Genomic DNA, 72089 nt, shown 5'->3' with positions numbered 1-72089 from the left:
TCCTTGACCCTGGTTTTCCTCCCTCGCTCTTTGTTTTCATAGTTAAATTCCTTAAATGCTCCTCGGAAATTGCTGTTTTCAATTCATCGTCCTTCCCTTTATCCAAAATGCCAAATCCAAGTGGGATTTTCAAGTCGTTCGTGACCTTCTGTGGCACTGAACACCGTTGACCCTTTTAGTGCTATTACAAAAATTACGATGACAAGAGTCATTAGGTTTGTCACAGACTTGGTGACAGTGGAAATGAGGATGAGTAGAATTTGGAACATGGGTGGATCACAGGAGTGGAAACGACTGGCAAGCGGTTGGATCTGGGACTGGAGGTAAAGAGAGTGGTCTGGGCTGGAAGTTGAGATGAGCCTCATCAGGATGGAGAGGGTCGTTGAAACCAGGAGCCTGGAGGAGAGGCTGAGAACGAACGCGGGGGACGAGGAGAGAAGTGTGTCCAGGACAGAACCCCCACTTGAGGGATGAGAGGAGGGGGAGATGGGAAAGAGCTAAAGAAATTCTTAGAGAGATAAGAAGAGAACAAGAACGAGGAGAAAAGAGAGGCTTATCTAAAGCAGGAGGGAGCAGCTGCCCAGTCCGGGGTCAACCCCGGCCACTCCCTTCCCCTCAGGACAGTTATGCCAACAGTAGAGAAGCCTTGTCGCGGATCCCCTCCCCGCCGTGCACTGCAGTGACCTCAGCAACACTTCTGCCCTCTTGTCCTCCCCACCACGTGGCAGCTTGCCTGTGTGGTTCTTTAGAAACTCAAATCTGATGGTTACCCTTTCACTTAAAACTCCATACCGGCTTCCACAGCTGGGACTAGGACATCCTCTCTGATGTGGTCCCAGGCCACCTCTCCAGGATTTTCCCTTCACCTCCCCGCCCTTGAACGGCAACGTGAGGTCACGCTAAATCAGTCACCGCCCCTCGTCTGGTCCTGACTGTTTTACATCTCTGGGGCTTGGTCAGTGCCTCTTCCTCCTTTTCCTCCCAGAAGCACCTACTACTCACTTTCCAAGAGAAATCATGGCACTTCTGTGAACCCTTTTCTGACTCCCATCTTCACAGAATTTACTAGTTCTTTTTTATTTTTTTGCACTTCACCTGTGCTCTATTTAAGCTTTTATTATAACCCATCCTGTTTACTTATCTGTCTCATTTGCTGTACAGCGGGCTCCTTGTGGGCCAGGCCATGCTTTACTGACTTTCGTGTTCCCAGCACACGCCATAATGTCGGGTGCATAGTAACAGGCAACTGTTGTTACACAATTAGCAATTGTTAAAATGTACACTCTATATACACACTCTAGTGGGTTGAATGGTGGCCCCGAAATGATACTTCCGTGTCCTAACTCCTGGACCCTGTGAATGTGACCTCATTTGAAAAAAGGATCTTTACAGGTGTAATTAAGGATCTTATGATGAGGTCATCTTGGAATAGCCAAGTGGGCCCTAAATCCAGTGACAAATGTCCTTCTAAGAGGTAGAAGAGGAAAAGACTTCTACACAAAGGGGAAGTCCTTGAAAGAGGCAGGTGCTGGAGTTATTTAGCCACAAGCCAGGGAAGCCACCAGAAATCTGGAAGAGGCGAAGGAAGATTCTCCCCTGGAGCCTTTAGAGGGAACACGACCCTGCCGACTCTCGATTTCAGGCTCCAGCCTCCAGAACTCTGAGAAAAGAGATTTCTGTTGTTTTAAGCCGCCAAGTATGTGATACAACTTTTATGGCAATCTTAGGGAAGTAGCAACACTCACATGGCAGTTAAGAGGGGGCGCTCTGGAATCTCAGTGCCTAGATTGTTTCCTGGCTCCACTGTTTACTGTGTGACCTTTGGCAAATAACTTGACTTCTCTGAATCTTAGTTTCCTCGTCTATACAATGGTGGTAAAAATAGACCCTGTTTCTTAAGGTTTATTAAGTTATTAAAAGTGCTTAGAAAAGGCCTGGCAAATAGCAGGAATCAGTAAGAGTGGGTCTGCGAGAGTTTTTCAGTAAGTCTCCATTGAATAAATGAATGAGTGAGGGAGTGATGTGAATAGAAACGCAAGCCGTCCACGGCAGGATCTGAACTCACCTAGCTCCCGGGTACTTGGCTCGCGTGTTCTGGACCTCCGGGGCCTGGGACAGTGCTGAGAGGTGAGGTGTCAGAGTTAGTCAGCTGTTCTTTGGTGGGAATTCAGGGCAGTGAGGCTTGTCTTTTAGCATCCCTTTCTGTCCTCCTCTCTCCTTGGGTTTGGTTTTGCTTCTTTGTGTACCTGTGCATGTGCATGTGTGTGTGTGTGTGCGTGTGTGTGTGTGTGTGTGTGTGTGTTTGCCGCTGCCGTTAGTTGCCTGTATCTTTCTCTTCTCCAGTCCTCAGGATGGAGCATCTCACCCAGGGCTGCCCTCTTAATCCAATGTCATGCTTTCAGATTTTTCTTTTTCCCTCCCCTCAAATAAAAGCTCCTGTTTCTTTTCCCTTTATCCCCTTTCATTTCATACTTTTCATAGTCCTCATCACAACTGTAATGAATCATAATCGTTTTTTATTAGCCGTCTGTTCTGCTAGACTACAAGCTTCATGAGGGCAGGGGCTATGTCTTCTGCATTTTTGTGTCTGCAGAACCTAACATATAGCTTGGCGCATAGTAAGCCCTTAATACATACTTATTTAAATATATAGGTAGATTATTATTTCAGTGCAACAGATGTTAGTTGCAATTAAGAGAAAAGTATTTTAAACCCAAATAAAAATGGACGGTAGGATTAATCTCTGGTTGCTGGCGAGTACATTCCTTCTCTCTCTCCAGGCTGCTATCTCCCTCACCCTTCCCTTCTTCACCTCTGCCAGATACCAGCCCTCAGCACCTTGGCACTCACAGCCACTTAATTCCCAGCAGACACTCATGGCAGGAGGGCAGTCTCAGGTTAGGGGTGCATCTGAGGTAGCAGAGAAAAGCTTTTATCACGCAAAGCAGATGGGTGCCGGTGATAATCTTGACTCTATTAGCCTTCTTTCAAAGGAGGAAGCAGAAAGAAATAAACATTTTTTAAAAAGTTTTGAAAGGTAAACATGTGCAATTCATGTGACATGCTAATCAGCCAGGTAGCACCAATGAACTTTAATCAGTGTGATTAAGTTTCCAAAGGTACTAGTGAGAGATTTTGAAACTTCCTTTAGCAAAAAACAACAGCTTTTCTCACTGATTTATTCATTCATTCAAAAAATATTTATTAAGTATCTACTGGGTGTCAGGAACTGTTCAAGGTCTTGGAGATCTAGTCTGTAAGAGAGGCATGCCCTCTTGGTACAATGACTGACAATAAACAAACACATAAAGTAAACAGTATTATTTGAGGCAATGGTAAATGTTTTAATAAAAACAGCAGGGAGGGATATTGTGGGCTATTTTGGGATTGTCAGGGAAGGTCTCTGAGGATGTGGCACTTGGCATCTGTATGAGAAGGATCCAGAAGGATGAAAATCTGAGGAGCATCCTTTTGGCAGAGAGAACAGCAGGTGCAAAAGTCTTGAAGGGCGGGCATGTTTTTTTGTTGTTTGATGAGTGGCCGGAGGGTCAGTAGGGCTGGAGGGGGATGGGCATGGGGGCAAAGGTAGCAGCTGAGGTTGAAAGGTACCATGAGATAGATCTTGGAGGGCCTGAGAGCCTTGGCACAAAGTTGGGTATTTTTCAATTCATTCTAGAAGGTGTAAGAAGGGAGTGATGTAACTTGACTTGGCACCTTTTCAGATGGGAGCGGTAGAGTGTGGTAGACGGGACATGTACCTTGGAGCCAGTTTGAGTCTTGGCTCCGTCTTTCAGAAGCTGAGCGACCTCTTGCCATGTTGTGTGACTTCTCACCTCTGTGATAGGGTTAATGCTCATTAACTTCAAAGAGCTGTTATGAAGTGAAATGAAGCACCCTTTACAGGACTCATTACTCGGCCAGGAACACGCCTGGTTTTGCAAAATCGCTGCTATTATCATTCCTAGTAGGACTGAGATACAGATGCCTCTGGAATCGGGCATCATCTTCTTTAGATATATCTACGGATGATGCAGTTTTGTTGTTTTCACAAAATTTGTTTACAAACTTGGGAGCAAAGTAGCCAAGCAATGGAGGAAGTTAGAAACATTGTCATTGGCTAAATAGCTTCCTCTCCTTTTGAGTTTATGGAGTTCCCATGCATGCACCAGTGTCCGGTGGCCAGTTCCTGGACTTACGTCTACATCACTGCAGCCTGAGAGAATCACTCTTTCCAAGGGGACAGAGAACAGAGCCACAGGGAATGGAACAGCCAGGGCAAGATTTGATGGGGGGGTTGAAGGGTGTGGGCACTGAGAGTGGGAGGTGGTGTAACGGCACAGCCAGTGTAGCCTGCCTTCAACTGCGGATTCCTGGCACACCCCCAAGACCACATGGCCAGCCACCAGGTGTCTTGGATGCATTCTGTTGCCTTGACGACATGTTGTCCAGTGTTAGAGCGAGCAGCAGCCTTCAGGCTTTCAGCATCACGTTGCCAGGACAACAGACAACTACAGCCAGGCTTCACTGTAGTTTCTCCATGCTGCTGCCCCCCGCCCCTCCCGCCACCCCCCGCCCCCCGCCGGCCCTTATTCCTGCTGCCCTCCACCTGCATTCTCGTGCTTTCCGCCTTCATAGATCCATGTCTGCATAGTCTTTCCAGCTCCCTCCAACACCTTTGCCTTTCATTCTCTTGCCATTCCAGGGTTCTCATTGCTCACATAAAAGCAAATATTGTAAATTCTCAGAAAATAAAGCTGTGTAGTATCATAAATTGAGAGGGTGATGGGAATGAAGGAACCAAAAATCATCAAGAAAAAGAGGGGAAAGGAGCTTGTTTTTGTAGTTTACTTGTGCAGTGTGTGGTAGTGGTTCTTAAAGTGACTGGAACTTAGAAGCAACAGAGGAATTTTAAAATTTTATTATGATTTAAGAATTCAGATTCTCTGAGTCTGTACCCAGTGATTCTGATTTAATAGGTTTGGAGTAAAGCCCCACTAATTTCACAATTGTCACAAACATCCCCCAAGGGACTGGGAGACACAGCCAGGTTTGGGAGCCCCTGGTGAGTAGAGCATGGCACGTTTTTAGGTTGTGGAGTTTTGCGATGGGTCAGGACCTCTCCGCCGAACTTTCTTTTTGTACAGAGTATTCATGTGGTCCCCAACGCAGTGTATTCACGTGGCTGCTTAATAACACTTAAGGAGGAGCGAGCGTGGTTGGCGAAGGGTGAGAAGAAGCTGAAGGAGGAGAGGAAAGGAAGCTGGAAGGGAGGGAGCAGTGAACGTAGACGTGGTAAGGAGGGGCGGTGGAACTGGGGTAGGGGACACTCAGCCATCACATGTCAGGCTCTGCGGCCCTCGGCCCTGACTTTCAGCTGCAGTGCAGGCTCTCGTGTCCTGGTCTAGAAGTGATTATCATGCTCTTTCGGATGTGTTTTCCGTGGTTACTGAGAGACTGGGGAGGACTAGATCTGGAGTTTCAGAAGAAGTCAGCTTCATTCTCTTTGCCCGTTTGAAAACGACCAAGTGCCTCCTACAAGTTAGGGCTACATGTTGTATGAGATAGTGCTTTAGCCACATTTAGCCAGTTTAAACTCTCAAAGGAGCCCTAGGATTTAGGCAGTAGGACTGTTCTCCTTCTTTTCCAGATGAAGAAACTGAGCGTCAGAAAGGAAAGTAACTGGCCACGGTCACACACTAGCAGTGGCAGTGTGGCAACGGGGACCCTCGTCTGATGACAGTAACGCCCAGGGACTTCACCGGGGGGCCGCACTTGCCCTGGGTCGCTGTCATGTCCTCGGTCTTTCTGGAACATCCAGCTTAGCCTGGGAGGGGACTCTCCCGATTGCCCAGACAGCGGCCAACTGGCACTTGACCTTGAAAGTTGATTCCTCCCTCTCCCAGTCAGTCTTGCTTAGGACTTAAACATTCCAAACAAGAGGACAGGCTCTGAAGGAGAGAAGAGAGTGAGATGAGAGACGAGAAGTAGAAAGGGAAAGAGAAGTCAGAGAGAGAGGTCCATGAGGGTGGACAAAACTGCTGGTCGATTCCCAGTCTGCTTGGGCCGGAACTGAGGCTCCCAGGAGCTCCCACGCCTTCCCAGGTCTCTGTTCTCCCAGAGGGGACGTGCCCCCTCAAGCCCACCCACTTCCAAGTGGGTGGCCCAGGATTTGACTCCTGGATCAAATCAGACTCTTCCCTGACATTTTTGGGATTGGAAAGATATTTTTTTCTAGCTTGCTGTGTGTCCAGAGAAAGTGAAACCAGATACACATCGGTCTGAGTTTCCATCTCAGCAGGTGAGAAGTTGACAAAGAAGGAGTAATATTTTTGCTTCACTGTCCTGTATGGCTATAGGCCTTGGAGAAAACTGTCTCTTGCTATTCTCTCAATAGTCTTAGGAAATCAGCTGTAAATGTTATCACCTTGGATCAAAATCTAGGCAGGTGCCACCTTCCTGGGGGTGGTATCCAGAGGCTGCTTCAACCAGCCCCCTCCTCGGCCCCTTCCCGCTGTTCCTCTCTTTTTGCCGGGTCTTCACCACCTACTCTCCCTGTTAGTTTCTCTGATGATCAGAGGCCTGTTTACGTGCAAGAGTTGTATTCAGGTGTGTGAATGGTATCTGTGTCGGGGTGGAGGGACGGATAGCAGGGTGGGCTCAAGCAATGCACAGGAGAGGCAAATGTATCTCGCAGTGTGGCAGCCCTTTTCTGAGGAGGGGAATCCATTTGTCTCCTCCTCGTGTGACTGGGGCCACATGGAGCACACAGGGCACACTCAGTACATGTCATACCTTATTGGTAATGAAAGAGCCTTTGAAATCAGATGGGAGCAGGCCATATGCTCTTGGAAGAGGGCCTACTTCGCAAGGTGGGATGCATGAGTGAGATGTGGCTCTGCGAGTTCTTTTCATCTCTAACATCTGTGATTTCTGTGAATAATGCTCTTCCCCTTGGCCCAGGCTGGCCACTTGCCTGGAATCTCTGCCAGAGCCATCTTCCCCCAGCCCGTCTGAATGGAGATCACAGAGGGTCTCCTACCCTGGATGGATGGTTCTGGAAGGCAGAGTTGATACTGAAAGGACGAAAGGCCGGTATCCCGGGGTTGGAGCCCAGGGACAGAGGAATTGGGGCAGGACATGTGAGTGCACTGTTCCCAGAACCAGGCAGGAGAGGAGCGGCGAGCTTCAGCTGAAGTTGTCAACAGCGGCAACTCCCGTTGCACTCCTTCGGGCCCTGGAAGCTTTTCTCAGGCCAAGGAGGGGCACAGGCAAAGCAGCAGGACCCCCAAGACTGCTCAGCGGGGCGGAGAGGAGGGCTGGTGGCTGGAGTCTCAGTCCTCATTCTGCCTGCCTGCCCAGCGATCTTCCCAGAGACGTCTAACCTGTCTGTACCAGAAGCATCCATGAGTTTGGGGTACTGTTTTTATGAATGCCTTGGTCTCTGATCACTGTTGCCGAGACTAAATTGGTGGCTTATTTTACCAAGGAACGTAATGTGGCCTTTGGGGTTCTGGAAGTTCTCCGATTCGTCCCCGAAGTTTCTGCGCCAAGGAGAAGTCTCCCTGGTCAGTGGAAGGGAAGACTTGATAACACCCTGAAGAGTTACTGGTGTCATTTCAGTTCTTCTTGGAGATCAGTTTCATGATTATGATGAAAACCCGTCTGTTCAGCGGAGGAGGGGACCTGGACACAGGTTTCCATGCTCTGCAGGAGGTGCACCTCCTCCTCCTTTGGCATTTTCTGCTCTTGTGCTCTTTGATCCAATAGAGAGGCTCCCCTGTCATTACAGTAGGGGCTTCTGCGGCTTCTAAGAGTTGCAGATATCTGGAGCTGGCTTCCTGTCCTCTGGGAGGTAGCAGGAGGGCTTGAATAGGGTTTTTTGGTGTGTTGCTGGGACTTCCAAGTAGCAACCGTGGCCACCTTTGTCATCCTGACCTCGACCGTTAGCCCTGAGAAAATTACGCAATTGGAAAAGAATGTGTTTTTAATCTTTTTTTTAACTCCCTTTCCCCATGCTCCTCTCTCCTCTTTTGACAGCAGCCACCTTGTTTAACCATCCGGAGTCCATTTTCTGCCTCTTGACTGCCTGGAGGACTCCCCTCCCCGTGCCCCCCACTCCCTGCATTGCCCACTGATCGGGCTTCCCCAAGAAGCACGATGTGATTCAGCCCGGGGTCTGTCCTCCATGGAGCCCCCAAGGATGTCCTCCTCATAGGTCCCTGTTTCATTTCAATCTGGGAGACAACCTGTACAACCAGGTCCTTGCCAGGGTTTAAATAGACAAAAGCAGCTAACGCGTGACCCTTTCCGTGGGCATTTATATTTTAACTCAGAGGAAGAACTTTGGACTAGTGGACTTTCAGATACCCTGTTGGACCTTAAGGGAAATACACATTTAAAGCCGAAGGTCCTTTCCTGACTCCCACGAATCCTGCCACTCGTAAGGAGCCTCATCAGGGGGAGCGTCAGCCTAGGCTCCGCTGGGGGGCCTGGCTGCAAACAGAAGCTAAAGGGAAGCCGCCGAGAAGGGTGTCAGTTACCCCCAGCGGAGAGGGCACAGCACACAACCTGCTCCGGAGCCTTTGGGAGCACCTCGGCAGCTAAGGCAGGAGGCCTCTGGAGCTCATTCTGGGAAATGGAAAAGAATCCAGTAGAAATGGGAAGCCTAGTTTCATCAGTGAACTCTAGCTCTAGACGTTTTAATTTTCCACACCGTGGAGAAGGCTCAAATCCTACATTTTGCACTCAGAACTCTGAGCTGCCTCCTCCTGTCCCCAGGGCTGCACACCTCACCTGTGTCTGCAGCCTTCTTTGCTTCTCCCTCCCTTAGACTCTCTGATTTCTCCTTCTCTCTGTCCTCCTTTCCCTCCCCTCTTCTCTGCTCCCTGCTCCCCCAGCATCCCGGTTCTGGTTTGTGTTTCTCTGTCCTTCTCTCCCCTTGCCCTCCCCCGTCTCCTATGACCCACTCTTCCACGTGACTTACACTGTGTGGTGCACGTGACTCACACCCTTCCACGTGACTCACACTCTGTGTGGTGCACGCAGCCATCTTCATGCTTCATCCTGTCAGTGTGCGGGTCCCTCAGCGGCCCACCTTTGAACCTGGCATAGTTAAAAGTTCCCAGGTGGTCTGCTCGTGGCTGTCAAACAGAACTTTTATAGCCTATGTCGAGTGAGTGCAGCTGGTTAGAGCTTGGCATTTGATGCGGCCAGCCAAAGATATCTGTCCCATCTCTGTAGGATCCCGCTCGCCCTCTTCCGAGTCACGGCCAAGGTAACCTCGAGCTGCCCCCTTTCATGTCCACGCCCTTGGTCACAGTGAGGCTATGGCTGAGGGACTGTGGCTGGATCAGTGCTAACTTATTGATCAGTAAGGGACATCGGTAATAATATTATGTATGTGGGTTTTCAAATTAAATTTTTATTTTGAGATCATTGTAGATTCACATTTTATATTGTTAAAGGTCTAAAAAAGGTTTGAGCTCAGTGTCATAGACAGAATTCAGGCCCAGACAGCCCTGGACTCAGATTCTGGCTCTCTGTGACCTTAGCCTGGTTACTTAGCTTTTCTGTGCCTCAGTTTCCTTAGCTGTGAGACAAGGGCCATGATGACAACGGCACACGTTTGGCCTCCTTCAGCCTCCCTTTACCTGCACACCTTCCCCTGCCTCTTTTGTTACTAGGTCTTCAGTTACACTGTTTTCCTCCTTATTTGTCCTTTTGTTTGGACATTTGTCCAATGTCTCTAGAAATTCTGCCCCTCTCTTCTCCCTGTTTTGTGCTTCTCTTTCCATTTTCCTGACTCTCAGCCAGTTCCTCATCCTCCGTTTCCTGCTCTCTCCTCCATCAACCCCTCTCTGAATTTTTACATACTTCCCAAAGCACGTGTCCTGACCCATTCCCCGCCGTCATTCACTGTTCCTGGGCCCTTCGTGGCTTCCGGGAGAATGTGCAGCACTTACTTCCTTATAAGCATGAGAGAATAATTACAGAACTGATTGAATTACTTTTTTCCACGTAGATCCTGGGCTGGATGATGGTGGAGTTGGAGCATATCAACAAGCACACTTGCTATGAGGAAAAGGGTTGGTTCGAGTAGGTTTGAGGTGGGGATGCAGCTATAAAGAGTCTATAGCAGACTTAATCACAGTTGTCAAAGGCTGGAAAAACCCCCACAAAAGCACAATAGACAATTAATTCCCGCTAGGACTATAAAATGTGAGATACGTGTCACCAATATCTGAATTGAGGGGGGAGCGATTGGGGCTAAGTTTCTTGAAAACCATTTTGGAACATAGAGGCCATAGAGTAGATGGAACACTACTGCTCATTTTTGGGGAGAGACTTATCCTTCTTGCAGCTGCTCCCTGGGGTTGAGTGGCAATATTCACTTAGTGGTGGCTGGGGTTACGGTGGAAAGCCTGGACTGAACTGCAGAATCAGGAGGCCTGGTTCTCAGACTTCCTTTATAACCAACCACAGCTGTTTGGTCATGTCCCTTGATATCTCTTAGTCTTACATTTTGTCCATCTGCAAAATAAAGGGATTGGGGTTTATAACATGCTGAATGCTTCACTAAAGGAGAAGGTGGCACAGAAATTAGATGAGGAAGACCAAAGTTGATAAACCAAGATTCGGAGGCCCTCACGAAAAGTTTTTCAGCAATGAGCTACAAAGGCCAGGCAGATAATCCATTCTAGAAGTTTCTGATACGATGTCCAAGAGAAGCAGATGTGGACTGAAGGAGAAGTGGGTAATTGAATAAGGGGAAGCCACGAAAAAGGTACAGGTGTCAGTATGTGTAGATAAAAGTAAATAAAGGAAACGAGGGACAGTGGCAAAATACGAAAACGTGTGGTCAGACTATGAGTTTTCCAACTGCATCCTTTCTGACAGATTTTGAGGTTTGAAAGGCAGAGGGTTGCAAAGAGAAGGTTGCAGCTCTCTTCACGCAGTGAAGAAGGGAAAGGGAATTTTGGAAAAGGAGCTTTCTGTTTTCATCCTCACCCCATCTTAGTCCCCACCCTTCCACAGAAGTCCGGATGCATGTTTTATCTCGCTGTCCTATGTACAAGACCGTTTGGCCCAGAAGGGATCTCAGAGACTGGATCAGTGCGCTTATTTCATGGTAGAAGACACTGAGGCCAAGGAAGATTAAGTGACTTGCCTGAGGCCACACCCCTGCTCTCTCCTGGAGCTGGCCTAATTTTCCAGATTACCAGGTCAGTCTCTGGTAGGACTTTTACCTCCACAAAGCACCAGTCCTGCTAGTTCACGCTGTAGCAGATAATGTGCTATAATGAATTGCAGTCTCTTCTCTCCTGACTAGAGGTGAAGGACAAGGGAAAATTGAATTAGGATGGGTGGGGGGGAGATGACTTTTTTTTTTTTTACCATTTTTTGCACTAATGTGGTCTGAGATAATTGATTAGAAGTATTTTAACTAATCTGTCGGATACTGATAAAAGTGAATATCATTGAATGAATTTTTGGTCTCTTTATGGTAAAAGAACCATACATGGGGAGGTTGTTATGAATTTACGATAATCACAGGTAGGCAGATGGAAAATAACTTTGGATAAAGTAAATTTCATCTGGTTGAGACTCTTCAATGATCAGAGAAGCTGGTATCTTCCAGCTACTTACAGATCGGTCTTCCCTTTTCTCCAAAAATGGTGCCTTGAGATTACCCCTCTTACTTTTCATTTTGAGCTATTCCTCTAACTGAGATAATTAGGAAAGCAGGACTCAAGTATGCATGGACATTTGTCTGCAACTGGGGGTTCATACTGGAAGGGCAGGGAGGCTTCCAGAAAGAAAGAGGGAAAGCAGGAGAGAGATCAGAAAGAAACTCCTCAGTATATGTGGTTAGAGATTTTTAAAAAATAGCCAAAGCTTACATTTTATGATGCTCTACACCTTTCAAAGAGAATTTATGTATTTAATACTTGGTCTTAATTTGATAATGACAGTTGTGCGAGTTGGGAAATACAGCCTCAGGTTGTCTCTCTGAAGAATGAAGATAATAGTAACCATCATCCCTGTTCTCCAGGTAAGGAAACGAAGACTGGGAAGTTAAATGATACAGCGGAGACCAAGAAATTATAGGCTCTAGGACTAGAATCTAGGTTTTCTGGCCCCAAAGCTAGTGCCCCAAAGCTAGAGAGGAGAGAATCAGGTGAACCATACTGAGGGGTGTTGAGGGACATGAATGACCTGTGGTTTCAGGTCAGTACAGGGGGGTCACACAGAATCCAGAGGGTTTGGCCACAGGAATTCTTCATAGACGCTGGCTGATGAGATTTAAGTTGAATGAAGAGCTCAGATGGGACTGGAGAAGATCAAGAAGTTACTTAGAGGGAAGAAAAAGAAGCCATGGATATATTAAATCTGCATGGACACGTCAGAAAGGTCGGGCAGTATCTAGGTTGGGGAATTCATGGGTAAAGCTCATACCAAGGAATTTTAAAATAAGGACAAGGATTAAACCTCCGTGTTAGTGAACAACAGACCACACCGTTCAAGCAAAAGGTGGCAAAGCCAAGTGTACAACCTCTCCCTTTATCTGTCCTCTCTTGGGGGAAAAAAAGAGCTGCTAGTAGAGCTTTTTGCCTGGGTACACTTAAACCTGTTCTGAACAAAGCTCAGGATGGGCTGGGACATTTTCCCTTCATTAACACTTCATTCAGCTTTGTCAGATATCAGCCTCCTAGCCAGATCCTGGCAAGGGACTCTTACTGAGGTGATAACGAGGAGGAAATGTACTAGGGTTTTGGCCTACTCCAGAGCTGTGGAATGTAGGCCGAAATGTATTTTGATAACATTGGCTTGAAAATGGATATTAAACAGTATTTTACACTGGGCGGTGTAAATAGAACACATAGGCACAAGCAGAAAGAGATGTGCACGTCAGTGTAACATGCCTCATCTCAGAGAGATCTGGTGATTTGTTGTCAACAGATGATACAGACCTGAGCCGTGTTGGGCTTAGAGAACGATAGGATCTTGATAGATCTGAAGCTTGCACCTATTACTTAAAACTTGCTTCCTTCAAAAACAGACGTACTAATCTTGTGGGACCCATGGGATGTTGGTGCTTCTAGCCCTAATCGATTTCTTCTGGCTGTTTAATATTTATCAACGACCAGGTGCTCTTAGAATTAAATAACGCTCCCTTTGCAGAAGCTTTCCCAGTGCTTCTGTAAGTCCTGTCACACTGCCTTAATAAACTGTGAAAGCCTGAAGGTGCAGACATTTTAAGAGAAAAAAAATATATTTAATCTTTACTTTGAAGAAGTTTTAGATTTGATCAGCCATGAAAAATTGGAAAAATTTAAAAACTGGATCAAATGTGACTGGCCCTTAGAAGTATTTGATGTGAACTCAGGTGGCTGGACGATTATATTTATAATAATCGGCAAACTGATGTCAACCAAAATTTTGGAAGAGAGTGTGTGTGTGTGTGTGTGTGTGTGTGTGTGTTCTGGAGAACATACCAAATGGTGAAATCATGTTTTTAAGGTGTTTTTCCTTGGCCCAGTGTTGATATTATAGTTTTTTAAAACCAGTGTTGTGACTGCAATAAAGCAAATTTCCTAAAAAAAAGAAAAAGAAATCACCCCAGCATTCCTACAAGCAACCAATCAGAAGAGGGCTTGGAAAGGGAAGAAGATTAACATTTATGGAGCCCTTGCTATGTGTAAGAACTTTATATGTGTTATCTCATTATAATTACCTTAATTACTTTTGCTGGTGAAAACCCATCACTTCCCTAGACCTCACTTTCACCCTATTTCCATAATGAGCTATAGAAGTTAGCTTTCTTTTCAGGTCTGTTTTCACAAAAAAAGTCAACATTTTGATAATTTCATAGAATTATGATTAGCTTCTTAGGAAGTGATCTAGGATTAATTTACTCATTCATTAAATATAATTGAGCATCCATTATGTGTTATCCCTGGTCCATGTCACTGAGAACACAGTAGTGAGGTTGGAGAAATAGCTGGACATAAATAGGATTTTAATCAATAGTAACGTGCAGAACGCCTCTCTAAAGGAGAATAGGGCACAGAAATTAGATGAAGAGGACCGAATTTGAGAAACTAAGATGTGAGAGGCCAGCATGAAAAATTTGCAGCCATGAGCTACAAAAACCAGGCACGGCCACCTTGAATACCTTGAAGGCTTGCCCCACAGGCTCAGAAAAATGATGCATGTAAGAGCTGCTGATACAGATGTTGGCACTTGGTAGGTGGTTATCCACCAATGTTAGTTGAATGTAAAAAACAGAAGCAAAGAAATTAAAACAAAGATCCCAATATAACACAATAAAAACCCTATGTGACTGAATTCAGAAGATACTGAGTGGTGAGTGTCATGCTGCAGTATGGTTTTATGATGCTCCCGGAAGCCCCTTGACCATGGCAGTAGCAGGGCCTCCCAGAGCCTCATATCTGCTGGGATGGCCCCAGCCTCAGTGGAGACTTTAGTGCTTCCTGACACACAGCCTCTGCTGCCTGCTGTTTAGAGGAGAGGTTTCCTGGTTACTTGATCTGCAGACTAATTATTTTATAATCGTGATGGCAGTGGTGGCATGATCGAGCATGATGAGTCTTTATTTTCCCAACTAAAGATATATTTTGTAAACTCTATACTGCATTTTTTTTTTTTTTTAAAGAAAGGTCTTGGATACTTACTAAGAACAAAACAAAACTAGGAAATACATGATCTCGGAATAAAGGAGAGTCCTTTAAATTGAATACATTTAGCTGTATCAACAACCACTGCATTGTTCTTAGACTTCTCGCTTCTCTGGGTGCCAATGATAAGTTTATCTTGGATTGTCATTGATCAATGGACTAGTGTTTGGGAAGCACTGCTGTAGATATTATTGCCAGAGGCGGCGTTACCGAGTAAATTACTTCTAAGAGCTGTGGATCCAGATGCGTCCCCTGAACTGTTGGTCTGGAGCCTGACAGTTAAGGGCTCTGCTCGTGTCCTGTTTCTCTGCCAGAAATCACAAAGGTGTTGCCCTGAGATTCTCCAGGGTACGTCACAATCTCCTTCAGTGACTGATAGATGAGGCTCGGGGACGGGGGATGGGGGGGGGAGTGATCTATGTACTCAGCTTTGACTTTAGCGAGCCTTTTATTTCTGTCCTGCATGACATATTCATCCATAATCTGAGAAAATAAAATCTAGGCACGACTTGCTGGTGGGAAGGTTATTTCACAGTTGTGGTATAGAGGAGCAGGAGGCTCGTCTGAGAGTTCCACGTCCTGGGTTAGTGTCCTGGCTCTGCCCTGGCCAGCCGTGTGACCTTGCACAAGTCACTTCATTCTTTGGTCTCAATTTCCTCATCTATAAGATGAGAATTGTATCCCCTGGGGCCCACTGGGTTATCTTCAGTGTTCAAAAAACCCAACAGGAACTTTACATTTACCCACAACTAGGCTGTTTAGGCTAAAAAAGTGATATGTTTCTTCGCTTTGAGTTACCAGTATATCAGCTCACTGATATATGGTTACCTCATAGTGTTCCAATCCCTATTAATAAAAAGGAGAAAACTATGATTACTTAATAAACACACGGATATAGGGCGTTATGTGATCTCCATAGTGAAGAATGAGCTGCCTTTACTTCTTGCTTCTGGCCCCTGGAGAATCAAGCTGAAGAAGAGATTCCTACATTTACTTTGTAGAAATGTGTAAAAAATGACAGGACAAACAATTCAAGGCTCAGAGAGGAAAGGAAAAAAACCCAGAAGATGTAGCACATCAGAGATAAAAATCAGTCATGTAGTAGTATTTTAAAATTAAATCAACGAAGAAATACTCAGTGATTTTGGACATATAAAAGATGGAAAGAGATCTAACTTGAACTGAACAGGTACTTTGTTGAGTACCTGTTCAGTTCAAAATGTATTTTATTTTATTACATCTGATTATATTATTTACTTATGTTATTTAACGTATTACCTTAATGATATCATCTTGGTTTCACTATAATCCTGTGAGGTAGATATCATTACCCCCATTTTATATAGGAGAAAGCTGAGGCCAAGTGGTTGTCAATGTTGCACATCAGCTAAGAGGTGCTGCCAGAATTTAAACCAGGCCTCTTGGCTCCAAATTGCAAGATTCCCCCGCACAGATGCAGTCATTCATTGCTCCTTCCTATTGCAGAGTAAGTGTCCAAGGCATTTTTCTCAGCCCTGGAATCTGTTTACTATCTCGTTCTGCTGTTCTCCTTTCCAATGAGATGACCTTGAGTTCCTTTCCAGCTGTGTGTTTCTAGAATGGCTGGATTCTTACCAAATAAACAGGTTCCAGAGGGAGCAAAGCTGGCCCCGGTGATATGGAGAGGTGCAATGGGGCAGAACTGAGAGGCACAGAATGAAATAGAGCAGCGCGTCATGCGCTGTGGTAGCATACATAATGTCCTCCTAGAGGTGATGGGAACACGCCTCACCATTTGAGTTATGAGTGGTTTAGTCCTTCATTACAGGATAAACTCCTTCCTCCTGCGAGGTAGGGGAGAAATGTTACATTTTATTCAGAAAGATTCAAGTATAAAAATATTCCATGATTCCTATATAAATACACACATATGCAGAATTTCCTATTATGGAGATGCTTTATGTTCACTGAATGAGCTGTACTGGTCCATTCGATAAAATCAAAGCTTTGACCTGGTTATTCCTCACTAAAGAAGGTGCATTTTCAATCGCTAATTGATGCTGTTGAGTGGCTTTTCGTATGCACATTATTCTTGGATCTTGGGTTTTTCTTGTGCCTGCCCTTGTTTCTCCCAGGACTGGGGACAGCAGTGCAATAAATTTGAAGCGTGTAGTCACAAGACCTTTGTCTGACACCTGGGTCTTCCACTTGGCTCTGCTTCTTCCTGGCTGCGTGACCTTGGGCAGATCACTGAACCTCTCTGAGCCAAAGTTTCTTTGTCCATAAAGTGACAATGGATGATGTCATGATTAAAAATGAGATAATATACATGAGAGTGCTTTGTTAAGCTATAAGCGCTCTACAGGCGTCAGGTGTAATTATTACTCTGGTTAGAAGGAAGTGAAAAGAACTTGAGGATTTTCACCACGGTGATTGTATGTGTGGTTACATTTCACCACTTTTAAATTTCCGTCATGCAGGAAAGGATCTAGCCCACACCTTTCTTCTGTGTAGATAAGTCATGGTGAAGCCCCTCCCGGGCCCCGTCACCCTCACTCTGTCGCTTCTTAGCCCTTAGCCCTTACCCAAACTCCCTTCTTTTGTGGTTGTCTGTGTACATTATGGCGAATAATTAATTGTAAATGATGGGAAATCAGCCTGCCGGGCTGCCGTGGAAACCGCTGGATTCTTTGCTGTTTCTTTAGACTCATTCATCTTTTTGCACATGTGGGCTTCACGGTGCCAGGGCTGACCTGACCACCGAGTGTCATCGGCACACGTTATAATCAGGGTCCTTGGTGGCACGTTTTCTGCCCCATGTTGGCTGAGTGGATGGGTGAGAGGGTTGAGCAAAAAGTGGCTCAGGCATTGGGGGCCTTGCTCAATGACTGCAGATTCGGTGAGCTGCCCAGAGGAGTGCTTCCGAAAGTGTGAATGAGTCAAGTCAGGTTGTCAGTGAGGGTGGGCAGGCGAGTGTTGGCGTGCCCGGGATAACTTCGAAGCGGGGAGATGGGTTTTATGCCATCTTGCATCAGCAGGGTGCCGAGAGCAAGCTGCCAGGTCCCTCTATACGACACCCCTGAAATATACTCATCTCTTGAGCAAAACATCTGGCTTCTGCAACCACTCCCCCTCCCCATGTCTTGCCTGTTAAACAGCTCTGAGGCCATGTTAGAAATTCTCCTGTGTCACACCTGATCATCAGTGACTACTGGGTGAATGAGTGGTTTGACCCTGTAAGTCCTTGAAGAGGTGACAGGAGATGGAATAGGTAAGAGGGAGGAGAGACAGACGTGAACCTTACAGGAGGTGGAACCCAGAAGGCTGGCATTGGCATCGCAAGAGGCCATTTAAGTCATGTGACAAAACAATGCAATTGTTCTTTAATTGTTCTCTAATTCAGTTCTTTTTCAATGCAGGTTAATTGACCTGAGGAATGGAGAGAGAAACAGGAAGGTCAGATAGGAAGAATAAGAAATTGACAAGAAAAACAGTGCCAGAGTCCTTGAGTTCCGGGGGGCCTGGGGTGCTCTGGGCATGGAAATTTCTCTGAATCAGATGGACTTAGACTAGGAATTTCTTCCTCAGAGAATGAGGCATCCAAGGAACGAGCAGGGGCTTGAAGGGTGGGAAATGGAGCACTTTGGGTCATGTCTGGCTGTTTTCCAGGCTTTGCCCTAAGTGGGATTTTAAGTAGCGAGTTTGTTAAACACTTACTACTTTCCTCTCTCCTTTTCCCCATTCACCATTTATCTCATTCTTTCCTATTCTCACTCCTCTGGTGTGTAGCCTTCTGCTCGTTTAATTTTTATAAAATGAATGGTTTCACATTTCCTGTTGTATCTCCCTCCTAAATCTTTAAATCCCTTGGTAATTCGTGGATCTCCAGCTAGAAAAAAAAAAAAAAAAGCAGAATTGCGACCAAGGAATACATGGTATGGCATTTTTCTTTTAAACAGATATTTCTTTGCGTTTATCAGAAAGGCAGGGTGCTCAGGGCAGCACCGAGAGAGGCTGGGGGGTAGGTGCCTTCAGCCCTTCACAGATTTCCATCAGTTATACCTCCCTGCCCCAACATGCGTCACCCCAAATAAAGACACATGCTTAAACGCTGACTCTGCTACGCAGTGCAGCCTCGGCACAGCTCCTGAAGCCCTACCTTCCAACCGGACTGTCGGCTCCAAACGCCTCTGTGCAGAAACCCCAAGCCACCGTTGAGAGTAGGGTGGCAGTCAAGGGCTGTGACTGTGAAAGCCAAAATCGGGTTCTGCCCACTCCTAGCTGTTTGGACATTGGTAATTATATAACCTCTTAGAACCTCAGGCTCTCCTTTTTTTTTTTTTTTACATCTTTATTGGAGTATAATTGCTTTACAATGGTGTGTTAGTTTCTGCTTTATAACGAAGTGAATCAGTTATACATATACATATGTTCCCATATCTCTTCCCTCTTGCGTCTCCCTCCAAGCAGGGTCATAATACCTTGCGGGGTCAACAGAGAAGGAAATGCCTTATGGCACTTGGCATACACATATACATATACATATGCACACAGGGGTCCCTTTTCACTTCAGCCTGCAAACGGGCCTCACTCTTCCACAGTTACTTCATTCAGTCCTCCCAGCAGTCCTGGGTGGGTGGAGCCTCCTGTACAAGTGAAGACACCTAGGACTTGGGAGACTGTGGTCTGAGCCTGTGCAAAGGCGGCAGAAGAGAACGTGGAAGATACACTCTAGGTGGAGGGGCGGGGCGAGGGGGAGGGTGTTTATGGGGGAGACGACTGGTTTTCTTTGGCTTGGGATCTTGCGTGGCCTCCCTCGTCTCTAGCTGGAGACGCAGCCAGCCACGTGGGATAAGACAGGACCCCTGCTGGGCTGGGCTGTGTTCTCGGAACAGGAAACTTTCTGAGAGAGCACAGCAGAGCAAGTGGAAATTTCAGCTTCATGTGCTAAGAATAGATCTATGGGGAAGATGATTTGATGTAAGCAGATGAACAAAAAGAGAGGGAGGCCAGGCCTGGGGAAACAATACACACCTGCTTTTATTATTCTTGCTGTTGTTAATCCCCATCAGGTTACCTGTGATGCAGGCTCCTTCCTCCACCCTTGGGCATCCCCTGGAGCTTCTCTGTTCTGTTCTGTCTCAGGCAGCCCTTAGCCCTAACAGAGAAGTGGGGAAAGGCAGGGGGACAAAGCCAGAAGGAACCAGGAAAGGGACTTCCTAAAAGGAAAGGATACAAAGTAATGTGGAAGACAAGGTAGTTGAGAATCAGTTGCAAGGTACAATAAATGCTGAACATTACGTGCATAATTTGAGTAATTAATGTTCCAGATGGGAGAACAGTTTTACATCCTGACTCATATTTTCTAAAGGTTCAGAGCCACTCAGTAAACTGTTTCCTGAATTCCTGTCATCACTGGCTGGATCCCAAAGTACCACACATGGCATCACTTCATTTAGGCATGGTTTCCAGGTGGCTTAAAAACATTTTTTTTTTTTTTTTTTTTTAATACATGAAGTGTTTTTTCCCTTAGGCCAGAGTTCCCGACCAGGGTGCCATGAATGGGTTCCAGGTGTGGCTCAGATGTGGCTCTCCTCAGCCCTCAGGGCTGCCGGATTCCCTTCCCCTGTGGCTCAAGACCGCCGGCCCCTTGGGGGTCCTGGGAGGAGGCCTGGGCGCAGAGGGCAGCTTCCATGTTGGGGTGGCAGTTCAGACGATAAAGGTTGAGGTCCTGGGTTAACGTCTGTGTGGGTCAACATCTGGGTTCACTCTTGGGAGAGTCTTCCTTAAGATACAGGGTACCTCTCTGCAAATACAGTCCCCAACCTGCCCAAGTGGGAGAGGAAAGAGCCCGCTCAGAACTTGCAGGTTCACTTTTCAGACCTCCCTTGAAGCGTGCCCGGGCCCTGGGTGGCACCTCTCTCTGGCCCGCAGCAGACTTCAGACTCTTCTTTCTCTCTCCGACCCCTACATTCTTCTCTTTCTTCCTTCTTCTTCATAACTGAACTATTTAACACGGTGTTTAAAGGCATGCCTGGCTGCCTCGTGGAGATTCAGAGTTGCCATGGCAACGTGGCCTGTTTCTCCAAATTAGGACATATTCCTGCTGCCTTCTTTTCTTTTCTTTTTTTTTTTTTTTTTTTTAATGTGGTATGTTTTCTCTCTCACACAACTCCTTGGCTTCCTTAAACCCTTCCCTCTCTTTCTCCCCCAAAATGCTAATTTAAGTGCCTGTCCCCAGGACTGGCTGGGTCCCCAGCCTAAGGGGGCGTTTTCCTGAGTTTCACCCTCACCCCTCCTTGTCCAACCCCATGAGGGACCGTGTCCGTGGAGGTCATTTCAGTGGCCTTCACAGAGTACTTTCTGCTGGGTTCACTCCTGGCGCGGCTCCCGTGCTATCTGGGCTGAGCTAATAGCAAATGAGTTTTTTTTCCTGTTTTACATAAAAGCTTCTGTGAATGGGAAGAGGTAAGATAGAGACAGCCGAAGCCAGGACGTTAAATATTCTTTCTCAGAAACTCTTCTTAGGCACATAGTTATTCGAGGGAATGTTCACATAACCAGGATTCCAGATAAACGAGCACGCGGGCATCTTGTCTTTTCCCTTACAACTCATTTTAGGATCCTGGGAGGATATGAGCTTCAAATCAAGAGAGCACGATGACTGAGAGTAAGGACAGAGTAAGGACAGAAGTCGGTCAGTGCTTTAAAAGAGGGGCAGGCGGAGGCATTCCTTTCCTTCGGGATGCTTTTCTGCTCCATAGATGGTAGATAGCTCTTTGAGCCACTTGAATTACAGCCTGTGATGCAAATGGGGAGAGAAGGAGAATAGGGGAAGGGACACAGATTTAACTCTCCTTTTCCTCATTTCCATTCCTGGTACTCTGTCCATGGCACATAAAGGTCAGTTAGAGAAGGGTCCTCTGGCCCGTGCTTGGAACAGAGGTGCACAGACTCGGCTGCACTTGGGAATCACCTGGAGAGTTTAAAAAAATACAGGTGCCTGTGTCCTCCCCGCAGAGTCTGATGTCATCATTTTGGGGTGCACACAAGTGTAATTTGTTAAACCCTCCAGGGGATTCTTATGTGTAACAGGTTGAGATTTACTGGCTTAGCTGGGGATGGTTTGGCGAAGGCAGTGATCATGGCTTCCGCACACTTGGCTGTAAAGTGGCCATCCCTGAAATCCTTGGGGGGGGGGGGAAAGGCACATAAATCTCAGATTTAGCTCAAACCTCCCTCTCCGTCTCCGCATATCACCTTTAGAAAATGCAAGGTCCTCGTGAAACATGACCATTCTTTGACCTGTGAAAGGGGCGAAGGGAGAACACCACTGCAATTAGCCAGGTAAGCAGGCAAGAGCTGTCCCAGGGTCAGGGTCTGCCAGCTGCTGGGGGATAACCAGATGGGAGCCCAGGCAGAGTCAGGGGTGCCTAATGTGAGGGTGCACGGGGGGAAATCGTGCACTCCGGTGGTCACTCAGGTCGAAAGATGATGCTCTGTGTGGCGCGCGTGAAACAAACGTGACTTAGCATTTTGATCTGCGTCTGGAACTTGACCTAAAGCTGCTGATGGAACTTCCTATGGAGGGTTTCTTCTAGTTCGAGACACTGTCAGATAGAAAAGGTGTGTTTTCACCTTGCTCCTTTTTCTTGCCTTTACCTGTGGGCAGTGGACGTCTTAGGAAAAAGTAGCAAGCCTTCAACTCACAGAATTTCGATTATATTCAGGCAGCGTCATCAGTTTTTTTTTTTCCCTCTGTGATTTCCATGAGGAAGGAATCATGGGGCTGTAGGAAGGGCCCGATACCTCTTTGTCATCATGAGCTGTGATCCTGTGGAGCAGTGCCTTAGCCTCTGGGGACCTCATTTCCTCCAATGTAAGAAGGGTAGGAATGGGAGTGAGATGGGGCCGCTATAGCCTCTTCGGTTCTAAGGATGTTGTTTCCATCAGTCTCACCTTAGCACCTGCCATTTGCTCAAAGTTACCTAGCAGGTGGCCACATGGTGACAGCCCCCATCTTAGATCAGGATGAGAGATATGCTAGAAGACAGGAGTTCCACAGTTGGAGAATCTTGGGCTCAGGGGTCATTCAGAAAGACCAATCAGAAAACAACTGAATTTTTGGGCTTCCCTGGTGGCTCAGGGGTTAAGAATCCGCCTGCCAATGCAGGGGACACGGATTTGATCCCTGGTCCGGGAAGATCCCACATGCTGCGGAGCAACTAAGCCCGTGCGCCACAACTACTGAGCCTGCGTTCTAGAGCCCGCGAGCCACAACTACTGAGCCCACGTGCCACAACTACTGAAGCCCACGTGCCTAGAGCCTGTGCTCCACAACAAGAGAAGCCACCGCAGTGAGAAGCCCATGCACTGCAATGAAGAGTGGCCCCTGCTCGCCGTAACTAGAGAAAGCCCGCGCGCAGCAGCAAAGACCCAACACAGCCAAAATAAATAAATAAAATAAGTAAATTTCTATAAAAAAAGAAAACAACTGAATGTATAACAGTTTTATAAGAGAATTTATAGTTTATAATCTTCTCAGCTAGTTTAATGAACTGGATTTAGGAATCAGGGAAGAGTCATAGCATAAAATTAGAACAGGAAAAAGGCCAAGGTTCTGAGGAGACAGGAAGGAAGAATGTTCTGAGGCCCATGGTGGCTGCCCTAAGGCAGGTTCTAGTGTGTTAATCCTCCTTGTAAGGACCAGGACTGGACAATGGGCCTAACGATTCTTACATTTGAGTGCCTACAACCCTCTGAACAGATTGATTGAAATTGTGGGATGTCTTAGTGCTTAGCCATCTTCCAAGGTCAGATTTACGGTAAGCTCCCAGGTCAATACAGATCCATGTCACCTGTCTACTTTCAATTCAAGAGATAATCGTTTTTAATACCATACCATATGCCAAATGCCATGCTAGGCACTGTTTTCAAGAAGCATGCAATCCCAGTAATAACTACAACTTTAACAATGACCATTTGTATACAAAGCCCTCGTCACATTATCCCATTTGTTTTCCATACCATTTATTCATTCATTTATTTATTCAATAATTATCCACTGAGCACCTGTTATGGACATTGTAGGCCTTGGGGTTACAGTGGTGAACACAAAAAGACACTTTCTTCATGCAGGTTGCAGCTGAGCAGGTCATTAAGTAATCACAAGTAAACTTAAAACTCCAACTGTAGTAAGTACTAGGATGTGAGGTACACAGTGTTAGGGGGACTTGACCTAGTCGCAGAGGTCAGAACGGCATCGGGATGAGTAGTGCCAACTGGGCATAGAGGGGAGGAAAGAGCATTCCAGGCAGAGGAAATAGCACGTGCAATGGCTGTGTCAGAGGAGGCTGCATGGCCAAGTATGAGAGTCTGAAGAAGGCCAGTGTGGCCAGAGCTAAGGAATCAGGGATACAAATAACTACGACACAAGCCAGGACACGATTGCTGCAGACAGAGGGCTTTCTGAGCTTTGTGACGGAGAGAGCACACCTGTGGGGCACAGTGAGGAACCTCTTCACGAACTCCGTGAACGCTGCTCTGGTGAATAAAAGTATAGTCTTTGGACAAGGACCTTGAAGGAAGGGTAGGCTTCCTGTAAGTGGAGATGGAGCGGTGAGAAAGGAGGCAGAAGGAGGAGTAGAGGCTAGGGAGCACAGCCTGCCTGGGAGGAACAGCAAATACCCATTATGGCTATTTTGTAAGGTAGATATGGGGGGGAATAACAGAAGATAAGGATGATAAAAGGCGGAGAACTGACTTTATTCTTTGGGAAGTAACACAGTTTTGAACACAGGCAGCTCAATTTCACTGACATCAAAAAATTCAAATTCAAGCTATCATGAGATACTATATTTTATCCATCAGAGTGACAATTTTTTCTGCATTAAAGTACTTAGTGTTGGTGAGAGTACGGGGAAATAGACACTCGCATAAATTCATCATAAAAATGTAAACCAGAATGACCTTTTTGGAAGACAGTTTGGTAATAAATGCCTCAAAAATATGTGTATACATTACAGCTGTTCAGCTTATAGAAAATGACCCTATGACAATGCAAAAATATTTATCTGAAAGATGGTTATCAAAGCGTTATTTATCATAGTGATTTGAAACATTTTACATGTTCAGTGATGAGCTACTTAAATTATGGTATGGAGGCTAAACAGCCATTAAAAATTGCATTATAGAAGACAAAATTAATGAAATGGTAAAATGTTATATTCAATAAATGCATGAAAAAAGCAGTTGTAATAATTAGTCAACAAATATTTGTTGATTCTCTACTGTGTTCAGGACACTGTATTTATTATGATATGCAGGGGATGGCATGTAAATAAAAGAGACAGACCCTACACTCTAGAAGGTTCTATCCAGTGGAGATGGGGGTGTGCTCTGAAGGTTTTATCCGGTAGTGGTATGGTGGAGTGTACTCTCTGGAAGACAAAGTCCAGTGTGGTGTGTGTTTTGCTGGGGGTGTAGAGTGAATTAGGAGGAGCCCATGTTTGTAAAAATGGATATACTGTGATGATGTGAGCAATGGAAAAAATGTTCATCTCCAGACACCAAAAGCGATAAGTTATGATCTCTGAATGAAGACAGCAGAGGTGATTTCAGTGTTCTTCTGTATGCTCTTTATAATTCCCCAATTTCCCACAGTTACAAGATATAATAATACTCTTACAATAAGGATACATACTTATCAAAAAGAAACAGGTCTCAGGAAAATCGCTAAAGTTTCCTGGACTCCATGTTTGTTTGTGAACACTACCTTTCTTTAAGTTTGCTCCCCTACTGCTAATGGCTGGCACCAATAAATGAAAATAAAATAACACAAACCTGTCCCCCAACCAGGAACACTCCCCCCTCCCCCGGCATATAGCATATATTTTGGAACAAATACATGCAAGGCTTCTCTTATAAAGGCAAATTCCCCCCAAACCTTATAGAAAACGAATGAAAAGCAGAGTACTGCTTATTGAATTTGTTTTAGCCCTGCTGACTTGTTTCTCTTAAGCCCAGATCACTTTTTGTTTCTGGATGTGTCAGTACACAGTCTTTCTTTATAAGGTTGAGTAGGAAAAGAGACTAAAACTGTTTAACTAGGAGGCGGCCTGGCCTGGCCTGGTGCAGAGAGAGGGGCCTGCAGCTTTGGTCTGCTGACTGGTTGTAGAGGAAGCTGTGAGGGGCAGTCACTGGGTTCCTCCATATGGACCCCTCTGCTCCTTTCTCCCGTCCTTGCCTGTCCGCAGTGTGTTGCCGATCTCCTACTCAATTTCAACCCCTTTCAGTCCATCACATTTACCCAGTGTTGCTGTGCCCGGGCGTCACGCTGCCCTCACCCTCCCTCTGTCCTTGGCTTTACCCACCACTCCTGTGCTTTCTTGTCCCTCAGGCCTGAGCTGGCATCTCCAGTGGCCAGAAAGGGTGTTTGTTGGCTCCTGTTCTAGAAGAGACGATCACCAGCAATTGGTAAACTCTGGGAATTCTCTCACCTCTGACACTGTCTTTTGGGGCAACTTTGAATTTACTTGCACTTTGATAGGGAACCAGAAAATCAACTCACTCACCTGCAGTTTTCACTTTAAAGCTGTGACGGGTGCGTGGGGAGGTGTTGATGAGCATGATGGTATTTACAGTGGGACTTTCCTGCTGGGCTCTGTTCTTTTCTTGCAGGAAAAGGATTCTTTAAGCAGGGATATCTGGGTAGGACTGCTGCCTGTGTTTTAAGCCTTCCTCAGTGGAGAAGAGGGCTTTTGTTCTAGATGGCTTATACGGTCCTGTAGCTTAGTTTCTTAGATTGGGGAGATATATAGATAGATAGATTTATCTATCTACCTATCTATCAATTTATCTATATTATCTATTTATAATTATATTTATATCTATATTATCTATCTATCTATATTATCTATTTATAATTATATTTATATCTATATTATCTATTTACCTATTTATGTATATATAGCTCCCCAATCTATGTACATATATTTTAATTTTTAATTTTTTTCCTTCTTCCTTTGATAAGGTGTTACAAAGATAAGCTAATGCTAGTGTTTGCTCCAAAGAAGATGAAGGCATTTGTTTCTTCTCCAATTATATTCTCTGTAGTTTCTCTGCAACTCTCCTTTCATTAGGAAATGAAAGACATGCTCTCTTTGGGTGTTTGTACAGGATCATAAAGCTAGAAGTCGTATGTCAAAAAAATGTATTCCTCAAGGTAGAAGCCTAAGTTAGCCTAATTTGTTTCAGTTTTTGCAAGACTGATAGTTTTCTTATCCGAGTCTGTGTTAATGAGTTATAATCCAAGTCATAAAAATAATGGAATTGGGTCGTAACCCAAGGCATAAGAATGAGCTGACTGACTTGGCCCTGCTCTGATTTGGGCCTCTTGCTGAGCTGTCATCTCTTACCTTAGGTAATGCCTTCTTTAAGGTTCCTTGCTTTTGTCAAGTATCTTTTATGTGGGTGACTTAAGGGACTCTGGCTTGTTGACAGACCTCAACCATTTTCTGATCACAGGGTGACAGATTTGCCCTCTCTTGTCTGCCAGGGAGTGGGTGGGTCTCAGGTGCTTTGAGAGTAGGTTAGATCCACCACACACACTCTCGTGTCTCATCCCCTCCCTCATCCCACCCCCCCCCACTCGCCAGCACTCCACATCCCTTCTTCACGCCTGTACCTTCCCACAGCATCTTGGAAAGAGGGAGGGGGGACACCTTCTTTGAGGTGACCCCTTTCTTTCAGACAGAGCGCTATCACAGAGCCGCCACCGCGTAAGCATGGAAAAACTGCTTCGGTAAAGGGACTCCTCCTTTCCTGCCCTGAGTTCAGGAATAGTCTCATCTGAGACACAAAGAGAAAGGCTACTGAAACCTGGCAGGTGGACTTAGCAGGGCTGGTGATCTCTTCCCTCCTACATCTCCCTCTTAGAGACTGGCATCTCAGAGGATTCTGATTTTAATTCAGATAAAGATCAGTCTCAAATGTTCAACCAGGACCTGGTGAAATCCGCATCATCCTTAGGTCTCAAATTTATCTGTTAGGCCGGGACTGCAGATAATGAAGCAGGAATGGGTGTGTTGAAAGAGCAAATGGAAAAGAAAGGGTGTCAGCATCTCCAAGGGCTTAGTTCCCTCTCTGTGTTTTCTCTTTCTCTAGACCACAGTCTGCTCTCCGTGTTCTAAATTCTAATTTAAAATGAACAGTATTATTTATTCAACAGATACTTATTGAGTACCCAGTATAGGCATGCACTCTTATAGGCGATGGATATTCAGGAATGAAGAGACTTGTCTCAGGGCTCATGGAGTTTACATGTCCCAGTCTTGGAGATGGTCAGATAACACATCAATGAACACAATAATTTCAGGTAGTGGAAAGTGCTATAAAGAAAATAAAAGGGAATCTCTTAATGCAAAGTGGCTGGGGGAGTAGCTAGCTTAGATTGAGTATTCAGTGAAGATACTGAGGAGGTAAAGTTTGGACCGGGGTTAGATGACGAGAGGCCACCTGTGTGAAGACCTGTGGTAGACGCACCCTAGGAAGAGCTCGCAGCAAGGATAAGGGCTCTGATGAGGAGCTGTAGAGAATAAAGAAGGCGAATGTAGCTGGAACGGAGTGAGCAAAGGATGATTAGTAGGAGTTGAGGTCAGAGGAAAAGACAGGCATCAGATCATGTACATCCTCATAAAGACTTTGGGTATAATTCCACACGTAATATGAAGCTATTGAAGGTGTCTAAGCAGAGACAAGATGACATAATTTAATATCAGATATAAAAAGTGTGAGACTTTAACTTCCAGCCATGAGGGGGTAAGACAATCTAGAATTAGCCCCCCCCCCACCATAAACAACTAGAAAATTGAAAGGGAAAAAGGAAATGGCTAATTTTAGACATTGGAAAATAGGCTGCACAGGACTGTTCTTCCTGAGAAAAAGGAAGTCAGGTTATCCTAGGCTGTTTACCTGGAGATAATTCCATGACTGAGGCACAGGGAGGGGTGATCTGAGTAGAGTTGAGCAATCTCACTGAGGTAAGAAAACAGAGGTCAGGCTTTTGGGAGGCTGGGCAAGAGCTTTGTGGGACAGAACACCCAAAATGAGAAAGAGCTCCAGAAATATGCATAGGGCTCCTCTTGAGTCTTTGTCCAAATATCAATCTGTGCACATTCTAAGTGAAACTCCCCGAGATTGGATAGGAGCAATTTCTGAGGAAATAACAGTTATCGTGGAGCTATAAGAAGAACAGTCCCATGACTCCCACAGGGCCGGGGGCCATTCTAGTTCCCTTAAGCCAGAGTGGAAAGACTTCACTGAGCTCAATAGAGATCTCAGGTCTAACGTCTTAGAAGTGGGTTAAATTACTGTTAAAATAAGGGTTATTCTAGAATGCCGTAAGAAGCAGTAAACTAACCTGTAAGTAACTCCATGCCAGAAAAACATTCCCACATTTTAAAAAGGAATTTTAAAGTTTACCTCCCCCCACCACACACACACACACACACACACACACACACACACACACACACAAAAAAAACAGGAGACTATGACCTGTAAACAGGGAAAAGACCCCAACAAAACATTAGAAAGAGAGGCAGAAATAACAAAGATGTTCAAAACACCGGTAAAGGGTACTAAAAGAGCTATTATAAATATGTTCAAGGATGTAAAGGAAGATGTGAACATGATGAAAAAGAAAATGGAAGTTTTTTATACTATCTGTGTAGTGGTATAATATTATTTGAAGAAAGAGTATAATAATTTAAAGATGAATATTGTAAATCCTAGAGAAACCATCAGAACAATGACAGTCCAAGAAAAGGCAAAAAACAGAAAAAAGGAACAAAGAATAGATGTAAAAAATAGAAAACAAAGAGCAAAATGGTAATATAGACCCAAACGTATTAATAATAATGCTAAATGAAAATGGCCTAAATACTTCATTGAGAGGCATAGATTATCAGATTGGACAAAAACCAAGGCCTCTGTAAGAAGTCCTCTTTAGATAGAAAGACATAGATAAGTTAAAAGAAAAAAGGTGAAACAAGATATACTATACCAGTGCTAATCCAAAGAAATCTGAATAGGCTATATTAATATCAGACAAAGTAGAATTCAGGGCAAGGAATATAGCCAGGCATAAAAAGGGACATTTCATAATGAAAAAGGGTCCATTTTTTTCTTCAAGAAGATGCAACAATCTTAAATGTGTGTGCACCTAATCACTTCAAAATACATGAAGCGAACACTGGTGGAACACTGATGGAAAAGAGAAATAAACAAAAATATATTTGTAGTCTGAGGCTTCAGCACTTCTCTTTCATTCATTTACAAAACAAGTATGCCAAAACATATTAAGGATATAGATGACTCGGAGAATATTATCCACCACTTTGACCTGATTGACTTTTGTAGAAAACTTTATTCAACAACAGGAGAATATACATCCTTTTCTGGTACACTAGTAATATTTACCAAGAAATGAAATAATAAAGTAAGAGGGGAAATCAATGAAATAGAAAATGGACAAATGAAAGAAAAAAATCAATGAAATTCAAAACTATATCTTCAAAAAGATCAATAAGATTGGTAAGCCTCTAGCAAGACTGACTAAGAATTAAAGAGATTAAATATAATTGCCAATATCAGTCATGAAACCAGGACACCACTATAGATTCTGTAGAAATTAAAAGATAATAAAAGAGTATTATAACCAATTTTATGCTAATAAATTTGATAACTTAGATAAGTGGACAAATTCCTCGAAACACATAAAAGCATCAAAGTTCACTCTAGAAGAGAAGATAACCTAAATAACTCTACATCTATCAAAGAAACAGAATTCCTAGGTAAAATCCTCTCATAAGGATAATGCTGGGCCCAGGTGTCGTCACTGTTGAATTCCACCAAATTATTTGAGGAAAGAATAATATAAATTCTACACAAACTCTAGAAGAGGAAGGAACGTCTAAAAACTTAAAGCAAGTATGACATTTGGTACCTAAATGAGATAAGATTTTATAGCAATACTATATACTAATATTCCTCATGAACATAAAAGCAACAGTTTTCAACAGAATAATAGTATACAGAAATATAGCAAGAAACAAAAAGGATAATACATTATGTCCAAGAGGTGTTTATCACAGGAATGTTATATTGGTTTAACATTTGAGAATCAACCAATGTAATTCACCATACTGACAGAAAAAGAAGAGAAAAACCATATGATCATCTCAATAGATGCAGAAAAACATTTTGACAAAATTCAACAGTCATTTCTGATAAAAACTCTCAACAAACTGAGAATAGAAGGGAACTTCCTCAACCTGATAAACACATCTATGAAAAACCTACAGTTAACATTGTGCTTGATGGTGAAAGAGTGAATACTTTTATCCTAAGATTGGAAATAAGGCAAGGATGTTTGCTCTTACTGCTTCTACTTTGCATTATACTAAGTTTTGTAGCATACTGAATAAGTCATGAAAAAGAAATAAAAGCCATGCAGATGGGAAAGGAACAAGTAAAAGTATCATGACATGATCTCCTATGTAGAAATTTCTAAGGGATATAAATAAAATCACTAGAAGAAACGAATTTAGCAAGGTTATAGGAATCAAAATTGATATGTAAGAATCAATAGTATTTTTATATATCAACAGAGAACAATTGGAAAATTAAGAAATTTAAATAAAATATTATTTACAATAACATTAAAAACGTGAAATAGAGAAAATGTAACAAAATATGGGTAAGACTTCTACGTTGAAAACTGTGAAGCATTGCTCAGAACAATTGAAGACTTAAGTAAATGGAAAGATTATACTGTGCTCATAGATCAAAGGATTAAATATTTATTTGAAGATTCAGGGTTTTTCACCCTAACCTGTAGACTCATCCAAATCTCAGTGAAAATCCCAGGGGGATTTTTTTGGTAGAAATTGACAAGTTACTATAAAAAGCTTATAGAAATTTGAAATTACAAAGGACCTATAATACCCAATAAAATTCTGAAAAAGAGCAAGGTTAGAGGATTTAGACCTGTTGATTTCAAAACTTACCATACTTACAGTAATAAAGAGTGGTGTTGGCATAAGGATGGATATATAGATCAATGGGGTTCTTAAATGGACTTATATGTGCAGTTGATCTTCATTAAAGATGCCAGGGTAATTCAATGGAGAAAGAGGCTTTTCAACAAAAGGAAGTGGAACAATTGGATAACCATGTGGAAAAAGAAATGATTCTCAACCCTTGCAGGTGTCTTAAAGGAATTAAAACTAAGAATTATAGAATACGGACTTTGGGGGTCATTTATGTAAGAAAGATAGGAGCTCCAGTCATCAAATCAAAATCAACAAAAAGGTTTTGTCTCTATATCAAGAGATTAGCAAATGTACGCACATTTATATATTCTAGCTTAAAATAAGACGTAAAAGGTATAAATATTACTTGCTTCAACCAAAGTTTTCTGTCTATCCTGATCTTGTCAGATAAGAAGACTTCTACCGTAGGGACTTTGTATGGTTGTTATGAGACTTAACAGGGGTGTTGCAAACGGCTTGACATGTAGAATCTTCCCAATAAATAAAGTTTTGTTTTGATGTTACCCCATACTTTCTTTGCTCTTCATCTCATTAACCTTTATCTGATTCTGTCATATTTTAGTTACTTTTCCCCGTGGGCACACTTTATTTTAGCAAATAGGTTGTAAGTTCACGGGCTGTGTACTTATTTGTAACCCCTACCAGCATCCCCCTTTGCCTGATACATTTAGATCTTTGACTACTGCATTACAGGCTGAGAGGGTTGAACCCCCTTACAAATGTTTTTCAGAATCTGTTTGATTGTTTGGCTCCTTTTGACCAAATATATTACAAGGGTGGTACCATTATTTTTAACCAAATATGTTACAAGTGTGGTTCCATAATTTTTTCGTAGACTTCTCTCCCTCTCTTTTTTGCACATCCAAATTCCCTTCTGAAACCCCTGTGCTAATAATTCGTAAGACTTTAGGCCCAGCCCTTTAGGAAATACAGTACAGAAAAGAGAGTAGAGAGACAGAGCAAATTAAATTGCTTTGCATCTCATTTCTTGATTTTCATTCGACTTGTTATATATGTTAAAGTTTGGACATATTTCATGGCTAGGATTGAGAATATTTATGGGCAGCTTCTTACTGCTTCATTGCCTCCCATATTTATTCTGTATAATGGAGAAAGTTAGTAATGTTTGAAGTCTTAGAAACAACAAGGAATATACTTCCTGCATTTTACGTTCAGTTGGTAGAAAGAAATCTGGCCCTGGGTAGGATGGTAGGCTTGTGATTCTTGTGAATTCAATAGTTCACTTGGTTGTAAGCTGTTTGAGGATAGTGGCTGTATCTTAATCATATATGTCTCCGAAGGAACATTTCACAGTGGCTGGTACTTAATTCTCCCTAAATGACCAAATGATCAGGGTCTCTGTTACTACATGGGCCAGCATTGATCCCAGGCAAATGGTAAAAGAGGGCAAGTTTGTTTTATGTTCCTTCCTACCTCTTTTTGTATGTGGCACCTTTCTTCCTCTCTGACTTCTCCTTCTTCCCAGGCACCAGTCCCTTTCTGTTGCTCAGCTGGCCATTAACTAATCCCTGATAACGATTAACTGATCATTACGTTAGCCTTTGCGTGTGATACACCTTTCAGATATTAGCATTTTAACAACATCTTCTTAAAGGCAGAGGGGTACATTTCCCAGTTCAAGTCTGGGGCCAGGAATGACCTCCACCAAGTACATGGTATGCATGAGAGAGGAAGAGAGCCCTTCCTCCTGGAACCCTCCTTTACTGTATTGCTTGGTTTCAGGGGAAAAGAATGACTTTGCCTGAGAGTTGAAGAGACTCCATATAGGAAAAGGTATTTGAGCTGGGTCCTGAACAGTGAACAATGGGTTTTTTCAATGGGGAGGTGTTTGGGGGTAGGGGGCGAGGTGGGAAAGAGGAGCCATAATTAAGCATTACAGGAAAATGGAACAACAGCCTGGGGAGAGATACAGAGACGAAAGAGCAGGGTGTATTTTAGGAACATGGAGTAATCTTGGGTAAATGGGGTAAATGTTGCACGGTAGGAAGTGCAAGAAGAGTGGAAAAAACAAAAAGCGAAGAAGACAGAACAAAAACCAGTTTGGACTAGATTGTGAAGTGCCGTGTATATGATTCAAAGGAATTTGATCCTTACGAAAAGGTAGTGGAGTGATCAAATTTCTCTTTTAGAAAGCTCTCTTTGGTAGCAACGTGAAGTGTAAATTTTTGTGGGCAGGGAGACCAGTTATCAGACTGTTGCAGTAATTAGCCAAGGGATAGTAAAGACACAGATCTGGAGAAAAAGAAAAAAGGTTGCCTTTTATATAATTAAAAGCATTTAGTGGCCAAGTTCTCCCTCATCCCTGTTCCTTTGTTCATTAATCCAGTCACCATTAATCTGGCAAGCATTGTGTAAAAAACTTGAGAAATAAAAAGGACATGGCTTCTTCCCATAACAAACTAAAAATTTAGTAAGAAAGGTTGGCATTTAAGAATTAAAACGCAGTACGGTGACTACTATAGCAGAGGTAAGCAATGTGTGCTGTTGGTATACCGAGCAAAAATGTTTCTAAGAAGTTCCATGAGGGTAAATTTACTGTTTTACTCACGGTTGTATTCCTAGCACTTAGTTGAGTTGAAGAACCTACTATGTGCTTAATGTTTATTGAATAAATATTTGAGCTTGGGTGGGTGGGTATATGGGTAGGGGAATGACAACTTCTCTACTTTGTCATAGGCTAGAGAAGGGACCTTCCTCTTGGTTTTGAAAATGGAAGGGTCAAAATATGTAGGGTTGTGTCCCTAGGTGGTGGCACTTAGGATAGCACTAGGTAGCTGGCTATGGGCCTTCTTTCCTCTTTTCTCTTGGGGTGTGGATTATTTGGGGGGCTGTAAGCCTCTGAGAGCTAGCTACCCAGAGTAGGGTCAGAATAGCTCTGTTTGTTCCCCTTTGTTAGCCCTTGGGATTTAATACAGTTTTTTTTTGAAAGTTCTAATAAGGGAAACTAAAGGAAAGGCTTTGTCCAAAGTTGTCCAGAGAGTTAAGGAGAGAAATGTTCACCCAGGGCCAGGAAGCAAAGTAGGAGAATCCAGTGAGGAAGGCGAAACCTCAGGGCAGGAAGTTTATGCTGCTTGTTGCTTGCTCCTGTTCACCAGAAGAATCTCCATTTAATTCTCACCCCTGGAGGTTCTGGATCTCATTTATTAAGGGAGGTGGATTGAGTCATGATCTCTTAATTGGGGAGAAATCCAACATATGCTGAAGAACAAAGCATTTTCTGTAGTTCAATTATGGTAAAAACCTGATTTAATATAAATTCATTTGGCAGCAAAATCTGACCTAAAGTGATGTGAATCCATTTATAGTCTTAATTTAATCTTAAAAGTGTTCAGTTCTTATGTTTTGTGGGGGAAACATTTATGTGTTTGATTACAGGGTCTTACCCTAGACACACCTAGGAGGGTGTTACGTAATATTCAGGAAATGCACCACCATGTTACTTTTTAAATTTTGAAAAATTTTAAATTATCAAGCACATCCTGCTCCTAGAGTCTTAGATGAAGGATTGTGGGTTTCTATTTCCTTTCAGAGATTAGTAAAGGCTTTTGGACAAAATGAGTGTGAGTTGAGTTTTGCAGATGCATAGAACCTTTTTTTGCTTCTCAGCTGGAGGTGGTATTATCTCCTATATTGGTTTGCTAGGGCTACGATAATAAACACCACAGACCGGGTGGCTTAACCAACGGAAATTTACTTTATCAAAGTTCTGGAGGCTGGAAATCCAAGATCAAAGTGTCAGCAGGTTTGGTTTCTCCTGTGGCCTCCTTGTCTTGCAGATGGCTACCTTCTTCCTGTGTCCTCACATGGTCTTTCCTCTTTTGGGCATGCCCCTGTTGTCTCTATGTGTCCAGATCTTTTCTTCTTATAAGGACACTGGTCATGTTGGAGTAGGGCCCACTCTAATGGCCTCATTTTAACTTAATCAGCTCTTGAGAGGCCCTGTCTCCAAATACAGTCATATTCTGAAGTGGCGGTTGGAAGGGAGGATAGGGCTTCCACATGTGAACTTTAGAGGGACACAGTTCAGCCCGTAACTTGCCCATGGGGTGTTTGGAAATAAATGTGTGGATGTACATTTCAGAGGTTACATGACTGTAGGGTGTTACTGTCACAAGGGAGAGGGACTAGGGCAGCCTGTAGTATAAAAGAGAGCCCCCCAGAAGGCCGACCACTCTGGTGTGCAACACAGAGGGAGGAGCTGAAGAGAGACTTGGACCAGCCCCTGGGATGGGGTGTGTCAGGATGGTCCCATCTTTGATGGGAAATTGAGGTCTGGCAGTCTTCAGGGGATGAATGTTCTTTTCTTCAAACTGCTGCCCCCTCTCCCCTCTCCATGCCCTTTTTGGCTGGTTCCCTCAGGCAGCATTTCTGGACTCTGTGAAGCAGATGTCATGAGGAAATGGATTTAAGTACATGAGGTTTGGATTGGAGTTTGGGCTCCTTTGTCTCTAGGAATAATGAGAAATTGACACTTTCTATGTTTCCCCAACTCACCTGTAACTCTTAGACTGAATAACACACCCCCCCACTTAAAATAAATCCTGCCCTGCCTCTAGGCTTGCGGTGGTATGAAATAAGATTGCATGTAGAGCTTAGCACAGGTGCTCAAAAGCCAGGGTAGGAATCAGTGCCCGGAAATGTGCCTCTGGCCTGTGTGGGTGCTGATGTCTTCCTGGAATGGCCTTTGGTCCGAGAACGTCCCTGTTCTCTCCCACTGGGTCCTTTGCTCCTTCCTACCCTTTGGTAGAAACGAAGAGACTGAGACTGTTCAGTCCCTTTCACGTTTAGAACACTGAAATGCTTTACAAATATTATCACGTTCATTAGAGCCATCGTAGGTTGTTCATTCAATTATAAACCAGCGCATCACACAAATGTTAAGACTAATGGCAAAGTGAACCTCTTTCATAGGCATTCGCTGCCCAGACAGTACCCCGTTTATGTTTTCTTGAGTCACGCTGAATTATTCAGTCTTCTTTTTACGATTTTCAACATCCAGGAGAGACAGAAAAAAAAAACCTGTAGCAATTATCACTACAATACACAAATAAAAATGAATAATTCAGAGCTCCTGTGTTACTTTACTCCCCCTTGTCTAACTCTGACTTATCCGGGCTTTGCTTTCCATCTCACAGTTCTCAGCAAGGCAGGCAGAGGAGACTTTTCAGGTGAAGAAATAAAGACGTAGAGCATTTTAGTTATTTGCCCCGAAGAAGCATTCCTGAGGTGCTGGAAACTCACGGCCAGACTTTCATCCTCTCTGCATATATATGTGCACTCTTCCTACTCTTTACTCATGATCGGGTGATGCTGAAGGGGTTAAAAAACAATCACAGGGCTTCCCTGGTGGCGCAGTGGTTGAGAGTCTGCCTGCCGATGCAGGGGACACGGGTTCGTGCCCCGGTCCGGGAAGATCCCACATGCCGCGGAGCGGCTGGGCCCGTGAGCCATGGCCGCTGAGCCTGCGCGTCCGGAGCCTGTGCTCCGCAACGGGAGAGGCCACAACAGTGAGAGGCCCGCGTACCGCAAAAACAAACAAACAAACAAAAAACAATCACAGCTCCATCTTTCCCAATCAGTAATTTTTGAAGCCCTCCTTTACTATGTTTCCTCTCAAGAATTTTACCAGGAGCTGTAGCTTCAGGCTCTTCTCAGGTGTAATGTTTTTATGCATCTGTGCATTACACGTGTGGCAAGGTCAGGGTCCCAAGTTCATTTTATCAGGTGGAGAAAGAACTGAAAACAGGAAGAGGATTCTGAGGGTCCCAGGTGCAGTCTCCTGGCTGGGCCAGGAGCCATCCTGCAGTGCTCTGTCAAGTTCCCGAGCATCTGCTGGCTCCCAGGCCTCCTGAGCTCCCAGCTACTCCTGGTCCCTGGGCATCGCTCCAGCTCGGCTAGAGGGCACGTCAACCAGCCAGATTCCAGCCCCGTGCACTGCTGGCCTGCTGTCACTCAACCCTCAGAGGGACTGGAGAGAGGGGCATGCAGGATACAAAGCGTGATCAATCACCCATGCTTCCTCCTGTTGGAATTGTCTACCGGATTCCAGAAGGCCATTTCTGAACTTTTATTCTACTTTCGAGATCATGACCAAGGGATGGAGACTGAGAAAACAATCCTACCAAACCTCCAATTGATCACCCATGATAACGGTTAGGGGAGAGGCTCTTGTGCATCCTAACAGTTAATTAAATCCTTTATATTTGGACAGTGGCATTCCAGGCAGACAAAAGAGGATGAAAGAACCCACTGCATGAGATTAGTAAGCCATCTTTAATACGCCGCCTGTCAAGATTTTTACTTTTGCAATTTCAAGTTTAGGGGTTTGAGCCTTTTGGTTTTTATTCTTCTCTTTTTTATCCACCACCTCCCTCCCACCCCCAGTGAAAGAGGAAGAAACATCTGATTTTTTTTCTTCATTCAAGGATATTAATGTATATTAATATAACCAGGCAAAAGCCCGGTTAGGGCCCCGCTTTCTCAAAATACCCCTTAATCATTTGTGAGGGGTTGGGGGCATGTGATACGGAGGTGGATGTTAGAGCAAAAAAGGGAGAGATGCTTCAGTTTCAGAGGGCCTGGAGGCAGAGTCACAGAGAGCTGTTTCCATGGCAGTGCTATGGAAACCAGGCTCTGCCACTCACTCCTTCCCAGAGTAGAACTTCCATGCTTCATATAGCATGGGCTCCAAAGAAGCCTGCCAGCCTCTTACCTGAACTGTGACTTTAACCTTCTTACCTCATTGTAACCTATCGTTCTGGGGAAGAAAATAGGAACCTAGTCCAAACCACTGGTGGAAACTCTAAACCTTAAATCTTCTGTGAATTTTCCAGTAGGATGGAGAGAAAAATTCGTTTTACCATGTGTCGGTTGTCATATCCATATGCACCCACTTTTCCGGGTTCCATTTTATAGCACTGTCAAAACCCGTAGTATTACAGGTGTCAGCTCCTTGTACCTATTTTTTTCATAATCTGTTTGGAGTTAGGGTGCAGGATCTGACCCTTTAGGGACCTGTCATCTCTTACCTCTGGCCACAGATGGTGGTTTTAGCCTTCATATGACTTGTATGTGTAAACTGATTTTCACGAATGGGGACCATATGACAGACCATGGATGATACTTCTTCGCTCTGCAAACACCTCTCCTGTGTACGCACCGCTGGCCGTGGGTTTGTGGCATCATTTCATACATGGAGAACTACAGCTGTGTGTGTGTGTGTGTGTGTGTGTGTGTGTTTTGGGTCTCTTGACTCAGGGTATTGATGTACACTTGAAATTATCACCTACTTGTGTTCTTTTAACGGGAAGATTATTGTGTAAGGAATGACGTCAAAAGAAGCCCATGAATACAAGTAGCAGAAGAAAGGCTAAAGTCTACAAGCACATTTTTAGAAGGAGAGGCAGAAAATGCATTTGTATTTTAACCCACCTTTCCACTTCAAAGATAGGCACAGTGGGCTTTCATGAACAACACCAGGCCAGATTGTTTGCAGTGAGAGCTTATTTTGTTAGACTTTAAAAACTGATGATCTTTTTTTTTTTTTTTCACTTCTCCAGTTCTCATATTACACAGAAATATTCCCAAAGGCCCATTATTAGACTGTAACCACATCTTTTCCATAGCTTCTTCAAGTGTCTCTGGTACCTATCCCCAAATCTCCTTTTTCTAACGACTCCATTTCCCTCCTCAATAAACAACCCATCCTTAATGATTTTTAATCATTTTCTGCTCCAGGAATTCGTGAATCCCAAGTTACTCATTTTATTGAGAATGATTATTTTATTCTCATAATGTCAGAAGTTTGTTCTGAATGGTGCCTAATACTAGATTCAGTTGAAACATATTCCTGTTATGTGTTTTTGATTTGAGAGGCTTTTGCCTTGTGGCTTAACCTCAGTATCAATTATATTTGCCCACTGATTCGAAGAAAGGTACCTTGAGTAATGCTTAAATATTTGCTGGCCACCTAACTTTGTCACTCGTTTATTCAGCCAGTATCCATTTGTTTGTTCATTCATTCATCCTTTCATTCATTCATTCAACCACAGATGGTTCCTGTGTGCATAGCTTTGTGTCACGTATTAGTCATACCAAAGAAGCCTAAGATACATTATATAGAGTTGAACCATATGAGACTTGCAAATATTCCACTGTTCTTGACCTGTAAAAGGGCAATTTTATATGCTTTAACCAAAGATAAAGGTGCAGTATAAAAAGACCTCGAAAAACAAGATTGACATTTAAAGATAGATTTTAAAAAATCCAAGAGATGAAAATTAAGGGAAGAGTTGAAAATAGCATTCAGAGACAGGAAGAACTAGGAAATAAGAAGCCAGGCCTGCTCAGTGCTCTAAAGTTTCTGCCGTGACCAGTACAGTAGTCACTAGCCACCTGTGGCTACTTCAATTTCAATGTAAGTTAGTTAAAACTAAATAAAGTTAGAACTTCAGTTTCTTAATGGTATGAGCCACATTTCAAGTGCTCAATAGTCACGTGTGGCTACTGGCTCTCACATTGGACAGCACAGGTAGAGAACGTTCCTGTCATCACCGGAAGCTCTGCTGAACAGCGCTGCAACATAGAGAGGGAACTGATCGTGGCAGAAGATACAGGTTAAGAGAACTTAAACTTCCTCAAGAATATCTGTAATGATAGAGAAAAGGTGTGGTGACTTGGAGGAGGCTCTGGTTATTCACTGAAATTCTTTTGTTCTCTCCTGGGGTACTAAGCTTTGTGGCTGTTTTGTAAGTCTTAGTGGCCCCAGTGAAACTGGTCCCAAATCTTAGAACATATAAAATAAGCATCACATTCAAAAAACACTTGCCTTGTAGTGATTCTCTCCTTTGCTGGCCGTCTCAGCCACCCCTAACGGCAAAACATGACATGTGGCGTTGGACATGGCTCTTTTCTCTCTTGGGTCCCTCTGCCTGGGACTGCACACTGAGGGATGCACAGGAGAGGGGAGCTCTCATTTGCCTGCCTTAATCTCTTTTATTTATTTGGTTGTGCTGGACCTTAGTTGCGGCATGCAAATGGCATGCGAACTCTTAGTTGTGGCATGTGGGATCTAGTTCCCTGACCTGGGATCGAACCCGAGCCCCCTGCATTGGGAGCACAGAGTCTTATCCACTGCGCCACCAGGGAAGTACCAAGCCTTCATCTCTTTTGAAAGCGTTTTGTACTTTAGACATTAAGTTCCTAAATCCAAACACTTCCTAGGTTACCTGGAAGTGCAGGTGTTTGATCCCAGCTCTGAATCTCTGCTGTCTCCTTCTTTATGACTTTTCTTTTTTTTTTTTAAATCAATGGCCACTTTCTTATTTTGTCTAAAAGGAACCATTTGGGGGAATCCTGAAGTGACGATACATCCATGGTTTTTGCCTCTTGAGTCATTGCCCACGTTGATCTGAAGACTCAATCAGTGGAGCGTGAGAACACGTGTACACAGAGGCATAAACGCCTTGAGATTTTCCAATTTCCCCAAAGGTGGGGCTGTACAGCTTAATTAAAACAAGGCCAAGAAAAAAATAGAAAACATCTCGAGAAGGGTAACTTTTTTACCTGTTCTGTGAGCTTGGCCACACCCTTATTGACTTGTATATACTCACTTCGAAAAAGGAATGTGTTCTCAAGTCTTCACTGCTTTCGCTCTATACTTCATTGAATGAATTAGCACTTAGAGGGTAGGTGGGCTTGGGTCTAAATCCTGCATAAATGACCTCTGGCAAGTGCCTTCATCTTGCCAACCTTCCTTCCATTTCCTCATTTTTTTTTACAGAACCTTGCAGAGTGGTCATTAAGATGAAATGAGAGTGTGTGTCAAGCACTGGCACATAGTAGGTGCTCGTTACTTTTAGCTATTATTATTATTACTTTTATTTTGCTGCTGCTGCTGTTGTTAATTGCTCTCCACCCCCCAACTTTTTATCCTCACCCTGTTCCCAACTTCCGGTACCCCGAGTCCCGGAAGTGGAGTGTTTGGGATCTACAGCATTCTCACATGCTTGCTTTGCCATCTGGTTCTCATTTGTGCACACTCTTATTCTAGCCTTATGTCATAATTCTGATATTCAGTATTCAAATGGATGGCTCTTTAAATAGCTTTATTGCTTGGTCTTTTCTTGATTCAGTTTTACATAAAATTTCCCTAAACTTCTCAGTTGCTTACCTCATTGTAGCCTGGATCCCAGTTTACCATGAAATGCCTTTACTGATTTCTATAGCGGTCACTCTAGGCGAGTCCATTATCTTTTCACTCCCAATGCAAATGGTTTCATGGTTTTAAATATCGCACGTGTATGCTGGACACCCTGATCAACATCTCTATCTTACTATTAATTTTCTTATTTCTCTTCCTCACTTCCGTTTCTTTCAGACGTTGCAGTTTAATCTCTTGCAGCTGCCTCAGATTTAATAGAGTAAAACACAGAATTCTTTATTTCATTTGCAGTTTTTATCTGTTGGATTTTACACTGTTCTTCCTTTATTGAATGCAAAGCACTGTGGCAGAATTTTGCTTGTGGAAAATGTTCAAAGTTGAAATAGATTCAGTAGCAGATGAGAAGAGGAAAAATGAAAATAAAATGTTATGTACAGATGAAAATAGAGGTTGGGGAGAGTCAATAGTGGAAAATGCAAATGTAACAGGTGAATAAAATTCAGTCCAAATGCCTGATCCCAGAAGTTATTTCAGTCAACATTTTGTTAAGAATTTTATTCCCTCATAAAAAAAAAAAAAAGAATGCTAACATTTTCTCGAAATTTCTTCTGTTAGGCACACCCCCGGAAATGGTGCTACACAGTATCTTGCACAGTCTGGGTCTTAGCAAATATTTGTTGCATTGATTTTTATGGTTGGATAGATCGATTAACAGAAACATTGAACCCTGCCTATGAACACCACTATATCTTAAGAGTCACATGACATACTTCCTTTTTTCTGTGGAGACTTGTATAAAGCAGTGGCCATGGCTTATGGAGCCTTTAAAGACTCTAAAGGAAGCTATAGATCCCTTTTTGAGAAAAGTATCCACAAACCCCGTTCTGCATTGCAGTTTCAGGGCATTTATGGATCCTCTGAGGCCCAGTCATGAGCCCCAGGTCTAGCATCCCTGCTTCCTATTCATAGGTTTCCCTGGACGTCTTCCTTCTTCCTTATCTCCACTGAAAGATGACCTCTGTGCCCAGTTCCAAGCCAGAAGTCTTAGTGTAACTACCCACTCTCAGCCCTCCGGTTAGGCTAGTTGTGTCAGTTGCCAGAGTTCGAGCCCAAGTTATTCTGTTTTATGAAGGGAAAAACCTGCTCTAGCATTTGTAAGTACTATTGACCAGAAGGTCATTGTGCAGGCATAGTGAGGACCCTTCTTGATGTTTGACCGTATTTTACAACTGTAAATAGGGTCCGTCCCTTGCGGAATGGGAATGGGATCACAGGGAGGGTTTGGTTCTCATATTGCCAACTCTAGTTTGCTTTGGCATCTTCCTCATTATCTCCTTCCCCAGTTATACATGCCCACCGTTCATTCACTGAAACGAGGCCACCGTTTCCGGCTAGTTACCACAGGTGGCAGTGGCTAATGATTAGATAAATGAATCTTGCCACTGGATCTGATAAATTAACCCTACTCTATGTGACAGGCAGCCAGTGCTTTGCTGCCTACTGGTGCATTAATGCAATTCACACAGTCAGACTTCCCTACAAGGTGGTAGACTGTTATTTGTGGAGATGTTTTAGCAGTGCTGGGAAGGAGGTGAAGACAGCCTTTCCGTGACCCTCTTCTTATACAGTACGGACACCCGGCCCAGGATTTGGATGTATGGACAGAGCAAAGAAAGTGTATTATTCCCTCTTTCTCTGATCTCTCCGACGGCAGAAGCCATCAACATTTTGGGGTGTCTGTACCAGGCACAGTACTAGGCATTAGGCAGAGGTACAGAAGCACTATTAAGCAGGACGCAGTGACTGTTCATTCAGGAGTGACAGGGGCTACTCCGCTTCTCAGGGGCTGGCGCTCAGGGGTGCGGGCTAGCCGCACTCAGCGGTAAGAAAATCCTTCAGAATGACCATGGATGCACTCACCTGCAGTTCATTGGACAAATACGTACCGAGTGCCCAAGGCAGGCTAGACCCTGGGGCCACTGAGCGGGCTAGATAGAGTCCCTGCTTTGAACTTACATTTTCCTGAGGGAGACAGACAGAAAACAGGTGACGCCAGATCTAACTCACGACAGAATTAAGTCCTGTGAAGAAAGGAAAGCAGGGTAAGGGGATAAAGAATATGGGACGATGAAGAGTTCATTTCGAGAAGCTGGTTGAGGGAGCTCCCGCAGAAGAGATGGCATCTGAGTGAGGGCTTGAAGGGTGGAGAGGAGGGAGGCGCTTTCTAGGTTAAGAGAGCAGCAAGTGGAGAAGTCGTGAAGCAGGAAGGTGTTTGGCAGTTGGAGAAAGAGCTAGAAGCCCCCCTGGCTGGAACAGCAAGCAGGGGAGGGGGCAGCAGCCGAGGTAGGGGCAGACTGGGCCCACAGGCCAGGCTGAGATGCCTAGATGCTATGCTAAGTGTGTGGAGAAGGACCGGGCGGGCCTTACGTTTACAGAAGGGCGCTCTGAGTGCTCGTGGAAGATGACCTGTTGGAGGTGGGGACACCCGAGTGGGCCTGGAGGCCGGTGTACGTGGAGGTTCTCCTGATTCAGCATTCCCGAGTAGGGCTGCGGCCCAGCTCCAGGGGGCCTCGCTTCTCTCTCTCTCCCTTTCCCTCCTTAAGCCCTTTTGGCAACAAACTTTCACGGTGACCAGCTAACGTGCTTAATGTTTCACTTTACAAGTTCTGTCTTTCTCTTCGGCATGTCATTCTCTGTCTCAGATTTGGATTTTAGGATTTTGAGTAATAATGATTGCCACTGGTTTTCAACGTCTCCTCTATGACCAGATGCCAGGCATATAGTAGTATACGCTTTAATCCTCGTAAAAACTGCAAGGAAATTCTTCTTCTCATTCTACTAAAGCTCAGAGAGATAAAGTACCTCAGCCGTGGCCACACACAAACGCGTGGTGGCTGGGACTTGATCACGGGCCTCTTGGCCTCCAAACCTCACGGTCTTCCTGTCTCTTAGAGCTGAAGGGCATGACGAGCTTATTTGGGAAAACTTAGGAAACTGGTTTTTCTGAGATTGCTATTATTCTAGAGCAGTGGTCCTCAAGGGAGGGGACTTTTGACCCTCGGAGACATTGACAGTATCTGGTGACATTTTTGGTTGTGCCAAGTTGGGGTAGGGTGTGTTACTGCCGTCCTGTGGGTAGAGGCCAGGGAGACTGCTAAAGCATCCTGCGGGGCATGGGGCAGCCTCGCATGAAAGCATTATCTTGCCCAGAGTGTCAATAGAGCCGAGGTTCGGAGATGCTGTTCCAAAGTTATTTTTCTGCATTCCTGATCTGTCTGTAACTTTAATCAGTATCCATCTCCTGCATCAGTCATCACCCTGATTATGTGTCTTTGCTATTGTTCTAAGGAGAAATTGGGATGCAACTAAAGAAGAAAGACTTCTGTTGTTAAGCTGCTTTTTGTTTCACTTTGGTTAATGAGTGGTTTTCTCCCAGCACCATTTATTGCTGGTGGCCTGGGCTCTGATTCTAGGGCTCAGGAGCCCCTGAGCCATTCTAATGAAATCCTGGGGCTCCTGCACTGAACTGCCCCGTTGCTCCACACTGTGCTTCCTTTGGCGTGGTGCACGTTAGGCTATCAGCACTGGAAGAAGCCCTTCCACCAGAAAGTTGTGTGAATTGGGAGCAGGCCAACCCTGACTCCCTCCTGCTACCAAATTCAAAGAGACCCCAGCAGCTGTGAGGTTGAGAACACAGTCTAGTAAGCAAATTGCCTTCTACTGGAGAGCGCACACCTTCAAAGTTTAAAAATGCTGGTGCACACTGATGGGAGAGACAGAATGACCTCTGTGCCCCTCCCCCCTCCCCCCCCAAATAAAAAAGTACACACATGCAATCTTTATGGCTTTCTCAATCTAGACACTAACACAATTCAGAGCTGCTACAGCGGATGGCCCTATGAAAGCAAGTTCTCCACACGTTGGATTTTAATTGTACAGTGCATGAAGTTACCCCTAGTCATCATCTGTCTCTCTAGTCATCAGAATGTCTTTCATCGTTCTGTTACTTAAAGGATAAAGGACTATGCATTATCTTACTGCTTCTTGAATTCCCCTTCAGAGGCGTGGTCGCCAGCTGGGCGGGCTGGTTGCGCCCCGACTCTGTGACCGTCTTTCCCTGGGAGAACCTGGGCGTGGAAGCCGGCGAGGGTCCTCGACTGGCTGTCCTTCTATCCGCAGCTCCTGGCACCTTTGCTTTTCCTCCGACTCGCCTGACTACAAAATATGCCTCCTGCTTAATAAACTCCTGCTTGTAATATTCTGAAACAAGGAGGCTAATCAAAGGCCCTGTTTTGCAGAACAGGACGCTAAATGACAAGATTAATTTCCGCAATCAAGCAGCTTAATTTGGACACTTTCCCTTCTCTGTTGCTGATTGAAATTGAGGCAGATTTCGCTGTGGTGAGATTCTCCCCTGGCTTAGTAAAGCTTGCTTCCTGAGGCGAGAAGAGGGAAGGCGAGGTGACTGTGGTCAGAGAGGAGATGGGAAGTGAGAGGCAGGAGAGGGCAGCACAGGGAGTGAAATGTGAACAAACGCAGAGAAGTGGCTGCTAGGGCCCCTAATTATTAGACACGGTGTGAAGCCATTGGTGCGGTTGTCCACATGACCACCTACCTGAGATGTTTCCATCATTTCAGACGGCAGCCACGCAGATACATGCAGCTGTAACCTGTTTGGGCAGGAGAACATCTTAGACATCTTCTAATCCACCTGCCTCTTTGCATAAAACAGCCCCAGAGACCTTAAGGAACTTGTGCCCTGTTCATTAATACCAAGCAGGATTTCAGGACAGAAAGTAAAGAAGCTTACGCCATCTCATGGGATTTGCAGGAAAGTAAACATAACACAGCGATAGACCTTACATTCGTAGAAAGTATTATAATTTACGAGGCACTTTCAGAACATTTAAGTGGCAGGCTATATTGCCCAGATTAGAGTTTGAACTGAACATTTTTAGATTTTTAATAACATGTAGGTTAATAACCTACATGCTTGTTGTTTCTTAGAAAAGCAAACACCTTACAGTGGAGATGCAAGCAGCTTCCTTTCTCTGGTGCTGTAGTTAGCATTGAAGAGTATTACTTTCAAGGAAAAAAAAACCCCACCAATCCTGCAGTTTGGGATAACTGTTTGGATTTGTGAGCTTCAGGTTTTTCTTAATCCAATCTTGTTTGGGTGATGAGGTTCTTTTATGCTGATCCCTGAGCCCTGGCTTCTGGTGGGAGATGTGGTGACATGGGGGAATCTGTGGGCAAGAAGCTTTAGAGCTGTAGCGTTTAACCCTGACATTATCTTTGATCCTCCACGAGTCATAGAAGCTTTCTGGGCTTCAGTTTCTTGACCGTAAAAGAGGGATGACAATACTGGTCTGTCTCGCAGAAGAATAACTAATACATGATTGCAAAGCTCCTCCCAAACACGAAGTACTAAATAAATACTAAAAGATGAAATAAATTGACTCTTAAATAAAATGTAGATAGGGAAAATGAAATCAAGGCCAGACCAGACTGAACTTAATAGCGAAGCAGCAAGGCTCCGTGTGTGTGTGTTGGGGACAAGAGAGGGGGCAGCATCCTGTCCAGGAAACCCATGAACTCCAGGTACACTGTGCACCTTGGCCCTTGCCCTCATGACCAGGATCTTGGAGAAACACTGTTGGGTTCATTCATTAAAAAAATATTTGAGTACCTATTAAGGGCAAGGCATTATTGCCTCAAGACACTCTTCCGGACCTCATGGGGTTTAAGAATTTATTGGAGGCAATAAGACATAACCAAGAATATATAATATACATCTGTATGAGAAATGCTGCCAGAGCTGTAAAACTAAGTGTAACGTATGAATGCAGAGGGAAGCTTTAATTAGTGTGATCAGAGAAGGCGGTGGTATTTGAATTCCATGGATTTTCAAGGACACAGAGGAGGACAGTCTAGGTGGAGGGGCCACCATGACCAGATGTGGATGAAAGTGGAATAATTTTCACAAATGAGGAGTCTGGATGACTTGCTTTTGGATTTGTGTTGAAGGACTAAAGAGAAAGGACTGAAAAATAAGTTGGGGTAGAATGTGGAGAAGCCTAAATGACTGCAGAGTGCTAAAAGGCATAAGAATATATGAATGTACAAATTTTAGGAATAACAATCTAAAACGTTAAGAAAGCTCTGATCTACAGTAAGAAGAGAGTGAAAATCAATTTATTAAATCTAAGTAATGCACAGTGTAATTTGGACAAAACAGACAATAGAGGATTAAAGCAGCATTTAAAAGATTTCTTATCTCAATACAATATCTCACGAACAAAAAGACTGTAGAAACCACAAGACACAGTGAGATCAGAAAGAAGAGGCAGAAGTTTGACAGGTTCATACTTGATCACCCAGGAACGTGTATCCCAACACAAAGATATAATTTGGCAGGTTCAGAGAAAGATGAAAATGGGTAAATAATGAATAAAGCACCCAGTGAAGTGATAATCCATACTGAGCACAATATAATTCCAGGGACTGTACTTTACACAAAAGCAGAGGGGCATAAAATGACTGGTTGGGACAAACATAAATGCAGGTTCACAGGCAGAAAGGCAAACGCCCGTCTGGTTGACTTTCTCCATCAGCTGAGACTTGGCTGTGGGTAACCCTGTGTGAATTGTTGTTCACACATGAGCGTCTTCTGTTTTTTTTTTTTTTTTTGACTTCCTACTGTTCCTACCCCATCCCCCTCTCATCACAGGCTTTAGGAGGCTTTGCTGTGAGCTCAGATATAAAGTGAAAGAACACTTTTAAAGGCACTTTTCTGCCTGTTCACAATCCCCTAAATTTTATTTTAGGTATTGCGTTGGTTTAAAAAATGTTTTGGTTTGGCTTATATAAAAAACTCTTTGTAACATCATAGTGAAATCGATGAAAAAAGTCTAATTTTAGGGAACAAATATTATGAACTAGCCAACAGGGAGGGAAACAGGAGTTTGGAAACATGGTTTCTAATCTGGACTGCTGGTTTACCAGTTGTCTGACTAGGTGAGTCACTTAGTCTTGCTCATCGTCTGCAGGACTGTGAAAATTAGAGATGGTGTACACACAGAGCCCCCCAGCCCAGTGCCTAGCCCAGGAAGTGCACTTTATTTTCTTCTAAAGTTAAGTGTAACTTTATTTTTCTTATTACAAAAGCAATACATGCACATCAGAGAAAAATTGGAAGAGAAGGGGACAATGAAAGCAGACATCATCTCACCAGATAGCAGCACTGTAAACGGCTCTCAGTGTGTGTTATGCAAAATAAAAAATGAGGTCATACTATGCATATCGTTTTGTATCCAGCCTTTTCTTTTTATCAACATACAGTGATCGTTCTTTCCTATCAAAAGCATCCTTCTACATCATTTCTACTGACTGCATAGAATTCTGCAATTTAACCAATTCTTCATGGTTCAGCATTTTACATTACTTTCAAAATGAGGACTTTTACAGATAAGCTAATGATGCACATCCTTGCAGATAAATCGTTTTGTCTGTCCTTAATTATTTCTTTAGTATAAGTTTGTAAAACTGGATTTACTTGGTCAAATAGCATCAACGTTTTGTGGCTTTGAGTATATATTATCAAATTGATCTCCAGAAATTTAAAACTACTATATGTGCTTGTGCTTGTGTGTATGTACGAGAATATCCATTACTCTGACCTTTGCAGTGAAGAAAAAAACCTTGCATATTTAAGAAGGTAAAATGTTATTGTTTAAAACTCAGAAAATGAGATCAGACTTGTGGTTACCAGAGATGAACGTCAGGGGGAGGGGAAATTGGAAGAAGGTGGTCAAAAGGTATAAACGGAAGTTATAAGATAAATAATTATGGGGATGTAATGTACAATATGATGACTACAGCTAACACTGCTGAATGATACAAAGGAAAGTTGTTAAGAGAGTTAATCCTAAGAGTTCTCATCACAGGGAGAATTTTTTTCCTTTTTTTCTCTTCTTCTTTCCTTTTTAAAAGTTATATCTAGATGAGAAGATGGATATTAGCTGAACCTATTGTGGTAATCATTTCACAGTATGTATAAGTCAAACCATCATACTGTATGCCTTAAACTTATACAGTCATGCAGGTCACTTATTTCTCAATAAAACTGGAAAAAATGTTTAAATTTCTATTTAGTTGATTTATCAGTGAGCTTGAATTTTTAAAATATACTTATTAGCCACTTGATTTTTATTTGGCTTTTGTGAATTGTCTGTTATTCCAGTAGGGACTTTAAAGTGGCAGCCTGTTTTCCCCTGGGTCTGTCTCCATGATTTCACTTTAATAAACTATCATTCTTTGTTTACATGTTTATTACTTCAGCGACACTTCACATTCCTTCAGGGAAGATCATATCTTATTTTTTTCTATCCTGAGCACCAGCATGAGGACTCAGTAAACCTCTGGTGGGTGTGTGAAGAGATGAGCCCCAAGCGAATGGAAGGATGGGGGACGTATATGAAGCTGAGCCGGGGTGAGCGCCCCCTGCCTGCTCTCCCAGACTCAGCGCAGTCAGCGAGTGTAGGTAGGTCTCCTCTAAGCCATGCTGGTGAGCGGAGCTCAGAGCCGTTCCCAGGGACCGACTCAAAGTCTCAGTCCATCCAGAGGTGGATGACATGTAAGATAGTGAGTGAGTCAAGTGGCCAGGAATTCAGAGAATGAGCTGAGTGGTCGGTACAGGTTCAGCTGGAGGCCTGATGAGGGACAGCGTGTCCATAGGGCTGCATTTCTTTTGTTTTGTCGATGTTTTCCCGTCTGACACCTTGGAATTGTTATATCCGATTTCCTCAATTGATCATCTCACGCAGAAGAAACTCTTTGGAGTGTAATGGGTCTTTGCTGTATTTATTATTGAAAAGGTCATTTTCATTTGGCCAAGACCATTTGCTTTCATAGTGGATGGTGGAGGCTGGCTGGGATGCTGTCACAAGGTTCTCTGTCCCCTCAGTCATTGGAGAGGTTGGATCCGGTGGTGTAGCACCTCCTGTAGGAATTCTTCCGGCTTTTTCTCTCTGGAGGTCTTATCTCTTTTGAGCTCCCCAAACTTATAGTAAAAGATACAGGAATGAAAAGAAGGGAGGACATTGACACTAGGTAATGAATCATTTATAGATTCTTACAGAGTTATGGCACATGGGTCACGGTGTGTAATCTGAACATATCGTGGCAGAGTGTTTTATACAGTCTCTGTGTGTTGGTAATATTTGCACAATATATTCCACATAATGTGCTTAATAAGCAATTACTCTACCTACTATAGAACTTAATTCTAAGTCTATAGTTACTATCAGTAAGTATATGTTGATATGGCAGATTTGGGCTTATAACAAATTGTATTGTCTGCCGGTTGTTGCTTTAGCAGGGACAGATAGTTTTATAAATCTCCTGCTCATTAGGCATTTAACCAGAAGCAAAAGAAAAAGAAGATAAAGCTCCTTGAGGAATGCATTCTTAATCTGTATAAACTGTTAACATATGCTGATCTACTAGAATATTCTATTTGAGATAATAACATATATAGAACTTACATCATTTACTTACATATTTACATCAGAATATGTCTTTGCAGTAGAAAGTGAATTTTTGATATTTGCTTGGTTTATTGGATTACTGTGAACTTCCAAGTTTTCTGACTTATGTTCATAGTAAATATTTGTTTGAGCCTGTGACATCCAGCTCGGTCACCCACAGAAGCAAAATCAATTAGATCATAACTGTTTTCCTCATTTTAAGCATGTGCTGCCCAGGACTGCCTTGTTGGTTTCATCTTGTAAAGTCCGTGCTTGTGAGACCAGAGCTTTTTATCATACGGGAGCCCCAGGGGTGGGCAGAGAGTGATCGTTTGGACAATTAGTGGAGATTTAAATAAACTTGCCCCCCCCCCACACACACAAATCATGGCAAACGTTAATAACTTTTGAAGCAACTTTAGCAACGCGTGATAAAAATGTCAAGAGTTTGGATAATGTGAGTCAGACCCAGGTTAACAAATATCATGGGTGAAGGTAGGGCTGAGAAATGAAAACGAACATGACTGTGCCCTCCAGTTCAGTGAACGTTGTAACTATCCCGCTGTACCCACGGGATAGGAGAGGGGGCAAGGAGAAGCTAAAAAAGCCGTACACCCAAACCTAGCAAAGGCAGCAGAAAGCGGGGTGGGTCTTCAGGGTCAAAATTGAGCCCAGCTGCAGGTGAGTCATTTGGTGCTAAAGCTCTTGCAGTAGGGAACGTCCTGTAATCCTGTAAGGGACCTTGACTCGGTGAAGTGCTGGATGCTGAATCGAGGAGCAGAATGGCACGCCTTGGTTGGGTCTGAGGGAGCCGCTTTGTACCCCGGACGCCAGAGCTCTTTATATTCTGGTGCTGATCTGTCATCAGCATTGAACCAATGGCTTGTATTGTTCGTACTGTTGAGCAGGGTCCCCTGGGAGAAGTAGAGTGTCCTGGAGCTATGCCATATCCCAGGCAGGCGGCAAGTTTTCAGGTCTGGCAGATTTTCATATTAGGATCCTAGGTTCTCTCCCAGGCCCTGCTTAGCACATTCTCCTGATGCCTCTCCCTCCCTGGCTGTCACCACGGGGGACATCTTTAACTTGCCTGAACCCCCTGCCATCTTTTGACAGTCAGTTTTTCACAGAAACAATCCGTGATGCTCCTGTCCACCTCCCCTCCTCCTTCCCTTCTCCTCCCTTTCCTTCCTCCCTCCCGCTGATTTGTTATTATGTACTGCAGCTGCCCGGAGGATTTTAAATAGACCCATAATGGCACAGCAGCGCCTCTTGGAAGTTTAAATATAACCTTCTTGTTAATCTTGCCCGTGGCGGCAGCAGGAACAGCACCTGGAGAAGAAGGCAACCGGCAAGAGATGCCCGGAGGTTCTACCCTGAGATGGTGGCTCAGCCGTCTCTCAGGAGTACTGTGCTCTGAGAGCCTTTGCACTCAGCCTCTCAGTGGCTGTGCCTCCGCTGAGGCGGATCCGGCGCTGGGCTGACAGTCCCTAGAGATGGAAGCGCAGTGTACCACCAGAGCGAAAGAGACGCAGCGAACAATGGCGAAAGCCTGAAAGTCCTCTCCACCCTCTGCCAGTGTGTCACTCACCCTCCACCGCGCTGAGAGGCGGACTGTGTTTGTGTCTTATTTAGCCTTTGGCCCTGCGCGGGGACCTGGAGTGAGAAGGGCTAATTGGTGTCAATTACGTGAGTGGCCACCATTCTTAAGGAACAGGTGTATAAATCATAAGTGCTTCCAAGGCACAGTATCAAGGTCTCAGACAGCTTCCAGGGGATATGATGGGTGGCTGCCCTGACCCAGGGCAATGAAATTGTTTATGAAGGGAAAAGGGCTACAGATTCCGGCTCCAATTCCCAAACCTGTCAGTATTTTCTTGGATTTAACGAATGTCAAACCCTAATATTAATTTAGTCATTCGATGAATTATTTACTGAGTGCCAGCAATTGTGGGAAATGTTCTGAGATCAATGGAAGAAAGGGGCCACCGGGAAATGAAGTGCCGTGTTAAATTCAAGGAGGAACTTAATGGTGGAATGAGAAATCGTTCAGAACAGAGATTTTTGGAGGATGTGTCCTAAGATCCATCTGGTTCAGGTTTTTTTCTTGTGGAAATGTTCTAGGATGTATTGTTTACCCAATAATGGGAAAAAAAGAGATAAGACAATCCATGAAAGAGAATTTAAATTCCGTAAAGTGTAAAGAACCATGCTAAACTCTTAGTTTTGGTAGAAGGGAAAAAATGATATTTCTTATCTTAAGGCAGTTTACAGTATAAGAGGGAACCGGAACAGATAAGAATGAGCACATCAGATGTTTTTATAGTACATTTTGGAGTGTATTGTGAGTTCTCGTACATACTTCTCTTTTATACTTATGCTACCCTGTAAGGTAGACATTGTTATCTTCTAAAACAAAAAACTAGCACAAACGGATTAGGTAGTTTTCCCAAGGTCAATCAGCTAGTAACCTGTGGAACCAAGACATCTATCTCCAAATAAGGCTATGTGTTGTTCACCTCTGTATCCCTAGGGGCTGGTATGATACATGCCATATTGCACGTTGATATATATTTTTTAACTGGATGAATGACACCATTGGTTAATTTTCATAACACTGCAATCGTATATTCATTTTACAGTAAACACACACAAAGCATCTTAAACACTTTAGTAAAGAGGTTACTGAGGAAAGGGGATGAGTCAGGAATAACGTGGGTTACTAGGCCGACAGAGCAGGTTACAGTTGCCACGTATGTGGCATTAAGGAAAATCCCAGGTCACAGGAGACACACCTGGGGAATTAGACATCTGAGGTCATAGTGGTCACACCTGGGGAATTAGGGAAACATCCCTGGTCAGAGTAGACACTCTCCGAGTTTTAGGGAGATATCCAGGTCAGGGTAGACAGACTTGGGAAAATAGGAAGACATCCCAGGTCAAGGTTGGGTAGTTGATCGCAGCATCCATATTTTCAGGGACCTTGTTAGAAGTGCAGACTCCTGGGCTCCACCCCAGACCTTCTGAATCACAATTGTGACTTAAAAGATGGGTTGGAATATGAAAGTTATTGGAGGTAGGAGATATAATGGTGGTAAGGAATTAAGCATTGCTAGAACATCACTGTCATAAAACAGCAGAAAGTAAGAGAGGATGGAAAGGCTCACAGGAGGGCATATATCCAGCTTCTGTCTTCATATGGGAGAGTAGCTGAACCATTCAAGTTGGACAGCATTATTTCATTCATTTTTAAATTTATTTTTAATTGAAGTATAATTGAATTACAGTGTTGTGTTAATCACTGCTGTACAGCAAAGTGACACAGTTATATTGGGTTGACCAAAAAAGTTCGTTCGGTTAATGAATACGTTGTTCAGTAAAGCTCTTGGTGAAAACGAAAAATGTGTCTTTTATTTTTACTTAAAACTGAACGAACTTTTTTGGCCAACCCCCCCCCATACATATATATTCTTTTTTATATTCTTTTCCTTTATGGTTTGTCACAAGATATTAAATATAAGTTCCCTGTGCTATACAGTAGGACCTTGTTGTTTATCCATTCTATATATACCAGTTTGCATCTGCTAACCTCAAACTCCCAATCCATCCCTCTCCTACTTCCCTCCCCCTTGGCAACCACCAGTCTATTCTCTATGTCCCTGATCCTGTTTCTCTTTCATAGATAGGTTCATTCGTATCATATTTTAGATTCCACATATAAGTGATATCATGTGGTATTTGTCTTTCTCTTTCCGACTTACTTCACTTGGTATGATAATCTCTAGTTGCATCCATGGTGCTGCAAATGGCATTATTTTGTTCTTTTTTACGGCTGAGAAATATTCCATTGTATATATGCACCACATCTTCTTTATCCATTCATCTGTTGATGGACATTTAGGTTGTTTCCATGTCTTGGCTATTGTAAGTAGTGCTGCTGTGAACATAGGGGTGCATGTATCTTTTTGAATTATGTTTTTGTCTGGATATATGCCCAGGAGTGGGGTTACTGGATCATATGGTAATTCCATTTTTAGTTTTCCGAGGAGCCTCCATACTGTTTTCCACACTGACTGCACCAATTTACATTCCCACCAACAGTGCAGGAAGGTTCCCTTTTCTCCACACCTTCTCCAGCATTTGTTATTTGTAGACATTTTAATGATGTCCATTCTGACCCACGTGAGATGGTATCTCATTGTAGTTTTGATTTGCATTTCTCTAATAATTAGTGATGTTGAGCACCTTTTCGTGTGCCTATCGACCATCTGTATTTCTTCTTTGGAGAAATGTCTCTTTAGGTCTTCTGGACAGCGTTATTTTATAAGGTTTGTAAGAATAAAAGTCACACCATGGCATTTTTTTAGAGTTTTATGCCCATTGAATAAGGACATTATCTCTGTCTCATGTACCATGAAGCTCTCGTTGCAGTTTATTTGATAGCTTTTAATCCTATATGGAAATGGAGAATAATCTGTTGTTACTTTACTCAAATGGATAGCTTTCGGCCCACTTGCATGAAGCTGGGCTTATTTGAAAATGGCAGGCTGGTCCTATCCATATTCTGAGAACCTTTAGGGATTTTTCAAAATTATCAGCACAGTTATGTCTAATATGAGTGATCCTTGCCCACATGGGTCCTGGTTCCTCTACTCTCCACTGTCATTTCCATGAAGGTGCAACTGATACATATTTTTAATCTATTTATGGCTGTGCATGAGAAATACAAAAGCTGGATGCTTTACCCTCATTCAAGGAGCTTGCTGTCTATTAAACAGAGAGAAGTGAAGACATCGTATTCCTTGTCATAAAATCTTTGAGGTGAGAATGAACAACGCAGGTATGACGGGTGATCAGGAAAGCTAGAGTCTCGTACCAGTTTTGCCACTAAATTGGCATTCTTGGAAAACACCTTAATTTCTCCCAGTCTCAGTTTCTCATCTGTTAAAATGAGGAGTTTGGACTGGGTGGACTCGAAGGTCTTTCCTGTTCCTGCTCCCAAGCCTGTGGGGAAGTGGCAAGTCAAGTGGTAGAGTGATGGATGGGAAGGATCAGTTGACCAGATGCAGGAGGCTAGACTGTGGCAGGAAGCCAGTTTCTCTCACAGAGTTTTTAAAAATACGTTGATCTTGTTCTTTTGTCTTTATAAGGTGACTTAATATTTGCATTACTAATTGCCTGCCTTCAAGGTTAATGGACATTTCTATTTAAAATGGTCCTAAAAGCATTTCAGAATTGGGGAAGGGCTTGGCTGGTCATTTGCAAGCCCAGCTGCAGTTGATCCAGGCCTGTGCCCTGTGGTCACAGTTACGGCTCCACTTTGGCCCTCTTCCCTCCACTCACAATGTGAAGTTAAAGGGAAAGATCACCAAGGAGTCTGGCTGATTCCTTAGGCTGAGCCTCGTAGAACGGGGTCACACGGCGCAAAGTGTGACGGCCTGTCTGGTCCTTAGCTTTGTAGGTCCGTGGTTGGTCACATTTTCAGGAGACAACATATTTTACGATATTTAAGGCATGCAGGGTTCCCCAAGAACCTTCTACAGTAGGGTTCCCCAAGAACCTTTCTTCCCGTCTTCCTTTGGCAAATATCAGGAATAGATGTTCCCTTGAGAGCTGACATTTATTGAACTCTTTGCCATGCACTATAAAGTGCTTCATATGCATCACCTCATGAATTCTTACAACAGTCTAATGAATTATGTATTGTCTTTTTTCTTTTCTTTAGTTGTGTATTGTTATTATGTCCATCTTATATGTGAGAAAACAGGTTCAGAGAGTTTATGCCGGGTGGCATAGTGAAAGTGCATAGCGAGGTCAAATCCAGTTCTTCTATGTGTAAACCTATTTTTTTTTTTTTTTTTTTTGTGGTACGCGGGCCTCTCACTGCTGTGGCCTCTCCTGTCGCGGAACACAGGCTCCGGACGCGCGGGCCCAGCGGCCATGGCTCACGGGCCCAGCCGCTCCACGGCATGCGGGATCTTCCTGGACCGGGGCACGAACCCGTGTCCCCTGCATCAGCAGGCGGACTCTCAACCACTGCGCCACCAGGGAAGCCCCTGTAAACCTATTTTTTATAGTTTGTTTTGTTTTTGCCGCTGCCCCAACGTGACTTCTTTCTCTAGCAAAGATCTGTAGGGGAGAAAAATTTGCCACTACAAACTGACTCTTTGGCTGTGTTTTACTTTGAGCTGAAGAGACTTGGGAAGAACCCTTGACTTTCCCCCAAACTGCCTAAAGAATGTAGATAGAGGACCTGTTCCAGGAAGGGGAGCTGTCACCCTAGATCACTAGAGTATGAACTAGGTGTGGAGAGAGGGAGGAACCTAGTAAAGTCTGTTAAGAGTCCTCTCTGTGTCCCATGGTCTCTGCAAGGCCCAGCAAATGTTTGCTTTTCCACCTGCATGTCAATCGCCTTCCTTCCCTTTGAGGTCCCAAACCACTACCCGCAACATCCTCTTTTGTCTCTAGCAGAAGATGGTATTTAACGTGAGGGTTTTAGCCATTTTGGTGAGTTGCTCAGTGTTTCCGGGTCTCTCGCATGTACATATGTTATTAAACTTCTGTGTGGTTTTCTCCTGTTAATCTCATGTCAGTTTAACTCTTAGACCAGCCAGAAAAACCTAGAAGTGCTGAGGGAAATCTCTTCCTCCCCGACAGATCTAACCCTGTCGTACTTATGGATGATAACCCACCTTCTTACGTCTGCCTTGCACCCTGAAATTTAAATATCCTGATCTAACTTGTTCTAACCTCTAACCTCACTAACTCAGTTGGCTTATTGTCCACTAAACGTTCCTGGACTTATTTTTTTCTCTGCTTCGTACAGATTGACTCAGCCTCTTTGTACTCAGCGGCACTTGTTCCTGTTACTTTACTCTCTTGGTTCTGATCATGTCTCGATTTCATCCTACAGTCATTCCGAATTCTGGTGGGTGAGCTGAGCTGAGTTCTGATTGCTCCCTTAGGTGCTGAAACATCAGAGTGGCCTAAGGAATCCTTGGGCTTTGTGGCCTTCCCCAGCCTTCCCAGGAGCTGGCTCTGGGCACGGCAGCTCCTCTCCTGGCCAAGCTAGCTGGCAGTGGAGACACGGAGCACGTACCTGCGGTGCAGTCTGGCTTCTGTGCCCGGGAAGATGAGATGGCTTGGTGTCCATCTGGACTCACCGATCACCTCCTGGGAGGACAAAACCTGAATTAGATTGTCACGGCTGAACAGAAAAGGGCATTTGTGTATTCTGAGGCTTGGCGTTAGAGGAGCACTTGCCAGCACTTTGCTGAGTTACGTCTTCCCGCTCCATGGCTAACATTATTTTTAGCCTCATTTCTTCTGATTACTCAATTGTCTTGAACAACTTTGTGAGAAAAAAATGATGTCTCTGCCAGACAATCGTAGAGGAATTTCTTGCTGGAGCTGTGCTGATGTGGAAATATTTTATGTTCCTGTTGTCACTGAATCTCTATGACCTCTTGGGTTTGGGAAGGGCAGGTGTCACGGTAATGGAATTAACTGAGGGATGATAGTTTGTTCTGGTGATAGCTCGTCCTCATTTAGTGTTTAATTTGGTAGAGAGGAACTTTTGCAGATGCACTGAAGTGGACCTGCTGCTATAGAAGCATCTACTGGCTCATTGCCATAGAAACGGAGGTGGTCCTTAGGAACATATAAATAAGTAAACTACTCACCTTTCCTTTGCTTTAATGTTTTCCACTTTCTCTAATGAGTTGAAGACATAGATGGCAACGGAATTAAAACTTGCCCCCCTCTGTTTCTATCCCCACGAAAGTCTGATGGTGAGGTGGAAATTACCTATTGTGCTCAGATGCTGAGACAGGGTTTGAAGAGCCCCATTTGGAACACACCATTCAAATAAGGGACCAAAGCATGGAGAGAGCCAAGGCCAGAGAGGGCTTATCCACCGTGCGCTTGTCAGTGAGGTGACGTGCTGGGGCTAGGTTACTGGAGCCCTTTGGGGAATTGGAAATGGATTCAAATAAGGAAACACAGGCCAGAGAGGAGTGGGAGAAAAACAGAACCACATTTGGCAGGGTCCTGGATGCTCAATTCCTTCTGTTTGGAAAGGAGAGAGGATGCTGAACACATTTTTGATTGGAGGACAAGTGTGTCCTGAAATTTTCTTGAGGACTAAAGATTTGTGAGTTTCATCACTTTATCCAGAAGATTCAGGTCCGCTTTGGGATTAGTTTGAATGACAGACGTCACAAATGCAGCAAAAATTAACACAACATTGTAAATCATCTATACTTCCGGAAAAAAATACAGTGAGGAATACGATACAGAGCACAGATTTCCCCAGCCCTCCCCGCTTTGTGTGTGTATATCAGTAACAGCTCAGATCCCATCCGTTCTTACTTCCTCCCTACTCAGTTAAGACCACAGTCCCACACAAACTCATTATCTTCGGGTGTGGCATGGGCAGCCCTCGGGAGGGTATGTCACAGGTTCACAAATGGTTCTGGTACCGGATTTGCTGGGAATGGCTGCCATTTTCTGTGGGTTTCCTGGTTTTTCTCCATGCTAGCACTGTCATTTCCTGCTGCTTTCATTGAGTTCCGTGGCATCTGCCTTGCACCTCGGCCTCTTTTCAACCCCACTCCCTGTGGATATTATGGTTTCCCACTAAGCACCTGCTTCGAGTGCACTGGGGCCTTCCTGATGCCAAAGCTTCAGCATGGTCAGTGGTGGAGTGTCTGGTGAAAAGGTCTCATCCCCCGTTCCGTTACAGGCCATTACCAAAGCCACAGGCATGCTCGTGACATGATTTCTTATAATTTTTTTTTTTTTTTTTTTTTTCCGGTACGCGGGCCTCTCACTGCTGTGGCCTCTCCCATTGCGGAGCACAGGCTCCGGACGCACAGGCTCAGCGGCCATGGCTCACGGGCCCAGCCGCACCGCGGCATGTGGGATCTTCCCGGACCGGGGCGCAAACCCGCGTCCCCTGCATCGGCGGCGGACTCTCAACCACTGCGCCACCAGGGAAGCCCTCTTCTAAGTTTTTAATGAAACAGTTTTTCAGTGTTTACTTACGTCTCCACTTTCCTCATTCCCTGAGGACCCACAGGTCAGGCTGGGGCGGGGGTAAGCAACAGCCATTACGGCGGCTTCCAAACTGCTCCTCCCACCCTGTGGCTACAGCCTTGTGAGTGTATAGAATTTATTTGGTTCCTCCTTTTCTTAAGATAAGTTCTCCCCTAGCCGGCTCCTTCATTTCTCGTGAAAATAGATTTATTTTTTCTACATATAGTAAAATTCATTTATTCTAAGTACATAATTAAATGACTTTAGTAAATGTGTAGAGTTATACATTCATTACCACAATTCAGTCTTAATATTTTCATCAGCCCCAAAATGTTTTCTTGATACAGTTTTCTTTTTCTTTTCCAAAAATTTTTATTGGAGTATAGTTGATTTACAATGTTGTGTTAGTTTCAGGTGTACAGCAAAGTGCGTCAGCTGTACATATACCCACTCTTTTTTAGATTCTTTTCCCATATAGGTCATTACAGAGTTTTGAGAAGAGTTCCCTGTGCTGTACAGCAGGTCCTTACTAGCTATCTATTTTAGACATGTGTACATGTCAATCCCAATCTCCCAAGTTATTCCTCCCCCCCTTTCCCCCTTGGTAACCATAAGTTTGTTTTCTACATTTGTGACTCTATTTCTGTTCTGTAAATAAGTTCATTTGTACCATTTTTTTTTAGATTCCACATATAAGTGGTGTTATATGATATTTGTCTCTGTCTGACTTACTTCGCTCAGTATGACAATCTCTAGGTTCATCCACGTTGCTGCAAATGACATTAGTTCGAAACTGGATGGGCGGGCTCTGCAGACATCTGTTTTCATTCAGCCATAAAAGAACGAAAATAGTCTTCTGCAGAGCCCACCCCTCCAGTTTCCAAGACATGCCCGAACATTGAAAAGTCCATTGCTGGCTCACGCTGGAACAGGACCTTCACGGGTCCTAGGCCAAGCGCTGCCCTTTAGGAAGTGGGAGACTCTGCCCTCAGTGGTGGTCGGCAGCTGAGGCTAATTGAAAAGAGCACCGGACGCAGAGTCAGAATGCATGCTCCAGTCCCACCTCTGACACCCACCCACTTCACGGCCTTGGGGCAAGTCCCTTAGTATCTCTGAGCTTCAGTTGCCTCACATTTGAGGTAAAAATTCCTACCTCACAAGGCTGTTGAGAAAACGAAAAAGTTCATAGAGAGTGGTGTTCTCTCTGCACTGTCATTCTTTTCTGTAGCTATTATATTGGTGACCGGTGCTGAAATTAGTAAGGACCACGCGGAGGGCTCCCCTGAACACCTTCTCCTTTGGCTGATATGGGGCCTGGACTCCGACCCCCATGTTCTTCAGGCCTTGTGTTCTGTCTGTGGGGTGGAGCTCCGGCCTCCTCACCCCTGCTCTGAGGGCAGCCCCGGCCTTGCTCTGCCTTTTTAAAATTCCTGGGCCCGCTCTCTGGGTCCTTACTGTAACCTCAGTCTTGCCCAAACCAAACTGCCCATCTTAGGCCCTGCTCTCAGCCCTGGCTTGGGTCCTAATAATGGTGCTTATTTCACTTTAACATCTTCAACAACAGGAGCGTGTGCCTTCTCTGGACCCAAGGTTCCTGCTCCATATTGTATAAAATCACTGCCCACTGATGCTGCCCACTGCCCTGTCACTATTCCGCCTGCCAAAAATAGAATAGAAAAGAAATGATTCTCCACAGAGCATTCATGGGAGGTGACTATTATAAATTGCAGTTACTCCCAAAGTTATGGAAAACGTGAAGAGAGACCTCAGGGGGCCTGCTGGTGCTGTCTTTAACTGTCCATATCTATTTGCATCTCGCGAAAGGGGCAATAAAAACATTTTCTTCTGGGTCAGGTGGATGTATGATTAGGGAACAGTAAAAAAAAACGAGTTTTTTCTTTCCTTTTTAAGTGAAATGTATTTATTCAAGGAAAGCAGAGATAATGAGCTCAAAGAGAGACGTTACAGATCAGAAGGGCTCAGGGAATGAGTGGGCCAGGGAAGACTGAGGAGTGCGGAAGAGAGGACACAGAAAGAGGGGCTGAGGCCAAGGAGGCAGGTCCCTGCAGGGATATTGCCCGAGGGACCGAAGGCCCTGCAGGCCGAAGCTTACAGAGGTTTACTGCAGAGGAACCCTGTCTGTGAGGGACAGGCAGGTGGAGGCTGGGAGAGCTGAGGACAGACTCACACCTGGACCAGGTAGTGCTTTGCACCCCACAGTTCCATAGGAGTTCGCGGTTTGAAAGCTGGGCGGACATCTCGAAGGAGGAGGTGTCCCCAGCTGATACATCAAGTATCAGGTGTCGCATCAGGTGCTGTGCAAAGAGAGGGATGATGGTGTGTTTCTGCTTTAAGCTCATGCCAAGCTAGCTGACATGAAACTGTGCTTCTGATTTGCCTCACCTCTGTGGTCACGGGGCCTCTCCAGTTGCATAAGCCAGTTGCGTAAAATCGCCGCAGGGCATCAGAAGCTCTGTGGCCTGAAGAGGGAAGGAGCAATGCAGGATGAGCGAACGATTGCCCCTCCCACACCCAGCCTCCCGGCCACCACCGGGATCTGATCCCCCTCCCCAGTTGTACTTCTGGGCGATGGTAATAGCAAGTGGCTATCATTCGAGACCAGTGGTGATGGGGAAAGCTGAAAGGCATCTGATTTCAACAGATTGTTTTCAAAGTATCATTTCTATTTATTTAATTTTTATTTTATATTGGAGTATAGTTGGTTAACAATCTTGTGTTAGTTTCAAGGGTACAGGAAAGTGATTCAGTTACACATATACATGTATCTATTCTTTTTCCAATTAGGTTGTTACAAAGTATTGAGCAGTAGGTTCTTGTTGGTTGTCTATTTTAAATATAGTGTGTATATGTCAATCGCAAACTCCCAGTCTATCCATTCCCCCCGCTCCCCCCCAACCATAAGTTTGTTCTCTAAGTCTGTGAGTCTGTTTCTGTTTTGTAAATAAGTTCATTTGTATGATTTGTATTTTTTAGATTCTGCATGTAAGTGATGTCATTTGATATTTGTCTTTCTCTGTCTGCCTCACTTAGTAGGATAATCTCCAGGTCCACCCATGTTGCTGCAAATGGAATTATTTTATTCTTTTTTTATGGCTGAGTCATATTCCATTGTATATATGTACGACATTTTCTTTATCCGTTCATCTGTTGATGGACATTTAGGTTGCTTCCATGTCTTGGCTATTGTAAACAGCGCTGCAGTGAACATTGGGGTCCATGTATCCTTTCGAACCGTGTTTTTCTCCAGATACATGCCCAGGAGTGGGATTGCTGGATCATATGTAGCTCTATTTTTAGTTTTTTGAGGAACCTCCACACTGTTCTCCGTAGTGGCTGTATCCATTTACATTCCCACCAGCAGTGCAAGAGGGTTCCCTTTTCTCCACACCCTCTCCAGCATTTACTGTTTGTAGATTTTCTGAGGATGGCCATTCTGACCGGTGTGAGGTGATACCTCATTGTAGTTTTGATTTGCATTTCTCTAACGATTAGTGATGTTGAGCATCCTTTCATGTGTATTGTTTTTTTAAAAAACAACGGCAGCTAACATTTATTGAGCACTTACTTCTTGTACTCATTGCTTTGCCAAATTCTAATGCATAGCCCGATCATTTAATCTTTCCAACAGTCCTTGTACAAGGAAAAGGGACCATTATTATCACCTTTACAACTGAGGAAACTCAGGCTAATAGTGATCAGGCAATATTCAGAGCCACTAACAAGCTGACCTTGGACTGACACTTAGGTCTAACAGTAAGGTGTTTACCACCAAAATATTCTTCTTCATTTTAGGGCGTCTTGAGGTTTGAAAAGGACTGGCCCAGGAGACACAAGGAAGCAGGGCACCCTTTATCCTCCTCCAGCTACTTTCAACCTCAGCCATCTTCTAAAACCTGTTGAAGGAATATGAAGGCACACACACTTAGCTTAATAGTAACATCCTTTTGCAGTTATTGCCACTTAAGATCTCCACTCGTGACAGGAAACCATTACTTCACCGTTGTCAGTGGTTTATCATCGTGCGGCCCTGGCATGCATCCTGTAGAGGCAGTTGCTGAATATAAGAGTTTATAACCTTTGGCATGCAAGGCTATGGAGAAAACACTATTTGACTGTTTTAAAAACATTCTCTCTTGCTTAATGAGGTTTTTAAGTGTGTGTAGAAAAAAAAAAAATTAAGACTGTTTAAGAAGGCTTTGGCAAGAAGCTCCAGAGGTTTAGGTGGGGCTGACTTGAAATGTGGAGATGAGCCGTCAATCAGTTGGTCAGCAAATTAAGTGAGTTTGACATTCGCAGTTTTATTGCTGTATCACCAGTGCCGTCTTCCACTTGCTCGGAGGTAGCGAGTACAGAAGGCCTGTTGCTCAGGGCCAAGGATGGCCTTCCTTGGAGAAAAGGGAAAAATAGGCTCTCCTGGCTGCAAAGAGAGTTCCAGCGGAGTCCTCAGAGTTCAAAGGGAGATGCCTGGGATGAGACCATTAATACCTTCCCTCAAATAAACAACCTCTGGGAGGTTGGGAGTGGGATTTAACTCCCAGGGGGAGCATCAATGCAGAGAAATGAAAGGCTCCTCAAAGAAGGGAAACCAAAGTTTATATAAGAGGCACATGAAATAGTGTCCCCAATGGACACCAGGTGATTTCTGGATCTAAAGAACTGGAGTACCTTCTGGAAACCACTCAAGTTTCCCATCCTTTGGTGACCTCATTTTTAGAATGAAGGTATTGGGGTAGATGACCTCCGATGCCCCCTTAAGTGCAAAACTTCTATGGTGCTAGCACATTCTTGGCAAGAGTTGAGTGTATTGATAAGATCATTAGACCTAGATTTTTAAAACTGTATCTTTCTATAATTAGTATATAATGGTTATAATCAGTAGAAATGAGAGAAATATGGTTTTTTTATTAGTTATATTTGCTGAGAAAGTTGTGTCTGCAGTCAGCATTCTGTTGAAAGGCTATGGTGGCCTCTCGAGACTTCCCTGGTGTTGCAGTGGCTAAGATTTTGTGCTCCCAATGCAGGGGGCCCAGGTTCAATTCCTGTTCAGGGAACTAGATCCCACATGCCACAAATAAGATCCCGCATGCTGCAACTAAAGATCCTGCATGGGGCAACAAATATCCCGTGTGCCACAGCTAAGACCCTGCGCAGCCAAATACATAAATAAGTAAATACATAAATAAATATTTTTTAAAAAGGCTATGGTGGCCTCTCTAATGTTCTGAAAGTCTAGTTCTATCCCCTAAACTCAACATCTTTTCTTAGGATTAAAGTGGAAAGTTTCATCACATACCATCTCCCTTCCTCTCATGTTCCCTGACTTTAGGAGGAATGTTATATCTTTCCACCTCTCCCACCGGAGCATCTGTCCAGCCGCCACAGTGATGGAACCTGATATGTTTTCCTTCTCTCCGCCGGCCTTGGCTCTGAGATGTCAGGATATTGGTACTAAAGGGAGTTTAAGATTCAAGGAGCCCCCATGGGCTTAGGTTCAGAGAGGCCTGGGGCTCCTAGGAAGACCCTTCCTGGTGTATCTGAGATAAATTGGTGTTTGCAGGCTGGCCTGAGACTGCAGTCACCACCTATTACATTGGCTCAGTGAGAGAATGCTTTTGGGTTTCTAAGTGATAACCTTTTGGAGTCAATTTCTGGAAGCTGGTGCATTTGTATCTCGGGGACTGAGCAGTCTAGTTAGTGAGGTAAAAATGTGCGACCTGACAAAGAGACTGTCATACTGAATGAAGTAAGTCAGACAGAGAAAGGCAAACGTCGTACGATATCACTTATATGTGGAATCTAAAAAAGAGTGATGCAAATGAACTTATTTACAAAACAAAAACAGACCCACAGGCATAAAAAGCAAACTTACGGTTACCAAAGGGGAAAGGGTGGGGGGGAGGGATAAATTGGGAGTTTGGAATTAGCAGATACACACTATTATATATAAAATAGATAAACGAGGACTTACTGTATAGCACAGGGAACTATATTCAATATCTTGTAATAACCTATGATGGAAAAGAATCTGAATATGCTAACGCACATATATGGAATCTTAAAAAAAAAGAAAAAGGTACTGATGAAGCTAGTTGCAGGGCAGGAATAGGGGTAGACATAGAGAATGGACTTGAGGACATGGGGTGGGAGGGCGAAGCTGGGGCGAAGTGAGGGTAGGATTGACATATACACTACTGAAAGTAAAATAGTTGGCTGGTGGGAAGCAGCCACATGGCACAGGGAGATCAGCTCGGTGCTTTGTGACCACCTAGAGGGGTGGGATAGGGAGGGTGGGAGGGAGGCTCGAGAGGCAGGGGATATGGGGACATGTGTGTGCATATGGCTGATTCGCTTTGTTGTACAACAGCAACTAACATGGTATTGTGAAGCAATTATACCCCAATAAAGATCTATTAAAAAAAAAGAAAATATATGTATATATATATGTATGAATATATGTATGTCTATGTGTAACTGAATCACTTTGCTGTACACCTGAAACTAACACAACATTGTAAATCAACTATACTTCAATTAAAAAAAAAAGGTGAGCTCTTTATTCTTAGAAATGTAGGTTACATGTTTATGCTAATTGTTCACCTTCCCTTTTCTCTTCTGTATCTGGAGTGAATAAAAGGTGGTTTGACACCTTATTTACCAAAGGGTGCTCCCACTGGCCTAAACTGTGTCTTCCAGTGTGTTGATGAGTCTGTTAACGTGCACTGGAGTTAGTTATAGGCCTTAGGTAAAGAGAATAATAGGATATGGGAAATCCTTAGATAACTTGCAAACGTTCTGAAAGCTCATGTTTCCTGCTCTTTTCCCCCAGGAGATCTTTTTCTAGCTGAGCTGACAGTTATTTGTGTGTCGTTTCACTGGTAGTCCCCGGCCTTTGGCAGAGGTGCTCATAAGCTTGCAGAGTGGGAGGGACTGGGGGGGAATCAGTGGTTCTAAGTTAGACTTCGAGGAAAGGACGTCTGAAATAGTGCACGTGTTTCTGGCAGGTAGATGCCCAGCCCTAGAATCTGAAGGGTTCTTTTCTAAGGGCATTCCCAGCAGCAAAGACCCATCTTATCTGCCGTTACCTGCCTCTCTCCCGGACTGAACAGAATCGAATCTTCATCTTTTCTTACGGTACGCGTGAGATAAGCAATGAATAACCGAAGACATCCAGAATTCAACTGAAGTTCCTCTTTAATACAGGGGCTTCTCAAAAACTTAAGAAAGTTTTCAAATAATATTGAGTGGATACTTTTCCAGGCCTAGGTTAAGCCTGACCATCTGTTTCATCCAGTTACTTGTTATGCCTATTTTATAGGTCTTAAGAATAAAAAAACCTCTTAGATGAGCCGGAACTGGGGGAGGTAGAGGATGGACATAAAGCAGCAGGAAGAGCTGCCGATCAAAGGTTCCTCGGAGGAGGTGGATCACTGTAACATTTTCTGTTCTCCTTTGAAGCCTGCATTTGTTGTCTCTCTTTTGTGGAGAGTCTCAAACTGGGAGGACTAAGCGCCCTTGAATAGACCCTTTCCCCCGCTGCCTCTGCAGCCCCTGCCGCTCGCGGTGGCAGCTTGCGCCCGCTGCGCAGCTGCGTGGACCAAGAAAGGGAGTGGGCAACAGGCACAGCGGCCAAACAAGCTGTGTCAGTTTCCCTCCCGTCCCCTTTGAGTTAGCAAAAGAGCTATTTCTAAACTTACATGGTTCACCTGGGCTTGTATTCGGCGCTTTTCGCTTTGTTTCTTTCTTTTTCAACCCTGATACTTGTGGGCAAAATCTGCTGTGTTCTTGGTTCGTATTCCTTTCTTTGGCCCTAACCTCTGGAGACTCATAGCTACAGGCCGATCGCAGGCCTGCACTCCTGAGTGTGCAAGTGTGTCCATCAGGACCAGGGACTACCCTGGCTGACATTTCCCATAATTCAAAGGAGCACAGTTCTTGAAAAGCAAGTATATTCAGCTATGTATGGGGTGCTCTTTGGGAGACCAGTACCTAAAGTAGGACAGAATGAGATTAGCATGCTTAAGGCATCAGTGCGACCTATGTGGTCCCAACAGAATTAAACACAGTTGGGAATATGGGAAATTTAGTTCATTTGTATATTAACAGTTACTGGGTGGACTGTTGTTGACGTGTGAATCAGATGAAGCTAAACATTAATTTGGTTTTAGATTCAGTTTCTTCCTCTAGCCTTGGAATGTCGGCTGAAGAGCTATGGACGATCACAGCAGCAGGAGAAACTAAAATCCACCTGCTTACTTTAGTTGAGGCATTCTAACTGAAAAAAATGGGCAAAGGCAAAAACGCTCGTGCTTTGCTGGGGAGACCAGGCAGCAGTTATATTTTCCCTGGCGGCCCAAAATTAGCATAAGATTGGAGGATTCAGAATATTTGATTCACGATCTAGTTCTGCTGATGACTCTGCGGCCTTGGCAAGTCATTTACACTCCTTTGTGCTTTACTTTATTATAATAAGTATGGGAAATTCAAATGAAACCATGATGTAGCTCAGTGTATTTACTCCTAGAATCCTAGATCCACATTTTAGCTCTGCCACTTAGTAGATATTTGACGTTGGACTGATTAACCTTTTGAGCCACAGTTTGCTCATCTATAGCATGCAGACAGTGATAAGAATAGCTATGCCCTAGGATTGACGTGATGGTTAAGAGAGAATGCACTTGGAGTGCTGAACACAGCGCTAGCTTATGGTACATGCTTACTAAGTATTATTATCGGCGTTGTTGTTGTTATTATTATATCATTTTTATTACATAAAGATACAGTGGAAGATTAGGGTAGCTTCTTAGGGTGGTGGCTTTAGTGGGATTTTCACCAGTGGGAAATTGCAAGCATATGAAACAAGTTGGACAGAAATATGAGGGTGGGAAAGGTGGGAGTACGGAGGCAGACAGGTGTCCTGGGGCATGAGCCATGGGGGGCTTCCGGTGTGAGGCCACACTGGGAACAGACATTGGAGCAAAAGCGTGAGTGACGTGACTGCCATATGCGTAGTTCACACTTCCTTCTGCGCGTGATGTGAAAGGTTTAAACTTTTTGAGGAGAGGAGTGACATGATTACACATATGTTTTAGGATGATAACTCTTACACATTATGCAGATGGGGTTAGAACACAGATGGATGCCTGGAGACCAGCTAGGGACTGATTTTAATAGAAAAACTGAGACGTAAATGAGGACTTCAAGAAGTTAGAGGCAAGAAGAGGGGAAAGAGAAAGGACATTTAGACATAAGTTATTACTGAACGAATGATAGGGATTCTTTTTGCTTTTCCTTTTGAATTAAACTATTAGGAGTGAAACTATTTCACAAACATTTAAAGACAAGGTCAGTGATAAAGGACAGAAAAGCAACATTTAGGGAGGTGTGTCAGTTTGCTATTGTTGGGTTAAAAGCCACTATCCAAACATAGTGGCTTGAAACAGCAACCATTTCTTCTTTCTCATGAGCCTAGGAGTGAACTGGGCAGGTCTTCTGGTCTCAGCTGGACTCAGGCCTGCGTCTGTGGTAGGCTTTGGGTTGTGTTGGCCTCTCTGAACGTGTTGGCCGAGTTCCCTCATGTGTGAATGTTGGCTGGCTATAGGCTGGTCTAGGATGACCTCAGTCGGGACAGCTGGGCTCTTCACCATGTGGTCTCTCATCCTCCATCAGGCTAGACCAGGCTTATTCTCAAATCATGGCAGGCTCCCAAGAGAGAAAGCAAAAGTGTGCAAAGCCCCTTGAGGCCTAAACTTGAAACTCGCACGGTGACACTTCTCCCTCATCATATTGGCCAAAATGAGTCATTAGGCAAGTTCATTTCAAAGGGTGAAGAAGTAGACTATACCTCTCGATGGGAGGAACTTCAGAGGAGGCCATCGATGGCAGCCATTGGTACGTTCAGTCCACCATTGATACATGGGGACAACTTGAATTGAGCTATTGAATTCACATAATGAATATTTATTAAGCACTTACTATATTCTAGTCACTACTGCAGGCCTCCCCTTCCTTCAGGAAGCTTCCTATTGAGCTAGGACACAGCGAGATATGTTCTGTATTAGTTACACAAATTCTGAAGACATTGAACCCTCAGGCTTAGCACTTCCTGGTTCTTTTTTTTTATTTTTTATATATATATATATATATATATATATATTTTTTATTAATTTTTATTGGAGTATGGTTGCTTTACAATGTTGTGTTAGCCTCCACTGAGCATCTCCTGGTTCTTGAACTAATCTACACCAAGTCTGGCCAGCAGGTTCTAGAGCTTTGCTGCTTGGAGTGGGCTTCTTTGTTTATTTCGAATAAATTTATTTCACTTCTTTTCTCAGATCATTTGCTTCATGACAAAGAAACATATTTTGTCCTGTGAAAGAGCCCAAAGGCCTTCATCAGTCTTGCCAGGTATTCACAGACCTCCGTCAGCCACCTTTGTTCTTATGCCCCAGATTTTTGTGCCTAGATCATAGTGTCTTTATTGCCATAGTGTTTTAGCCTTTGAAATATTTCTCTGTTAATACCCACCTAACTCTGCCTATTGCTTGGAACAAAGGGCTGCATTTTCCCCTACTGCCTATCTGTGGTTTTCTAAAAATCCATTCATGTTAGTATTTCTCTTGTCTTATATTTTGGACATCAACAGAACGTCCATAGCTCATTACGTAGGGAATCCTGTTGCTTATAAGCCAAAAGCAGGTATTGTGTATGGCATCACTAACTTACTCCCTTCTTCATCCCTAGTGCATGAGTCCTTCTATTTTTTCAGTGTCCTGCTCCTTTGATTAGTGGGGTGGGAGAAGGATGAGCTGACCTGGAGGAGACCTGAATGAATTTTCAGTGAAGACATTGAGTAAAGTGAAGCTTTATCTATTTTTTTTTTTTTTTTTGGTAGCCAATCATAAACCTGTTGAATCTTTCTATTATTTAAATTTGACACTGAGAATACAAAATGAAGTTTTTTATACTAATAGTATTTAAAAAATTTCCCACTCAGTCTTTGAAAAATTTGATTTCTTTTGGGAATGATGGAAGGCTTGTGTCAAGTCATTGGTTCTCTCTAAATGTGGGAGAGCTCCGGGGGCTCACACAGTATATGCCTCTTTCTATGAAGAGCAGGAAAAGACCTATTTTTCCCATCTCCACAGAGTAAAGGATGGACTCCTTCCATACCTCTGCCTTCTGAGTTCCTGGTCTGCCGCTGAGCTGCAGCTCTGACCTTTAGTGGGGAGTTAAAGTGAAAGCAGGAGTGTGATGGGGTCTAGAGCAAAGAGCCTCCCGAGCTTGATTCACCAAACTGAAAGATAGCTCGAGAATGACGTACAAAGTGGAACTATAAAGTAGTGAGAGTTCTTTTCTCATATCTGTAAGAAACGAGCCTCATTGTGTTATTGTCAAAAAGGGAGCCATTTTGAATCATCAGTTTTAAAACCGGACCGGCTGGGAGATGATACAGAATTCTTTCTGTATTTTATTGTAGACAAAAATGATATCTGACAATCTGACAAATTCACCCCTTGAGAGAAGGAGAAATAGA

Source organism: Delphinapterus leucas, chromosome 11 (genome assembly GCF_059928025.1).
Source record: "Delphinapterus leucas isolate spDelLeu-1000000601 "Yukka" chromosome 11, BTC_Dleu_Yukka2, whole genome shotgun sequence".
Taxonomy (NCBI): domain Eukaryota; kingdom Metazoa; phylum Chordata; class Mammalia; order Artiodactyla; family Monodontidae; genus Delphinapterus; species Delphinapterus leucas.
Note: the sequence above shows the minus strand (reverse complement) of the source record.